Genomic DNA, 72,089 nt, shown 5'->3' on the forward strand with positions numbered 1-72,089 from the left:
ACATTAAACTAAAACTCTTTACTTTTGCACAGCAAGAGAAACAATAAACAAAATGAAAAGACAGCCTGTGGAATGAAAGAAAATTTTATAAATCTTTTGTCTGATTAGGGGTTAACATTCCAAAATACAAGGAACTCATACAACTCACTAGCAAAAACCCAAACAATCCAGTTAAAAAAAATAGCAGAGGACTTGAACAGACATTTTTCCAAAGAACACATACATATGGCCAACACGTACATGAAGTTACCCAACAACACTAATCATCAAGGAAACACAAGTCAAAACCACAATGAGATATTGGTCAAAACTGTTAGAATGGCTATGAAAAAGATGAGATAATAAATTCTGGCAATGATACGGGGAAAATGGAACCCTTGTGCACTGCTAGTGGGAATATAAATTGGTCCAGCCACATGGGAAATATATGGAGGTTCCTAAAAAAATTAAAAACAGAATTATCATATGACCCCAAAATCCCACTTGTGAGTATATATCTGAAGAAGATGAAATCACTATCTTGAGGGGCACTTGGGTGGCTCGGTTGAGTAGCTGACTTCAGTTCAGGTCACGATCTCATGATAACACTTTACATCTTAAACTTACACAATATTATATATTGTTTTTATCTGAATAAAGCTGGAAAAAAGTTTTTAATTTTGTTGTAGTCTAATGTATCAGTTTTTCTCTTATGGTCAGTATTTCAATGTCCTCTCTATGAAGACATTATCTGTTCCAAGGACACAAAAATATTCTTTTATACTTTTTTAGATTTCTTATGGTTTTAGTTTTTATATTTAGGACTGTGATTTGAATGAAATTACTTTTTGCATGTAGTGTGAAGCAGTTGTCAGTGTTCTTTATTTCAAGACAGTAATTCAATGATTCATTTAAAGAAAGAAAACCCATTATTAACTCAATACATTTTTGTTAAAGTTCAACACCCGTTTGTGATTTTAAAACAACCTCTTAGCAAATTGGGAATTTAAAAAGAACTTCCTTAATATAATAAGATAAAATTTTATAAACCTAAATAATTCTTATTGATTTCACATTAGAAGAGCTCCATTTAAATCAAGGATAAACAAACATCACTCACCAAAGGAGTAAATCTCTTGGAATAATTTGTGAAAATAGCTTCCTTGGGCATGTACTATTGACCATTGTAGACTGCTTTCTAGACTATCAGAATTACATGACATGCAGAGAAGCCCAACTCTGTATCTTTCCTTCCAGATACAGTGCCACAATCAGGCTTGTTAGCTGTCTTCTCATTTATTTATGGGAGTTCTTTCTTTTTCTTGTGTTGCAATGTCCTTTTGGCTCCATATGTTAACTTCTGTTTGGACTACCTTCTGATATAAAAAATTCAACGATTTGTTTAGTTAAATATGTATTTTCATCTCTTGTGGTTTCTAGGTTTCCTGTTTTGCTTTAGAATGTTTCCCATCAAAAACCACCAGATAGAAAACCAGAAAAAGGTTATAAATAGGCAACTCACTGAAGTGAAAATATATGATTAATTAGAGCTTCTATAAGATTTGTTACCAGCCGGACTGATCAGCAATTTTTCAAAAAGCAACAACTTTTTGCACTACTTAGCCTACTCATTCCCTGTTGTTGATAGGAATGTGAATTGCTTCAAAATTTGAAAGTTATTTGCCAATATCTATTAAAATATAAATAACTGGGGCGCCTGGGTGGCTCAGTCGGTTAAGCGTCCGACTTCAGCTCAGGTCACGATCTCATGGTCCGTGAGTTCGAGCCCCGCATCAGGCTCTGGGCTGATGGCCCAGAGCCTGGAGCCTGCTTCCGGTTCTGTGTCTCCCTCTCTCTCTGCCCCTCCCCCATTCATGCTCTGTCTCAAAAATAAATAAAATACACGTTAAAAAAATTAAAAAAAAAAAAAATATAAATAACTATCTCAATTGCTCAATTATACTACTTTGAGGATTCTGTCTTACAAAATCATCAGTGGGGATCTATGTATAAGGGTAATTATTGCAACATTATTTGTGGTGGAAAAGATATTTAGAATATTTAGGATATCCATCCAAAGGGGACATTGTTAAGGAAATAGAATGCATTTAATGTAATGTTATTAGGCAGAAATTAAAATGAATTCTTGTAATTTACATTAGTTGGGTTTAATTTAGTCCACCACATATTATAAAGAGAGAAAAATAAATTGCAAAATAGAGTAGGGTGCGACAACATTCTTTACAACATAACAAAACAGTGACAAAAAACTCCCAAAGGACAAAGTAAGCCACTGAGAATAAGCCACAAAACCCAGAAGCTATAAGGAAAAGATGAATATATCTTACTAAATAAAAATTAGAGCTTCTGTATACTCAAACAGCATAAAATTAAAAGGCAAGACTTCAAGAAAAAATATTTGCAATTCAAATGCAACTAATAAGTATATAGACTAAAGAATATCTATAAATGAATTAGAAAATTGGTAAAATATATCAAGAAATTCACAGAAGAAAAAAACACAAATAGCTAACAAATATGTGTAAATACATAAAATCTCATTAAGTGGAGAAACATAAATTTAAAAAATTAAATTATTTTTCACTCATCAAATTGACAAAAATGAATTAAAATTGATAACATACTCTGTAATTAAGGGTGTGAATAAATAGGAATTTTCATACACTGATGGTGAGAATATAAATTGGTGAATCATTTTTGGAACATAACTTTTGAATATTTATCAAATTATTAAATGTTCATACCCCTTGTTCCAGTATTCCTTTCCTAAGAATCAATTATTAAAGAAAACAAAGCTGTTAATGTACCAAAAGATGAATATACAGGTACATATGGTAGAGTATCATTGATAATAGTAAATAATTGAAAACAACATGCATGGTTTTCAGTAGAAAAATGGTCAAGTTGTGGCAAATGATTTCATGGAATAATGTGCAACTATTAAAAAGGAGCTGTACCCATATGTATTAACAGGCAGAGATCTCCAAGATAAATTTTATATGGCAAAGCCAGTCACAGTACAACATATAGAATAAGATTGCAGAGTGTGAAAATATGTGTAAAAATAGAAAAATTACTTTAACATATGCTCTAAACTATTGACAGTTATTCTTCTGTAAAGTTAGTGGGAGTAGATGGGAGTGATAGATTGTCAGTGGAGAGTATTATATTTAATTCCACAGAACAAAGAATTGTTTGAATTTTGTAGCAATATGATAGATCTTTCTTTTTTTTTCAATATATGAAGTTTATTGTCAAACTGGTTTCCATACAACACCCAGTGCTCATCCCAAAAGGTGCCCTCCTCAATAGCCATCACCCACCCACCCCTCCCTCCCACCCCCCATCAACCCTCAGTTTGTTCTCAGTTTTTAAGAGTCTCTTATGCTTTGGCTCTCTTCCACTCAAACCTATGATAGATGTTTCTTACGCAATTTTTTAAAAACATTTTCATGTGCTGATTTACTTCTAAAAAGGTGTGTTTTAAAACTACATATAATCATACAAAAAGATAACTGTCATTCAGAATGTCAAAATAACACAGAAATACAGAGAAATATATATTCCCAAATAACAATGTCAATAAACAAATTAATGTTAGTGTATGAAATTAGATTGTGGTAATTGTTGAATAACTGTGAATATTCTAAAATACACTGAATTGTACACTGTAAGTAGGTGCATTTTATGGTATGTGAATTATATTTTTATAAAGTAGCTTAAGAAATCAATGGCTTAATATGCTAACATTTACTGGAATGGTTTTATTTAAGACATAAGGTAATAATTTCCAGTAAATTCATAAAAATATTTACAACAGACATTTCTAGCTCACCTCCCCTCAACTCTTAGGAAATATTCCTATTTTCCTTGAGGTCAGTGAAGTGAAGTTGAGAGGAAAAGGTCACTGTTTTATAGATGAGGAGGTTACTATGTGAGGCAGAGTTGGGAGAGGCATTCCTTCTACATGGAAATCTCAGGAATAGAAAGCAAATGTAAGGTAGGGAAATCTACCTGGTGAGCTATAAAAAAATTTAGACACAATGCTTCTAGTTTACACAAAAATATAGAGTCATCTCCCTGGCTTTCTAAATTATCAACTCTTTTTTTAATTGACATAAAAGAACAACAAAACTAAAAATCAGGTCTATAGTCTAGTCATCTCATATGATAAAATTACCCACTGCTTCATCCCTTTTGAAATTATCTCCCTTCTGAAACACAACAAACTCTAAAAGTGAAAAAATCAATAAAATTATCCTTTGCTTAATAAATATTTAGTGGCTTAGATAGAGTTCAGGCAAAATACCCATGGACAAAGACAGCCACTGCCAGGAGAAGAATGGCATTGACATTCACTATAGCCCTCCATAAAGGCTTCTCAGATGTGTCTGTCAACTTCTTTTTCTGGGCTTCTTCCTCCTCTCTGCTCAACTTGGGGCTTTTCTTCTGCAAACCACAGAATAAGTCATAAGCCTTCTTGAGACATCCATGAGGTTCCTCAGGATTATCTGAAACAAAGAAAGATAAATGAATGATCACAAAACATGGGAAATAATATCCCTGCCAATGGAGTACAGATGACTGTAAAAGATGATTACAATCACTTTTTTTTAAGTTTGTTTTTTTTTATATGTTTTCACTCTTATGTGGATCCTGAGAAACTTAACAGAAACCCTTGGGGGAGGGGAAGGAAAAAAAAAGAAAAAAAAGAGGTTAGAGTGGGAGAGAGAGCCAAAGCATAAGAGACTCTTAAAAACTGAGAACAAACTGAGGGTTGATGGGGGGTGGGAGGGAGGGGAGGGTAGGTGATGGGCATTGAAGAGGGCATCTTTTAGGATGAGCACTGGGTGTTGTATGGAAACTAATTTGACAATAAGTTTAATATAATAAAAAAAATAAAAGAAACTGATACATAAAAACTTAAAAAATACTTAAAAAAAACTGAAAAAACTTACAAACACTTTTAAGTGTTGGAGGAATCTCTGAGAAAAATATAGATAACTTTGATTATATAACAATAGAAAACTTTTGCATGACTTATGTCAATACAATACAACACAATACAACAAAGTAAAAATACAATAAACAAAGTAAAAACAAGTGACAAACTGAGGAAAAATATATGCATCTTATACTACAAGGGGTTTAATATCCTTAATGTACAATGGGCTTTTGAAGTAGAGAATAAAAGACTACCAACAACTCCATGCAGACATATATACATACATCAATAAGCAGTTTTTAAATTTACTCAAAAAAGAGAAATTTGAAGAAAAATGACATTGAGATACTACTACTCATTTGTCCGTGACAAAAGTTAAAAAGTTTCACAATGGGATGCCTGGGTGGCTCAGGTGGTTAAGCATCTGACTTTGGCTCAGGTCATGATCTCACAGTTCATGGGCTCGAGCCCCATGTCAGGCTCTGTGCTGACAGCTCAGAGCCTGGAGCCTGCTTTGGATTCTTTGTCTCCGTCTCTCTCTGCCTCTTGCCTTCTCGTGCTCTCTCTCTCTCTCTCTCTCTCTCTGTGTGTGTCTCAAAAATAAATAAAACACTAAAAATAAGTTTCACAATATACTATGTTAGTCTGGGTGGAAGCAGGTACTCTCACACATTGTTGCTAGGAAAGCATGGTTCAACTCTCATGGAAAGGAATTTGGCAGTGTACAGCAAAATTGCATTGGCATTAGCTCTTTGACCCCAAACTCAAACTTCTCAAAGTCTGTCCTGAAGATAAATTGGCAAAAATACAAAAGCTCTAAGTACAACGCTATTTGTGCATTAGAAAATTTAAAACATACTTCCAAGTTCAAATTTCCATGAAAAAACCATAATGAATGTGAGACTATTCTTATAAATGAATGGTAAAGAAATTTCTACAAAATAAAAGAAGTGAGATGTAGTAAAAACATCACTCTGAGAAAAATGTGTAGCCTTACTTATTTACATTATAAAAGAAGGGAGACTGAAAATTAATGAAATAATATTCAATTTAAGTTAGAAAAAAATAACAATAAACCCAAATAAAGTAAATGGAAGGGTATACAAATGAGACAGAAAGTAATAAAATAGAAAAGAAGGGTAACAATAGAGAAAAATAACAAAGTCCAAGTTGGTCCTTTAAGAGAAGTAAAATAGGCTAGTCTTTAGTGAAATTTATCAAGAAAAAAGAGACATCATAAATAATTACATAAAGAATAAAAGGGAAGGCATAACTACAGAGGTAGTAGGGATAGAAAAGCCAATAAATAGTATAAATAACTTCATGTAATTATATTTAAAGTGTGTATTAAATAGACACAATCCTAGGAAACATAATTTTCCCAAACTGATTATCCAAGAAATGGAAACTTTAATAGCTCTATAGGCATTGATTAAACACAAATTTAATCAGTTTAAAAGTCTCTCTCTCTCTCTCTCTCTCTCTCTCTCTCTCACACACACACACACACACACACACTCACCAGCCCCCCAATGCCTAATGCTGTTATTGGCAAAATACCAAAATTTTGATGCAGATATCATTCTACTCTTATTGAAATATCTCCAATTCATTCTATGAGAACACTAAGATCTATTTTTGGGAGAGAGAGAGAGAGCAGTAGAGGAAGAAAGAGAGAATCTTAAGCAGGCTCCATGCCCAGTGTGGAGCTCAGCGTGGAGCCCAGTGCAGAGCCCAATGCAGGGCTCCATCCCATAACCCTGAGATCATGACTTGAGCCAAAATCTGGAGTCGGACACTTAACTGACTGAGCCACCTAAATGCCCCAAGAACACTATGATCTTAATACCAAAACCAGATAAAGTACAAAAAAGGAAAACTATGTAGTCCAGTCTTACTCAGGAATACTGATATAAAAATCCAAAAGCAGTAGAAGGCATTCATCCTTCTTTCAAGTTGAAGATCCCAAGCCAAATCAAATGAAACAATTAGTGTGGAGTTCCAGACAACATATCCTGAAGTGGTAAACTTTGTCAATGGTTTTAAAAATTCCAGGTAGGGGCGCCTGGGTGGCTCAGTCGGTTGAGCATCCAACTTTGGCTCAGGTCATGATCTCACGGTTCATAGGTTTGAGCCCCACATCAGGCTCTCTGCTGTCATTACAGAGCCTGCTTCAGATCCTCTGTCTCCCTCTCTGTCTCTGCCCCTCCCCACTAGTGTGTGCTCTCTCTCTCTGTCTCTCTCTCTCTTTGTGTGTTTCTCAAAAATAAAATAAAATAAGTTAAAAAAAATGCCAGGTAAACAAAGAGCTATGGGGTGGATGCTAGAGAAGTTTCAATGAAGGCAATGAAATTAGAACCTAGTGTCAAAGAATAGGCAACTTTTTCTCTCTCAGAGAGGAAGTAGAAATATTCTAAGAGCTTGGTATACATGGCAGGAAGGTGAAGAAATCTGCCTGGCTGGAATGGATGGTATATTGGAGAGAATAGTGAGAAAAAAAAGTTGAAGAAAAAGGTAGGACTAGATGCTAGATGCTTAATCACTATCAATCAAGATTGATTTGTCGAACATTTAATATGTGACTAGGAATAGGAGACACTGGATTGATTTTCATGTTAGAGCTGGTACACAGTTCCATGGATAAATGATGGTTGACTGGACAGACAGACTGATGGACAGGTGGATGAATGGGGATATTTCATTTGTAATGAATTATCTTTAGCTTTGGGGAAGATAAGATTTTAAAGTTTCAGTTTACCATAAATCTAACAGCTTTTTCAGAAACTGAATTTAGTGGCATTAAAAAAATTAAGCAAACATGAAACCAGTTCAGGTACACAGAATTTCTACATGAAAACCAAATGTAAACCAGATATTACCTTCATCAACATCATTATCAACTTCCTCATGTCTTTTCTCTTCTGCATCTAAATCAATTCGTTCCTCTGTACTATTCCGAAGAGCCCAGCACAGACGATACAGCTACACAAAGACCATAGACAAGCACATTAGTGATGGAACAAATGTTTAAATAATACGATGGTACATTCATTTATTGTATAGTGCAAGAAAATCAAATGACATTACATAGTATATGTATAGTCTTCTACCACACAAATTCACAAAAACACACTAACCATTTAGAATTATTTATGTTTTTAACTCTTCCAGTTGTTATTAAACACTCATAAGTAATATTCCTTAAATTTTTTTAACCTTTATTCATTTTTGAGAGACAGAGAGAGACAGAGTATGAGCGGGGTAGGGGCAGAGAGAGAGGAAGACACAGAATCTGAAGCAGGCTCCAGGCTCTGAGCTGTCAGCATAGAGCCTGACTCAGGGCTCGAACCCACAAACCATGAGGTGATTGAACCACCCAGGTGCCCCATCTTAAGCAATATTCTTAAAACTCTTAGTTCTGGATTTATAATTTCATAAAAGTCAAATATTTATCTAACTTACATATACCTCTGCTTCACTCATTGTCCTTATCATTCAGCTGTTATTAGTTGCATTATTATTACTTTCAGTTTGTCTAGTGGGTACCTTTGTAAATTTTAAAATATCTTCTTTAGCTCCATTTCTGGATCCATCATGTTTAGATAATATCTATGTACTACTATTAAGTTATGATAACAATTTGTGCCCTTATACATCCATTTTCCAGCCAACCTCCAAGCTTTTGTCAACTGTATCATTATTTTAAAACTGTTATAAGCTTTATAGAATTTAATTGTTTTCTGCAAATATGATTAATATTTCCATGCACCCCCTGAGATTTCTTTTTACTGCACAGCTAGGTTAGATCCACAACACTACTCCTGACCTTCTCTGACAGGACTATTGATATTTATCAGTTGATTTTGAAAATTCACACCTCACAGTATATTTATGAAACATAAACATAAATTAGATAAATGGTCTTATTGGTCCTTTAGACACATTTAAAAAATCAATAATAAATTCTATTATTTTTATTGCCATAAAAAGCTTAATATTTATATTTCCTTGAAAAATATAACATATTTTCTAGTGTTTTTTTTTTTTTTCATTCAACTCCCAATATTCAACACAAATATTTCATTGTTACTTCTGGTGACATGTCTTTAGAAAAGTAATTTGAACCATTCTGTGTTTCAGGTTTCCCCATCCACAAATAATATTTACTACTTTTTACAGGAATATGCAAATAAATATTGCTTCAAAGATCGAGTGATACATGCAAAATAAATAAAAGTTATACATGTTAGTAATACATTCAAACAGTGTTAGTATATAAGCAGTATTTAAGTTAGAAAAATGACTAATAATTTCTGAGGGAAGATGGCGGCGTAGGAGGATGCTGGGCTCACCGCGCATCCTGCTGATCACTTAGATTCCACCTACACCTGCCTAATAACCCAGAAAACCTCCAGAGGATTAGCAGAACGGAGTCTCCGGAGCCAAGCGCAGACGAGAGGCCCACGGAAGAGGGTAGGAAGGGCGGCGAGGCGGTGCGCGCTCCACGGACTGGCGGGAGGGAGCCGGGGCGGAGGGGCGGCTCGCTGGCCAAGCAGAGCCCCCGAGTCTGGCTGGCAAAAGCGGAGGGGCCAGATGGACTGTGTTCCCACAGCAAGCGCGACTTAGCGTCTGGGAGGTCATAAGTTAACAGCTCTGCTCGGAAAGCGGGAAGGCTGGAGGACAAAGGGAGGGAGAGCTGCTGAGCCCCCTGACGACAGAGCTCAGCTTGGCGGGGAACAAAGGCGCTTGCCAGCGCCATCTCCCCCGCCCATCCCCCAGCCAAAATCCCAAAGGGAACCAGTTCCTGCCAGGGAACTTGCTCGCTCTGCGCAAACACCCAACTCTGTGCTTCTGTGGGGCCAAACCTCCGGCAGCGGATCTGACTCCCTCCCGCTGCCACAGGGCCCCTCCTGAAGTGGATCACCTAAGGAGAAGCGAGCTAAGCCTGCCCCTCCTGCCCCCGTGCACCTTGCCTACCCACCCCAGCTAATACGCCAGATCCCCAGCACCACAAGCCTGGCAGTGTGCAAGTAGCCCAGATTGGACACGCCAACCCACAGTGAATCCCGCCCCTAGGAGAGGGGAAGAAAAGGCACACACCAGTCTGACTGTGGCCCCAGCGGTGGGCTGGGGGCAGACATCAGGTCGGACTGCGGCCCCGCCCACCAACTCCAGTTATACACCACAGCACAGGGGAAGTGCCCTGCAGGTCCTCACCACTCCAGGGACTATCCAAAATGACCAAACGGAAGAATTCCCCTCAGAAGAATCTCCAGGAAATAACAACAGCCAATGAGCTGATCAAAAAGGATTTAAATAATATAACAGAAAGTGAATTTAGAATAATAGTCATAAAATTAATTGCTGGGCTTGAAAACAGTATACAGGACAGCAGAGAATCTCTTGCTACAGAGATCAAGGGACTAAGGAACAGTCACGAGGAGCTGAAAAGCGCTTTAAACGAAATGCAAAACAAAATGGAAACCACGATGGCTCGGATTGAAGAGGCAGAGGAGAGAATAGGTGAACTAGAAGATAAAGTTATGGAAAAAGAGGAAGCTGAGAGAAAGAGAGATAAAAAAATCCAGGAGTATGAGGGGAAAATTAGAGAACTAAGTGATACACTAAAAAAAAAATAATATACGCATAATTGGTATCCCAGAGGAGGAAGAGAGAGGGAAAGGTGCTGAAGGGGTACTTGAAGAAATTATAGCTGAGAACTTCCCTGAACTGGGGAAGGAAAAAGGCATTGAAATGCAAGAGGCACAGAGAACTCCCTTCAGACGTAACTTGAATCGATCTTCTGCACGACATATCATAGTGAAACTGGCAAAATACAAGGATAAAGAGAAAATTCTGAAAGCAGCAAGGGATAAACATGCCCTACATATAAAGGGAGACCTATAAGACTCGTGACTGATCTCTCCTTTGAAACTTGGCAGGCCAGAAAGGCTTGGCACGATATCTTCAGTGTGCAAACAGAAAAAATATGCAGCCGAGAATCCTTTATCCAGCAAGTCTGTCATTTAGAATAGAAGGAGAGATAAAGGTCTTCCCAAACAAACAAAAACTGAAGGAATTTGTCACCACGAAACCAGCCCTACAAGAGATCCTAAGGGGGATCCTGTGAGACAAAGTACCAGAGACATCACTACAAGCATAAAACATACAGACATCACAATGACTCTAAACCCGTATCTTTCTATAACACTGAATGTAAATGGATTAAATGTGCCAACCAAAAGACATAGGGTATCAGAATGGATAAAAAAACAAGACCCATCTATTTGCTGTCTACAAGAGACTCATTTTAGATCTGAGGACACCTTTAGATTGAGAGTGAGGGGATGGAGAACTATTTATGATGCTACTGGAAGCCAAAAGAAAGCTGGAGTAGCCATACTTATATCAGACAAACTAGACTTTAAATTAAAGGCTGTAACAAGAGATGAAGAAGGGCATTATATAATAATCACAGGGTCTATCCATCAGGAAGAGCTAACAACTATAAATGTCTATGCGCCAAATACCGGAGCCCCCAAATATATAAAGCAATTACTCATAAACATAAGCAACCTTATTGATAAGAATGTGGTCATTGCAGGGGACTTTAACACCCCACTTACAGAAATGGATAGATCATCTAGACACACGGTCAATAAAGAAACAAGGGCCCTGAATGATACATTGGATCAGATGGACTTGACAGATATGTTTAGAACTCTGCATCCCAAAGCAACAGAATATACTTTCTTCTCGAGTGCACATGGAACATTCTCCAAGATAGATCATATACTGGGTCACAAAACAGCCCTTCATAAGTTTACAAGAATTGAAATTATACCATGCATACTTTCAGACCACAATGCTATGAAGCTTGAAATCAACCACAGGAAAAAGTCTGGAAAACCTCCAAAAGCATGGAGGTTAAAGAACACCCTACTAATGAATGAGTGGGTCAACCAGGCAATTAGAGAAGAAATTAAAAAATATATGGAAACAAACGAAAATGAAAATACAACAATCCAAATGCTTTGGGACGCAGCGAAGGCAGTCCTGAGAGGAAAATACATTGCAATCCAGGCCTGTCTCAAGAAACAAGAAAAATCCCAAATACAAAATCTAACAGCACACCTAAAGGAAATAGAAGCAGAACAGCAAAGGCAGCCTAAACCCAGCAGAAGAAGAGAAATAATAAAGATCAGAGCAGAAATAAACAATATAGAATCTAAAAAAATGGTAGTGCAGATCAACGAAACCAAGAGTTGGTTTTTTGAAAAAATAAACAAAATTGACAAACCTCTAGCCAGGCTTCTCAAAAAGAAAAGGGAGATGACCCAAATAGATAAAATCATGAATGAAAAATGGAATTATTACAACCAATCCCTCAGAGATACAAACAATTATCAGGGAATACTATGAAAAATTATATGCCAACAAATTGGACAACCTGGAAGAAATGGACAAATTCCTAAACACCCACACTCTTCCAAAACTCAATCAGGAGGAAATAGAAAGCTTGAACAGACCCATAACCAGCGAAGAAATTGAATCGGTTATCAAAAATCTCCCAACAAATAAGAGTCCAGGACCAGATGGCTTCCCAGGGGAGTTCTACCAGACGTTTAAAGCAGAGATAATACCTATCCTTCTCAAACTATTCCAAGAAATAGAAAGGGAAGGAAAACTTCCCGACTCATTCTATGAAGCCAGTATTACTTTGATTCCTAAACCAGACATACACCCAGTAAAAAAAGAGAACTACAGGCCAATATCCCTGATGAATATGGATGTAAAAATTCTCAATAAGATACTAGCAAATCGAATTCAACAGCATATAAAAAGAATTATTCACCATGATCAAGTGGGATTCATTCCTGGGATGAATGTTGGGTTCAACATTCGCAAATCAATCAACGTGATACATCACATTAACAAAAAAAAAGATAAGAACCATATGATCCTGTCAATCGATGCAGAAAAGGCCTTTGACAAAATCCAGCACCCTTTCTTAATAAAAACCCTTGAGAAAATCGGGATAGAAGGAACATACTTAAAGATCATAAAAGCCATTTATGAAAAGCCCACAGCTAACATCATCCTCAATGGGGAAAAACAGAGCTTTTTCTCTGAGATCAGGAACATGACAGGGATGCCAACTCTCACCGCTGTTGTTTAACATAGTGCTGGAAGTTCTAGCATCAGCAATCAGAAGGAAAATCAAAGGCATCAAAATTGGCAAAGATGAAGTCAAGCTTTCTCTTTTTGCAGATGACATGATAGTATACATGGAAAATCCGATAGACTCCATCAAAAGTCTGCTAGAACTGATACATGAATTCAGCAAAGTTGCAGGATACAAAATCAATGTACAGAAATCAGTTGCATTCTTATACACTAACAATGAAGCAACAGAAAGACAAATAAAGAAACTGATCCCATTCACAATTGCACCAAGAAGCATAAAATACCTAGGAATAAATCTAACCAAAGATGTAAAAGATCTGTATGCTGAAAACTATAGAAAGCTTATGAAGGTAATTGAAGAAGATTTAAAGAAATGGAAAGACATTCCCTGCTCATGGATTGGAAGAATAAATATTGTCAAAATGTCAATACTACCCAAAGCTATCTACACATCCAATGCAATCCCAATCAAAATTGCACCAGCATTCTTCTCGAAACTAGAACAAGCAATCCTAAAATTCATATGGAACCACAAAAGGCCCCGAATAGCCAAAGTAATTTTGAAGAAGAAGACCAAAGCAGGAGGCATCACAATCCCAGACTTTAGCCTCTACTACAAAGCTGTCATCATCAAGACAGCATGGTATTGGTACAAAAACAGACACATAGACCAATGGAATAGAATAGAAACCCCAGAACTAGACCCACAAACGTATGGCCAACTCATCTTTGACAAAGCAGGAAAGAACATCCAATGGAAAAAAGACAGTCTCTTTAACAAATGGTGCTGGGAGCACTGGACAGCAACATGCAGAAGGTTGAAACTAGACCACTTTCTCACACCATTCACAAAAATAAACTCAAAATGGATAAAGGACCTGAATGTGAGACAGGAAACCATCAAAACCTTAGAGGAGAAAGCAGGAAAAGACCTCTCTGACCTTAGCCGTAGCAATCTCTTACTCGGCACATCCCCAAAGGCAAGGGAATTAAAAGCAAAAGTGAATTACTGGGATTTATGAAGATAAAAAGCTTCTGCACAGCAAAGGAAACAACCAACAAAACTAAAAGGCAACTAATGGAATGGGAAAAGATATTTGCAAATGACATATCGGACAAAGGGCTAGTATCCAAAATCTATAAAGAGCTCACCAAACTACACACCCGAAAAACAAATAACCCAGTGAAGAAATGGGCAGAAAACATGAATAGACACTTCTCTAAAGAAGACATCCGGATGGCCAACAGGCACATGAAAAGATGTTCAGCGTTGCTCCTTATCAGGGAAATACAAATCAAAACCACACTCAGATATCACCTCACGCCAGTCAGAGTGGCCAAAATGAACAAATCAGGAGACTATAGATGCTGGCGAGGATGTGGAGAAACGGGAACCCTCTTGCACTGTTGGTGGGAATGCAAATTGGTGCAGCCGCTCTGGAAAGCAGTGTGGAGGTTCCTCAGAAAATTAAAAATAGACCTACCCTATGACCCAGCAATAGCACTGCTAGGAATTTATCCAAGGGATACAGGAGTACTGATGCATAGGGGCACTTGTACCCCAATGTTTATAGCAGCACTCTCAACAATAGCCAAATTATGGAAAGAGCCTAAATGTCCATCAACTGATGAATGGATAAAGAAATTGTGGTTTATATACACAATGGAATACTACGTGGCAATGAGAAAAAATGAAATATGGCCTTTTGTAGCAACGTGGATGGAACTGGAGAGTGTGATGCTAAGTGAAATAAGCCATACAGAGAAAGACAGATACCATACGGTTTCCTTTTATGTGGATCCTGAGAAAGGTAACAGAAACCCATGGGGGAGGGGAAGGAAAAAAAAAAAAGAGGTTAGAGTGAGAGAGAGCCAAAGCATAAGAGACTGTTAAAAACTGAGAACAAACTGAGGGTTGATGGGGGGTGGGAGGGAGGGCAGGGTGGGTGATGGGTATTGAGGAGGGCACCTTTTGGGATGAGCACTGGGTGTTGTATGGAAACCAATTTGACAGTAAATTTCATATATTAAAAAAAAAAAAAAAAAAGAGAGTTTGTGGTGTATATGCTTTAAGGTATTTTTTCCATTGTTAGACAAATATATATATATATATATATATACATTTTGTGTGTGTGTTTTATTTTCAAAAAGTGATATTATATAATACTATATTCTGCAAGCGTTTTTTCCCCACTTACCCATGTCATGTACATTTAAAAAGGATATGATTGAGCTCCTCAGGGTTTTGAACAGATGCATAATATTTAGTGTACCATTATTGTGTATCCATTCCACTAGCAATGGAAATTTGGGTTGTCTCCATCTTTTTCTACTAGAAACCTTTGCAGAGAAAATTTATATGTATACTTCCTACTTGTAGAAGTATTTCTACACAATAAGTTCCTAGAAATGGGGATGTTGGTTCATAAGGTATGAGAATTTTAATTTTAATTGATAAATACTCCCCAATTGCCTTTCTACAAATTATAAAATTCATACATTCACCAATGATTTTGGAGTGTGGACATTCCCCAACATTCTTACCAACATTAGACATATTCATATTAAACTTTTTTGCCAATTTGAAAGACATCTCATTCTATTTGTCTTTTTCCTGCCACCTGGTACCATGTACTTTTATTTTTTTAAATCTCTGTATTGGTGTATTTGTATCGTGTATGAAATTCTACTCATCCCCAAATAGTCCCAGGCCAGATTGCAACTCTGCTGTGAAGTGTTTTCCAATCTCTTAGGCAACACTAATTACTCTCTTTCTGGTATCCTATAACAAAGATAAAGATTTACCTACTAAGTGCATTGTGAAGTTTTTTGAGGGTGAAGCCCATTTCCTAATACCCCAGAAGGCAAAGAACCCTTATTTATTTATTTATTTATTTAGAGAACCCCCAAGCAAGCTCCATGCCCAGTGCAGAGCCTGACACGGAGCTTGATCTCATGACGCTGGGATCATGACCTAAGCCAAAATCAAGAGTCTGTTGCTTAACTGACTGAACCACCCAGGCACACCAAGAACTCTTATTTTAAAATGAGTACTCACATGTACATCAGGAATGGGTTTTGTTAACAGGGAAATTCCCAGGACAACTAGTATGGAAACGAAAAAGAGGATGATGGCAAAGTACAGATAGTGCACTCCACAGATGACCTTGGGACAGTCACTGGCAGCCAAGCAACTTCCTGTTCCATAGGCAAACTCTGCAATCATGCGAATAAGGCCAATCACAAGTCCAATGACTAGACCCCAGAAGGCTCCCTGCAAAAGAAACAAGAATAAAAGCAGAGTACTTAGAAAAGATGAGAAGTTCATTTGAGCAGGTAACAATTATCATCCTACCTTTCTCCATTAAGAACCAATAATGGCTAACCCTGAGCATAAAGTCACCAAAGCAAGAAAAATGTACAAATACATGTGTTTATTTAGTGATACTGAAATTTCATTGCATCAGACACTACTTCAGGGCACTACTGTACACTCTGACCCAAGCTTAAGTTTACCTTGAATTTTATTTTATATATAGATTTTATAAGTTGTGGCTTATTTTATAGAATAAATAGAACTATGGCTTATGTTACACAATTTACAGAGTTGATATTAGATAGTTATGATAGTTCTATTAAGCTTTTGGCAATTAAGAGCATCTGTATTCTCTGAGAAGCTGGTGGGCTTGGAAACATATGTCCTCTAGTCCTCTGATCAAGATGTTATGTTCAAGGGGAAATGGTATTGCATAGACATTAAAAGCATGAGCTTTAGTTGGAGGAAGACCTGAATCTGAATCCCAAAATACTACTTACTAATACTAAATAACATTTGAAAAGCACATAAGATAATAACCTCTCTGTACCTATTCTTAATTTCAAAATTATAATAAAGTTAACAGTTGGAAACAATTAAGGGATTAAATGCCCATGATCCAAAATAATCAGTTACATATATTATAACAGAAATTAACATTTAAAAATTTTTTTTAATGTTTATTTATTTTTGAGACAGAGAGAGAGCATGAATGGGGGAGGGTCAGAGAGAGAGGGAGACACAGAATCTGAAGCAGGCTCCAGGCTCTGAGCTGTCAGCACAGAGCCTGACGCAGGGCTCGAACTCACGGACCGCGAGACCATGACCTGAGCCGAAGTCGGAGGCTTAACCGACTGAGCCACCCAGACGCCCCTAGAAATTAACATTTTTAATTGTTACTAGAGTGGTAGGTTTTCTTCTAAGCACTTCACATTAAAATAAATCCCTTTTGGGGTGATAAATCCCCTGGGTGGCTCAGTTGAGTGTCCGACTTCCGCTCAGATCATGATCTCACAGTTTGTGGGTTCCAGCCCCGTGTTGGGCTCTGTGCTGACAGCTTGGAGCCCGGAGCCTGCTTTGGATTCTGTGTCTCCCTCTCTCTCTGCTCCTCCCCGACTCATGTTCTCTCTTGCTTTCACTCTCAAAAATAAATAAACATAAAAAAATTAAAATAAATCCCTTTTAATCTTCACAGCAATCCTATAAAGTAGGCACTGTGATTATCTTCATTCTACACAGAATCAAATGGTTTGCTTAAGATCAAAGGATTGATAGAGCCAGGATTGCATTCTGTCAGTCTTACTCCAAAACGTGTGTTCCTTAGTATTGTGTCATATATGTATATATTTTGTAAGAAATATACAGACTGTACTATAAGTGTGCCCTATGTATTTACACACTTTAATGAGAATCAGGAATTATAGCTGAATACAATTAAAATTGAGATGGGCTTTGAGTTATATAAACAGGGTGGAAAGAATGCATTTTCCTACCAGTGAAAGAAAATATTCTCACTCCAGCAGGGAAGAAGTTTTCCGATTTTTTACTTACCTGTTCATTGACTCTTTTACAGAAGATGGCAAGCAGGAAGACAGCCGCAATTGGAGGCCCAAGGTAGCTAGAAATTGATTCTATATAATGGAATAGTTGTCCATTTTGAGATACCTGCACTAATGGGACCCACAAAATGCTGATGGCAATTAATAGAATGATAAATAGCCTGGAGAGAAAGCAAAATGATTTAAATATTAAACAAAAGCATTATTGGCACTTCCACTGTGCTTTACAGTTCTTGATTCTTGTGGCCATTCATTGATTTTCCAAATAAAATCACACTCCTTGACCTCACATGAAGCCATGGAATGCTTAATGACCATAGGTTAGTAAAATGCCAATAAAGCAATTGCTTCTCTGTAAATAGCTTCAACTGTGAGGTTAAATATCCATTCATAAAACAGTTCAAATGTCAGCAACTGGTTAATAATTTTCTAGTGCAATTTATGTAATGTGTCAGGAAAAAACACCACACTGTTTCTATGAGTAAGTAATCATTTGTATGATAAAGAAAGCAGATCCCCATTTTGATCTTTTTTTTTCCTAGCTTGAGAGGAACTAAGTCAGTTTTCACAGGTTGGAATTAAAATATCCTTTCTCCTAGAATACTGAGTGAATTGGCCAGAAATGCTAATTTGTGCATTTTACTACCTGAGTAGTTTGGCAGGTAGAAGGAGTTAGTAAAAAAACTTTTTACAGGTCCTGTGGTCCAGGGAGAATAAGCTCAATATTCTGTACTTATTGTGCGAAGAAACACACATAATTTACTGGACTGTCTGCAAAAGGTCATTACTTCTCTGTGCTTATCTGAAACAGAGAGGTGGGGACTGGGAGAAATGGGGGACAGGCATTTGGGCAGGAGACTGAGGCACAAGTGTCTCATTGAAAGTTCACAAAACTTTTGCAACCTTGTAATAATTAAATGTGATAAACCATGGAAAGTCTGAGCATGATGGGTAGAGTATAATAAGGATTCAATAAGTAAAACCCACTGTCCTTGTCATGTACCTCCCTTGCTTGCTTATCTTCAGTTGTTTTCCATCATATGTGGAATAAAATCCAAAATCTTGTTATGGTTTAAATGGCCCTACATAATTTCACCTCTAGCTATCTTTCAGATCATGTTTCTTATCACTCTTCCACTTGCTTGTATGTGCCAACCTCACTCCTGCTGTCCTCACACCACACATATGACTGTTGTAAGAATTCAGCACTTACTGTTCCATCCCCACAGAACCATGGGGCTCATTCCCACACTTCCCTGATGGTTGTGCATAAAGGCCACCTTCTCAGGGAAGACTCCTTGAACCCCTGTCTTAAGTAACCCCCATATTTAATCTCACTTTAATTTTCTCCCTGCCACTTTTGCCATCAGATATAGAACATATTTATTAATTGTCTTGCCAACAAAGGTGTAAATCCCACAAAGCAGGAAATTATTTTTTACATATATGTCCTTTTCCATATTTGTATTCTGGGATATAGAAGGCTTTTAATAAGAGAGAGAGAGAGAGAAACTCATTAATTTAAAATAGAGACTTAAAGGGTATTCATACCCAAGATCATATGCCTATTGGTAGACTTCTGCATCCTGGGCTTACTGAATTCAGGTCCAACACTTTCTCTACTACAGAAACACAGATGCTTTACTGCTCTTCCTCTCCTATAACGTCCAGAGTGAAGATCTGGACCAAGTGAGCCCTTGGAATTTTCCTTGCAAATGTTTAATTTACTAAGTGATTGTTACTGTCTTCAGCAAAGCAGTATCTTTTACATAGGTAGTCAGGTTCTCTTGATACTCCATTTCTTTTTTTTAAAAATTTTTAGCATTTATTTAGTTTTGAGAGACAGAGAAAGACAGAGCATGAGTAGGGGAGGGGCAGGAAGAGAGGGAGACACAGAATCCAAAGCAGGCTCCAGGCTCTGAGCTATCAGTACTGAGCCTAACACGGGGCTTGAACTCAGGAACAATGAGATCATGACCTGAGCTGAAATCAGATACTTAACTGACTGAGCCACGCAGGTGCCCCCTCTTGATACTCCATATCTTAATGAGTGTAGTTGATAAACTACTGTGTAGTAGTGTGTGGATGACTTAATCTGTGACTTCCTTCATGTGATATACATGGAAACTTCTAGAGACTGCTTTAACCCCATGAAACTTTATACCCCATGAGAACCACTGGAGTTTCATGAAGATATGGTTGGAAGAGAGTGTGAGGGGAGGAAGAAATAAGAGACAATCAGAGGCATTTGAAAACCCTTAAAAGCAACTATTTCGTTTAAAAGTATGACCCTGGGGTGCCTGGGTGGCTCAGTCAGTTGAGCATCTAACTTTGGCTCAGGTCTGATCTCACTGTTCCTGAGTTCAAGCCCCGTGTTAAGCTCAGTGCTGACAGCTCAGAGCCTGGAGCCCGCTTTGGATTCTGTGTTTCCCTCTCTCTCTGACCCTCCCCCACTCGCACTCTGTGTCTCTCTTTCTCAAAAATAAATAAACCTTAAAAAAAAAGTATGGCCTCAAGTTTCCTATCTGGAAAGAAATAAAGTTGGATTAAATATCCTCTTAATATCCCTTTCCCACTCTAGAATTCTATTATTTGTTTCACTGAACCCAAGAAGGAGAAGGTTCTAGTTCACTTGCATTTCTGTGCTTTCCAGAGAAATTTTAGACAGAAACCAGGATTTTCTCACCGTCCTGTTATAAGAAGCTCTTTCTCTGATGCCTGTTTCCTAATCTTGGTGTACAGGTCCATGGTAAAGAGGGTGCTAGCACTGTTGAAGATGGAGGTCATGGAGCTCATGAGAGAGGCCAACATGACTGACAGCATCAGACCTCGCAGTCCTGGGGCCAGATGAGAGTGTAAACATTAGTTAGGAATTGGACTCCATGATTTATGAGGGCCTTGCTAAACCAGAGTCATTCAAAAGTGTCACCTGGAACATTTACCAACTGATGTGCCTGTCAACGCATATCATCATGTAGCATTTCCTGCAAATTTCCTGGTGATTTGAGAATGATCCAGTACAGAATTTTAGTTTTAAATGTAAACTTAGAGATCATTTGCTGGAACCTAAATTTGGGAGACAAGAACAGTGTTGTACCATCTTTCTTTGGGGAGAACCTCTTGGCTTCCTGAAGACTTAGAGAACTAGAGAGGGAAAAGCCTAGTAAGCAGTTCTGTTAAAGAAGTTTTTGTTGGGAAAAGCAAAGAGTTTTGGGATATTATGGTAACTTCATCCTCCACTTCCCTCTGCTTATTAATAATGCCCCTAAAACTCCTAAGACAAAGTGTGGAATGAGATGGATGGGTGATGTCACTTGTGGGTCATGTTCCCTTCTTCCTGACAATGCTCATGTGTGTCAGGGAGGAGAAAGATTGAAGAAGTATTAGCTGACCTTTGAAGGTATAAGATCACCTGGTTGTTCCTGAGCCCCATACTCTGCTCTGTTACTGACCACACAGATCACCTTCTAGCATCCTAATAATTTACTTTTGCCACATGTGTCATTTATTTTATATCTCATGAAACTAGAATGTGAGTTCCAAGGTATAGGGGATTTTGTGCTTATTTCACTGATGTTTTCTTTTCTTTTTTAATTTTTTAAATGTTTATTTATTTTTGAGAGAGAAAGACAGAACATGAGTGGGGAAGGGGTAGAGAGAGAGAGAGAGAGAGAGGGAGGCACAGAATCTAAACCGGCTCCAGGCTCTGAGCCATCAGCAGAGAGCCCAACATGGGGCTTGAACTCGGAAATGGCGAGATCATGACCTGAGCTGAAGTCAGTCACTTAACCGACTGAGCCACCCAGGTGCACCTCACTGATGTTTTCTAAGCACCAGGGCAGGCTCTGGCACATAGTAGGCACTCAATAAATAGCTGTAAATTAAATATATTGAGGCATATTATTTGGGTATAACTGGTCTAGAGAAAGCAGGCTAAATCATTAACATCTAGTTTTCTGAGTTTGTAAGTTTGTGTTTATGCAACTCTTTTATTGACAAATCCATCACTTAAATGCTCTTGATTGTCTTGGAAGACAATCTTGAATCTAAAGGAGTAAGGATTCTTCTAATAGGAATTATATCTGATTCATCTCTGTATTCCCCAGGCTCAGCACCGGACTGGTAGCCTATGGAAAGTGCTCAAGAAATGTCTGATGAAGCCAATTGAATTAATGAAAGTTAGGATTATTAAGGATTACACCATAATCTTTCCTCATGGACCATTTATTCACTAGGTCTCTGAGGCAGTCCCAGCATGAACATATTTTTTCCAGCTTTATTGAGGTATGACTGACAAATAACAATTGTATATAGTTAAGATGTATAATGTGATGTTTTTATACATGTATACATTGTGAAATGATTACCATAATCGAGCTAGTTAACATAACCATCACCTCACATAGTTACAGTTTTCTTGTTTTGTGGTGAGAATACTTGAGATCTATTCTCTTAGCAAACTTTAAACATACATTCTTATTAACTATAATCTCCCTACTGTACATTAGTTCTCCAGAACTTATTCATCTTATAACAAAGTTTGTACCCTTTGAAATCTTCCCATTTCCCCCACCCCCAGCCCCTGGAAACCACCATTGTACTCTCTGCTTGTGTGAGTTCCACTTGTTTAGATTCCACATATAAGCGACATTGTGTGCTTTTTTGTCTTTCTGTATCCGGTTTATCTCACTTAGCATAATGTCTTCCAGATTCATCTATATTGTTGTTGCACTTGGCAGATTTTCATTTTTTTTAAAGGCTGACATTAATAGATAATGATATTCCATTATCTATATCTATATCTACTTATTATATATCTATCTATCTATCTATCTAACTCTCATCACATTTTCTCCATTCATTTGAGTGTGGACCTTTTCTTACCATCAGGCATCAGTTCCAGCACCATCACTGGGTAGGCATAGTTAGTACAACCGACTTCAATGCCACAATGTTTCACACATTCAGAAGGTACAACACAGGCCACCTTCTCTGAGGGGGGAATTCAGATAAGTGGGTTCAGTGAGTGGGGCCCAAACAGGTAAGATCTACAACCATTTGACATAGAGACAAGTTGTAAGATGATAAGTAAGAGGAGAGACATTTGCTTGGAAATTGGAGATTCAACCTTGAACTCCATACCATAGATCTGGTCCCTCTTCATCCAGAATATGACTTCCTAAGTGTCTCATACGTGTACCTCCCCTTGCACTGACCTAAGGGGCAGGGCTCCTCTTTGGGATGTGGCCCAGCTATTGCATTAGAGCAATTAGGGGGAGCTGATTCCATCTTCCAGAAAAGCTGCAAGAACATAAATTCTCCCAGAGGCACAGAACTCCAGATGAAACAATCACAACAGCCACAACAACAAAATGGAAATTAGTTTTGTGTCTAGTCATTTAGTTCAGTGTTTTCTACCTACAGCTAAGAAGTGTCATTTGTGATCATTATTGGGGTGATTGCTCATGTGGGATGAGGCCTCCCTTCACTGTGGCAGTTGTACAATACCTTGTTGATTTTTTTTTACTTAAACAATATTATGACAACAGATAGCAAAAAATGATTTAAAAAATCCCATAGAATACTGACACCTTAACACATTAGCTTCTTTTAGTTTTTTTATTCCTTTCTAATCTTTTTCCAGACAGAAATGTCTTTTTGAATAACTATGGCAATTGTTGAGATAATATTTTGTAGTCTGCTTTTTACCCTTAAACATAATAACTTCAGCATTTGACCAAAATTTGAGAAAGTCTTCAATCCTTACGTGTAATTTTCCATAAAGGGGGTATTTAATAATTTCTTTGGCCATTCCTTATTAGTTGGATATATATGTGTCAAATATGCCAAATTTTCCTGCTTCTGACATTCTGCAAAATCTGTTCTCTTCACCTGGATTTGTGTTTTAACTTCCATACATAATGGGTTTTCTAGCTTATCAAGGTTTTAATACATATTAAAACCAGTATTTAGAATTCAAGCATACAAGAAAGAGGATTTATGAATCAATGGCTTGCCTGTGTATAGGATGCGGCTGATCATTCCTGGCATTACCATGAGGAACATGGGCAGCAGCTTCAGGTACCCACACATGATGCAGGCAGCTTTCACATGAGACATGTTCTTGCCTGATAGGCAGCGCTGCACAATAACCTGCCAGAAGAACATGACATAGTCATGAAGCAACTAGAGGATGATCCAAAGAAGGGGAGTGCCTCTTTTCAAGGATTAATGTTACAATAAGATATGGGATCATGAATAGTGGAAAATAATCAGCTTCAGAGTAAAATCAGAACTCTAATCCCTGCTCCTCTTACATGAGTATTTGACTTTGTGAGACTCAGCTTTCTCATCTTTAAGAGGGTTATCTCTGGTAGGATATTCTGAATATTTGGTATAATGTTTGTAAGACTCTTGGTACATAGAAGTCAATACCCATCACTACTATCAAAATGTTTGCAGCTCCTAGGCTGCATTGCAACAATGACCATGTACTTGTCCAGGTACAAAGCTGTCACTACTGATCTTTGCCACAAGTTGTGTGTTTAAGTTGTGCATTTAATGTTGTAGGCACCAAATAAGCCACATACTCATCAGTATCTCTCTACTGTTAGGGATCAACTGTCCATTTGGAAAATCAAGCCCATTCCCATAGAAACAACAGAGTCAGGCAGCCATCAGAAGAGAACCTTGAGACATTCATCTCTAGATATGAATCAGTTATGAATAAAATATTGTGGTCCTGGGAAATTCAATGCATATAATCTCATAATTTCCACTTAAATTGTGTAATCTCTTGACTAAGAATTTTCTAGAAAAACAGGATTTATACCCATAATGCCATTGCTTCTTAACATTTTTCTTCTCAAGGAATGTCAGGAAATGGCGATGACTTTTTCTGCTTACTTTTCTTTGGAGAGACAAATCTATTAGGGATAGCAACAATGTCACTCAGTGCTGGGGGAGCAGGTGCTATCCTTAGACAGAAAGCTTGAAGCAGAAAGTTGGAGGGACAATACAAATTATATGTAAAACAGGGGATTCCTGTCAGAAAATAAGCAGGGTCCGGGTATCAGATCTAAGGGTTAATATGAGGCCACCTAAATATAGGAGATAAGTCATGTGGTCAGTGGCAAAATATAAACAATAAAGATTTTTGCACAAATCAGTGAAAGAGTACATTCTTTGGGAGACATGTTGATAAAATCAGTTTATTATATAGAGAAAAAGAAAAATTATCTCACACTGATACAAGTGACCATTGATCCAAGATAGTCCATTTTGGACCATTGATCCCAAAATGTGAAATTTTAAGTTTGACTTGACAGAGACTATTTGGGGTGAAGAAAACTTCAAAACAGAAAACAAAACAAACTTACATGCTATAAAAAGGAACATACAGAAAACCAAGAATAAGATCTTGGGGGTCATAAATACAAAGGCAGAAAAACTGAAGGATAATATTGAGGTAATCTCCTAGAAAATAGAGCAAAAAAACCAAGATATGGTAGATGTGGAGGAAAGATAAGAACACTAGAAAACCAGTTGAGGAAGACCAACACCCAAAGTGGAAGTTCTCCAAAGGAAAACAAAATGCAAGAAATCAAAGAATTCCGCCAATTCATTAAAGACATCCATTACTATATTAAACTTGTTCACAGTAGCCCATCGCAGTGAACAAAAAAAGACCTACACACAATAGCACATTGTATGAAATTTCAGAACACTGAGGACAAAGGCAAGATAAACTTCCAGAGAGAAAAGACACGTTACATCCAAAGGATCAAGAATAACTTCAGGCTTTTCAACAGCTATGGTGGAAGTCAAAAGATGGTAATTTATGGCTGGAAAATTATTTAAAGCCTAGAAATGTGTACATGGCCAGAGGATCAATTTGGGAAAAGTTGGAGTGAAGACATCTTCAAACATGAAGACAAATTCACAATAGATGTATCTCCTGTGTTTCTCAGGAACTTACTGGAGAATTCAATTGCCCTGAAAGAAGTAAACCAAGAAAGAAGATGATGTGGGATACTTGAAATAAGATATATAATCCAAGGATGAGCCAAAGAGAACCCCAAATATGGTAGTAAAGGGGGTCCTGGATTAGGATGGGCACTAGGCACAGAGAACAACCCAGCAGTTTGTGAGAGGCCAAAGGTTTTAAGAGAAAATGAGATAAAGAGTTGGTAGGATATTTGATGTGTTTGCAAGTACACATCAAGGAGATTTAGGAAATCTGCAGAGAGCTTGGTGTTTAATGAGTAATAATTACCAAGAAAATTTAAAACACAAAAAAATAAGACTTATTTATTCTAGAGAAAAGAAAAAGCTAAAGAAAAATCAATCAGAGAATATCATGTGGCTTAGCTGTGGATTATATTTATGTAGTCACAAAAATGGTAGCACTGAATGCTGATCTCACCAAAATTGTGAATTAGTTTTACTGGAAGATGGAGGATTGAAGATAAAAAATTGAAAGAGCTAGGGGCGCCTGGGTGGCTCAGTTAAGCATCTGACTTCGGCTCAGATCATGACCTCACAGTTTGTGAATTTGAGCCCCGCGTTGGGCTCTGTGCTGACAGCTCATAGCCTGCAGCCTGCTTTGGATTTTGTGTCTCCCTCTCTCTCTGCCCTTTCCCTGCTCACACTCTGTCTGTGTCTCTCTCTCAAAAATAAATAATAAAAACATTAAAAAAAAAGAAAAAAAAAAGAAAAGAAAGAGCTAAACCTTCATCTTTCATTATTGGAAGCCAGTGTAAAAATCCTAAAACTGGAAAACCAAAAGGGATCAATAGAAACATTTATTTAAATCACCTGGGGAACAAATTTACAAGCAAATTCTGATTCAGTGGGTCTGGGTAGCATCTGAGAACAGTTATTTCTAATGAGCTTCAAGGTGACATTCACTCCAATGGTACACAGGCCATGCATTGAGTACAAGGATTTAGAGAAGAAACATACATACCAAAATACCTAACTGAAGGAGTCAATAATGTTTGCTTTTGAGAGTCAAGAAATGAGTAGAGAGCAGGACACCAGACAACTATTTATCATAACAAGACTTGTAGAAGTGTTTGACTCTTTAAATGATGTGTGTTTGTGCATGTGTATGTGTATATATGTGTACAAAATAGAAACTAGATGCTTTTCTATGAGGAGAAAAAGAACAACATAAACATATTTGCACACCACACACATACTTCACCTGATCTGTGCACCAGTACCACACAGCAACAATGGTCATTCCAAATATCATTCCTGGCCATGGAATATCTCCAGTGACAGCATCTCGGAAGATGTGAAAGGAGTCAGCCTGAGGAGTGTAGCACTTGGGATTGATTGTCAGGTTGTCCCCCTCAACTATGGATGGGATGGCATTCATGTACTTCTCTGTAAAACTCTCATAGCCTCCCACTTTAGCAAATGCTGCAAAGGTATTGGATAAAATGAAATGTTATACACAAATCTAAGACATCTGTTGTTCATAATTATTCCTTTGTGGTGGAAGTGTCCAATCATCTCCAATCAGCCTAGTCAAATCCTTAGTGTTCTCAGAGGACTCATGTCTTTCTAATACCACTGGCATTGGTAATGCTATCATGCTTTCACAATGTACAGGAAGCAAATCACCCTTTAACTTTTCTTCTTATTGAAAATTTTCCTCTTCTCTTGAAAATTTTTAGTGTCTATACTTATGGTAAAAATAAAAATTGTTATCCAACAGACTGATATTGATATCTCACAACCATCTAGAAAAGAGATAAAACATGAAGATGAGGTAACAGAGTGAGCCTAACAATTAGCCATCAGAAAGCCCCTACTCCTCTGAATGGACCAGAAGTAATGGTCTCTGTTCCTGATACAAAGTCTGGCTGTTTTGACTTTATGCACAGTCTGTTTTTTGGTGCAATACTGACTGTATTCTTTCTATGTTACAACAAAAAATGGGAAGATAAGGAGCAGAAATTAGAGGCAGCAGTTTATGTATGGTGAGGTGAAATGGTGAGGCTCAGCCTCCGGGGGGTGGGGGGCGGGGCTGGAAAGGCAAGACAGGTGTAGAAAAGGACGATAATGAGAATGTATGGGTGGCTCAGTCAGTTAAGTGTCTGACTCTTGATTTCGGCTAAGGTCATGATCTCATGGTTTGTGGGATCGAGCTCCACATCAGGCTCTGCATTGGCAGTGTGGAGCCTGCTTGGGATTCTCTCTCTGCACTTTCTCTTTCAAAATTAATTAATTAATTAATTAACTAAAAAAAAGAACCATAATGGATGGAAACCTTAGAAAGAAGGATGAGCCCAGGCTTCTCAGCCCACTTAGTATAGTTTCAAATAGTGCAAAATTCATCTGAGTATCATATATCTGTAGAGTTGAGGTTGACATTATTTTACTTTTTCATTACTTATTTCATTTAGCATCAAAAATGTTTGCATGTGCCAAACATTGTGACGGGATTATATGCAAAATGAATGTACAAGGCAGGATCTCAATACAAAGGAGGATACAGACAATACAAGGAAATTGTTCTGTTAAGGGGAATATTGTTTGTGACAACAATATATGAAGAATGCTAGAAGATGAGAGATTCCATCCTAAGGATGGGAGAAGGCTTAGAGAGGTTGATGCCAGAGGTCCATCACCAAAGCCAGACACCAAAGAACCATAAATAAGAATATCAAAGAAGTCCTGGTTAACTAAATAGAAAGTTTGTAAAGAATTGGTCCTAGCAATGGCCTCTGGAGCAGCACTTTCAGTAATGATAGAACTTTCGGTAATGATAGAATTCTATATATTCTATATCTGTGCTGTCAAATATGAAAATTACTAGCTATATATAGAGCACTTGAAATATGGCTAGGCAAATCAGAAACTGAATTTTACATTTTGATTAATTTATTTTTTATTGTTTTTGAATTTAAATAGTCATATGTGACCAATCGCATTCATTTTGTGTCAAAATCATCAACTCTTTTTGTGCATTTGTTGTCTTTGCAGTTCTGTCAGTTTTTGCTTCATATTATCTTCAAGCCCTGTGATTAGGGTTCATGAATATTCACAACTGTATTCAGTGCAGCTTGAGTGGATGGAATATGGTGGCTACAGGACAGAGGAGAGATGAAAAGACACTTATTTTAATCTTATATCCTTTTTACTGTATGCATGGATTTCCTGTCCAAAGTTAAATAAGTAGCATAATAAAAGAAAACAAAAATAGGCAAGCTATAAGTTAAATTCATCAGTAGTGCTTGCTGCATGACTTAAGAGAAATATACAAACTGTGTTTGTATATTCTAACAATAGAGGGATAACATACTTTAATAATTTCCATCTGAAACAGTCACAGTGAAGTTAATAGTCAGTTGTCTTAAACTGTTCTTACTATTTAATACTTATTTTTATGAAGATTCTACATAATGGTTTATGTGCATTGAATCCAGTGCACCAATAGTTGTGTAAAATTATCAACCCAGTGACACTGATTTTGTCTATTTCAAACACAAACATATTAAGATTAAAACTGAGGAATAATTTTTTAAAGAAAGTAAAGTTCTTCCCCCCTCATTTTCTCATGCTGAGATAGTACAGCAAGAAGTTAGGCAGATGCTTCAATGATGTATTATATGTATGTCGAAAAGTGTGACCAGGGAACAGGGAGGCAGTAGTAAAGAGCGACTGAACAGACACAAATCTCATGATTTCCAGCCCCAGGGAACTGCTCCCACTGTCATCACTTACCATACCCCATGAGAATAAAGGAACCGATCAGCATGATGATGGTCTGGAGGGTGTCTGTGTAAATAACTGAGGCCAAGCCCCCTGTGTAGAGAAAGAAAAGAATCAGGATATTTTTTCCCTGTACTCTCATCTCTTTGCCTTCACTTTTAGGTTTTCCTCAAACCAAACTCTAGAAACTCAGCAAAGAATATATGAAAAGTTCTTGACTGGGCTGCAAGCTCCTCTTGGCATCATTATCTCCTTAGTATTTATGTGTCACATTAACCCTCTTGTCTCCCTTATCTTGCCTTGACTCAAAGTTTCTATGAATTATACTGGAATTTCACTCTTATGTGAGTTTTTGAATACCAAATAGCAGAAAAGGCAAAACTTTTGGAACCAGAGTATATTATGCTAAGTGAAATAAGTTAGTCAAAAACAAATACCATATGATTTTGCTCATAATTAAAAAGCAAAACAGATGAACATAGTGGAGGGAAGGAAAAATGAAATAATATATAAACAGAGAGGGAGGCAAACCGTAAGAGACTCTTAAATATAGAGAACAAACTGAGGTTGCTGGAGGTGAGTTGAGTGGGGGGATGGGCTAAACTGGCGATTGGCATTAAGGAGGGCACTTGCTGGGATGAGCACTGGGTGTTATATGTTATAAGTGATGAATCACTAAATTCTATTCCTAAAACCATTATTACAATATATACTAACTAACTTGAATTGAAAAAAAAATTTAAAAGAAAGAAAAGGCAATACTTCATTATCATGAAAGTTTTCCCCTTAACTACCTCTCAATTCACTCCATTTAGCACAGTATACTAGTTCTCAAAAAATAGGGCAAAGCAATTTTTGCTCTAGTATTGGAACATATCATTGTTTCATAAGTTGAATGCCAGATATAGCTGTTGACTTGTGTTTTGCTCAAGTGTTATGCAAACAGCAACTTCTTTTTCAACTCTAGACTTGCTAGACTCTCAGCCAACAAGCTATTTCCTTCTAAGAGTATCATGGGAAAACAAGGCTGATCGTAGATAGAAGACTTATGTCTTCATCTTTCATTTATTTTGAAACATATGCTATATGTATGAAAATTGCTCTAGAACTATCTTGATTGTTCCAGCTGTTTTTTTTCTTTATTTTGTCCAACTAAACTTGTATAGTTTCATTTTCATAAGTTAGTAAGTGTTGGATGCTAGGCCCATGAGAGCCTGCTTGGACCATTGCCACATACTTTATCCCAACAACCAACTCACTGCTCCAGTTCTTCTCTCCTGATTCTGCCTTTCAGAGCCCAGGCATCCTGTACTTATTTGGGCGCTGCCTTGGATTTGTCAATCCCATGTCTGAGCTGCTATTTCATTTTGACTTTCCATGTGTATGCTATGCTGGATTCCAAATGGCAATCTGGGCCCTAAACAAAAAGCTGAGATAAATCACCATTTCCCCACTGTACCTACCACATCATTACCTTCAGTCAAGGTGCTTACACCTAATAGTGAGGATTTTTTTTTTTGAAATGGAAATGTTCTGGATATGCAGAGTCAAATGCTTCCTTCTCAGTTTAGTAATTAACTTTTAAAAATTTTAATTCCAATATAGTTAACTTATGGTGTTATATTAGTTTCAGTTGTACAATATAGGATTCAATAATTCCATACATCACCCATTGCTCATCACAATGAGTGCACTCCTTAAGCCCCACCACCTATTTCACCCATTCCCAACACACCTCCCTTCTGATAACTATCACTTTGTTCTCTATAGTTAAGAGGCTATTTCTTAGTTTGTCTCTCTCTCTCTTTTCTTTTCCTTTGCTCATTTGTTTTGTTTCTTAAATTCCACATATGAGTGAAATAATATGGTATTTGTCTTTTCTGACTAATTTATTTCACTTAGCATTATACTCCTTAGCTCCATCCGTGTTGCTGCAAATGGCAAGGTTTCATTCTTTTTTTATGGCTGAATAATATTCCATGGTGTGTGTGTGTGTGTGTGTGTGTGTGTGTATCAACATAATCTTTATCCATTTATCTATCAAAGGACACTTGGGCTGCTACCATAATTTGGCTATTGTAAATAACGCTGCTATAAACATATGGGTGCATGTATCCCTCCAAATTAGTTTTTGTTTTTTGTTTTTTGTCTTTTTTTGAGTAAATACCCAGTGTGATTACTGGATCATAGGGTAGTTCTATTTTTAATTTTTTGAGTAAACCCCATACTGCTTTCCAGTGGTTGCACCAGTTTGCATTACCACAAACAGTGCACAAGGGTTCCTTTTTCTTCACATCCTTGCCAAAACTTGCTTCTTGTGTTGTTGATTTTAGCCATTCTGACAGGTGTGAGGTGAATCTCATTGTAATTTTGATTTGAATTTTCCTGATAGTGAGTGATGGTGAACATCTTTTCATGTGTCTGTTGGCCATCTGTACGTCTTCTTTGGAGAAATGTCTGTTCATGTCTTCTGCCCATTTTTTAACTGGATTATTTTTTATTTTTTAATTTTTTTTGGTGTTGAGTTGGATAAATTCTTTATATATGTTGGATACTAACCCTTTATAGAATATATCATTTACAGATATTTTTTTCCCAGTTGGTAGGTTCCCTTTTAGTTTTATTGGTTGTCTCCTTTGCTGTGCAGAAGGTTTTTATTTTGATGAAGTCCCAATAGTTTATTTTTGTTTTTATTTCCACTGCCTCAGGAGACATCTAGAAAGCAGTTGCTATGGCCAATGTCAGAGAAATTACTGCCCGTGCTCTCTTTAAGTATTTTTATTGTTTCCAGTCTCACATTTAAGTCTTTCATCCATTTTGATTTGTGTGTGTGTGTGTGTGTGTGTGTGTGTGTGGTGTAAGTAAGTGGTCCAGTTTCATTCTTCTGTATGTTCACCATCCAGTTTTCCCAACACCATTGGCTGAAGAGACTGTCTTTTTCTCATTGGATCTTCTTTCCTGCTTTGTGAAAGATTAAATGATCATATAATTGTGGGTTTATTTCTGGGTTTTCTATTCTGTTCTATTGATCTATGTATTATTGGTGTGCCAGTACCATACTGTCTTGATGACTACAGCCTTGTGATGTAACTTGAAATCCAGAATTGTGATTTTTCCAGCTTTGATTTTTCTTTTTCAAAATTCTTTTGGCTATTTGAGGTCTTTTCAGGTTCCATACAAATTTTAGGATTGTTTGTTCCTGCTCTGTGAAAAATGCTTTTAGTATTTTGATAGAGATTATATTAAATATGTAGATTGCTTTGGGTAGTATAGACATTTTAACAATATTCATCCTTCTGATCCATGAATATGGAATGTCTTTCCATTTCTTTGTGTTGTCTTTCTTTCCTTTCATCAGTGTTTTATAGTTTGCAGAATACAGGTCTTTCACCTCTTTGGCTAGGCTTATTCCTACATATCATATTATTTTTGGTGCAATTGTAAATGGGATTCATTTCTTTTTTCTTTTTTAATTTTTAACATTTACTTATTTTTGAGAGACAGAACATGAATGGGGGAGGGGCAGAGAGAGAGAGACACACACACAGAATCCAAAGCAGGCTCCAGGCTTTGAGCTGTCAGCACAGAGACCGACGGTGGGCTCGTACCCAAGAATCGCAAGATCATGACCTGAGCCATAGTCGGATGCTTAACAGATTGAGCCACCCAGTGCCCGTGGGACTCATTTCTTAATTTCTCTTTCTACTGCTTCATTTTTGGTGTATAGAAATACAGATTTTCATACATTTATTTTGTATCCTGTGATTTTACTGAATTCATTTATAAGTTCTAGAAGATTTTTGGTGGAGTCTTTAGGGTTTTTTATGTGCAGTATCATGTCATTCTGTAAATAGTAAAAGTTTTACTTCTTCTTTATTGATTTGGATGCCTTTTATATCTTTTCAATGTCTGAAAGCTGTGGTTAGGACTTCCAGTACTATGTTGAATAAAAGTGGTGAGAGTGGACATCCTTGTCTTGTTCCTGACCTTGGGGGGAAAGCTCTCAGTTTTTCCCCATTGAGTGTGATGTTCGCTGTGGGTTTTTCACATATGGCATTTATTATGTTATAATATGTTCCCTCTAAACCTATTTTGTTGACGGTTTTTCACCAAGAATGGATGTCGTACTTTGTAAAATGCTTTTTCTGCATCCATCTACTAAAATGATCACATGGTTTTTATCCTTTCTTTTATTGATGTGATGTTGATTGATTTGCGAATATTGAACCATATTTGCAACCCAGGAATAAATCCCACTTAATCATTGTGAATGATTTTTAAAATATATTTTGTTGGATTCAGTTTACTTGTATTTTGTTGAGGATTTTTGCATTTATGGTTGTTAGAGATATTGGCCTAAAGTTCTGTTTATTTATTATTTATTTATTTATTTATTATTTTTTTTGGTAATGTCTTTATCTGGTTTTGATGTCAGGATGATACTGGTCTGATAGGATAAACTTGGAAATTTTTCTTCTTCTTTTATTTTTTTGAAATAGTTTGGGAAGAGACTATCCAATGGAAAAAAGACAGTCTCTTTAACAAATGGTGCTGGGAGAACTGGACAGCAACATGCAGAAGATTGAAACTAGACCACTTTCTCACACCATTCACAAAAATAAACTCAAAATGGATAAAGGACCTGAATGTGAGACAGGAAACCATCAAAACCCTAGAGGAGAAAGCAGGAAAAGACCTCTCTGACCTCAGCCATAGCAATTTCTTACTTGACACATCCCCAAAGGCAAGGGAATTAAAAGCAAAAATGAACGACTGGGACCTTATGAAGATAAAAAGCTTCTGCACAGCAAAGGAAACAACCAACAAAACTAAAAGGCAACCAACGGAATGGGAAAAGATATTTGCAAATGACATATCGGACAAAGGGCTAGTATCCAAAATCTATAAAGAGCTCACCAAACTCCACACCCGAAAAACAAATAACCCAGTGAAGAAATGGGCAGAAAACATGAATAGACACTTCTCTAAAGAAGACATCCAGATGGCCAACAGGCACATGAAAAGATGCTCAACGTCGCTCCTCATCAGGGAAATACAAATCAAAACCACATTCAGATATCACCTCATGCCAGTCAGAGTGGCCAAATGAACAAATTAGGAGACTATAGATGCTGGAGAGGATGTGGAGAAATGGGAACCCTCTTGCACTGTTGGTGGGAATGCAAATTGGTGCAGCCTCTCTGGAAAACAGTGTGGAGGTTCCTCAGAAAAGTAAAAATAGACCTACCCTATGACCCAGCAATAGCACTGCTAGGAATTTACCCAAGGGATAGAGGAATACTGATGTATAGGGGCACTTGTACCCCAATGTTTATAGCAGCACTCTCAACAATAGCCAAATTATGGAAAGAGCCTAAATGTCCATCAACTGATGAATGGATAAAGAAATTGTGGTTTATATACACAATGGAGTACTACGTGGCAATGACAAAGAATGAAATATGGCCCTTTGTAGCAACATGGATGGAACTGGAGAGTGTGATGCTAAGTGAAATAAGCCATACAGAGAAAGACAGATACCATATGGTTTCACTCTTATGTGGATCCTGAGAAACTCAACAGAAACCCATGGGGGAGGGGAAGAAAAAAAAAAGAGGTTAGAGTGGGAGAGAGCCAAAGCATAAGAGACTGTTAAAAACTGAGAACAAACTGAGGGTTGATGGGGGGTGGGAGGGAGGGGAGGGTGGGTGATGGGTATTGAGGAGGGCACCTTTTGGGGTGAGCACTGGGTGTTGTATGGAAACCAATTTGACAATAAACTTCATATATTGAAAAAAAAAGAAATAGTTTGGGAAGAATAGTTATTAACTGTTTTTTAAATGTTTGGTAGATTTTGCCTGTGAAGCCATCTGGTCCTGGACTTTTGTTTGTTGGGAGTTTTTTGATTACTGATTCAATTTTATAACTGGTAATTGGTCTGGTCACATTTTCTATTTCTTTCAGCTTCAGTTTTTGTTGTTTATATGTTTCTAGGAATTTATCCATTTCTTCTAAGTTGTCTAATAAGTAGGCATACAGTTTTTCATAATGTCCTCTTACAATTGTTTGTATTTCTGTGTTGTTGGTTGTTATTTTTCCTCTTTTGTTTTGTTTTTGTTTATTTGAATTCTCTCTCTCTCTCTCTGATGAGTCTGGCTAGAGGTTGATCTATTTTGTTAATCTTTTCAGAGAACCAGATCCTCGTTTCTTTGAGGTGTTCTATTTTTTTAAATCATTTATTTCTCCTGTAATCTTTATTATCTCCTTCCTTCTGCTGGTTTTGGGTTTTGTTTGTTGTTCTTTTTCTAGGTCATTTAAGTGTAAGGTTAGGTTGTTTGAGATTTTTCTTGCTTTGACGTACGCTTATATTTCTATTTACTTCCTTCTTGGGGCTGCTTTTCCTGCATCCCAAAGGTTTTGGACTGTCATTAATTTCCACTTGTTTACATGTATTTTTTTTTTTAAATTAATGCTTTATTTATATTTGAGAGACAGAGAGACAGAGAGCAAGTGGGGAAGGGGCAGAGAGAGAGGGAGACACAGAATCTGAAGCAGGCTCCAGGCTCTGAGCTGTCAACGCAGAGCCCAACCAGTGGCTTGAACCCACGAATTGTGAGATCATAACCTGAGCTGAAGTTGGATGCTTAACTGACTGAGCCACCCAGCCCCTCCTGTATCTTTTTTTCTTTCTTTCTTTCTTTCTTTCTTTCTTTCTTTCTTTCCTCTTCTTGATTTCCTAGTTGACCCATTCATTGTTTAGTAGGATGTTGTTTAACCCCCATGTATTTGTGGTCTTTCCAAATATTTTTCTTGTGGTTGACTTCTGGTTTCATAGTGTTGTGGTCAGAAAAGATGCATGGTATTATTTCAATCTTTTTGTATTTGTTGAGGCCTGATTTATGACCTAGCATGTGATCTATTCTGGAGAATTTTCCATGTACACTTGAAAAGAATGTGTATTCTGCTGTTTTAGTTGTTTTAGTTCTGAATATCTGTTAAATTCATTTGGTCCAGTGAATCATTCAAAGTCACAGTTTCCTTATGTTCTTCTGTTTAGATGATCTGTCCATCAATGTAAGTGGGGTGTTAAAGTCTCCTACAATTATTGTATTACAATGGGTTAATTTAGTTCCTTTATGTTTGTTTTTAACTGTTTTTTTTAAAGTTTTTTTTTAACGTTTATTTATTTTTGAGACAGAGAGAGACAGAGCATGAACAGGGGAGGGGCAGAGAGAGAGGGAGACACAGAATCAGAAGCAGGCTCCAGGCTCTGAGCCATCAGCCCAGAGCCCGATGCTGGGCTCGAACTCATGGACCGCGAGATCATGACCTGAGCTGAAGTTGGACGCTTAACCGACTGAGCCACCCAGGCGCCCCTGTTTTTAACTGTTTTATATGTTTGGGCACTTCTATGTTGGGTGCACAAATATTTACAGTTATTATATCTTCTTGTTGGATTGTGTCCTTTATTATTATATAGTGTCCTTTTTTGCTTCTTTTTACAGTCTTTGTTTTAAGGTCTATTTTACCCAATATAAGTATTGCTACTCTGGCTTTCTTTTGATATCCATTTTCATGATAAATATTTCTTTAGTTCCTCACTTTCAATATGCATGTGTCTTTATGTCTGAAATGAGTTTTTGCAGGCAGCATGTAGATGAGTCTTGTTTTTTAAGCTGATTCTGTCACTCTATAATACTGAGGATTCTGTTTGCTTTGCTCTAGTTGTGCTTCTGGGCCTGTGCCTGACTCTCATAGTGGGAATAAAGGGATAGCCATAACCTTGGTGGTAACACTGAGGTTGCTAATTGCAGGTTGGTGTGAGATCAGCAGACGACAGCATGACTGAGCTAAACTGGCAGCAAACTCACCAGTGATCGTGTAAATAGCAGTTATAGCCAAGAGGATGAAGATTGCCAGGTAAAGGTCCAATCCCAAGGCCAGCTTGATGAATATGGCTCCAGAAAATATGTCTGACTAAAAAGGGAATAGTTAGGATGGGAAAGAAACATGCACCACATCATTTAGCCCTTTAGTGATGATTTCCCACTAATATTTGCTGTATCTATACATGACATCTCTGCAATACAATTATGAACTCCTTGGAAGCCAGATCTAATCCTCAGGGGATTAATTATTGGACTGATCATAGATAGGAACAATGGGTGAGTGAACAGAAAGTAAGAAATGTCTATGCTATAGCTTGTATAGACTACTCTTTCATGATTGTCAGCAGAGAAACAATGATTAAAAGTAGAGTAGTATGAGACAGTAAAGCAATGGTTTCTGTTAAGGAGGAAGATACTTGAGCACACTTAGGATAGTAGAAAATAACAGGAAAATATGATAGAGGGGGTAATTATGAAGCAAATGCCAGAAACATTGAGAAGAGATGGGATCAAGAATAGGCATAGGGTCAAGTGTTAGCCTTTTACAAAAAGGAAGACTCTTCATCTTCAGACTGGTGTAAAGAAGGAAAGAATGAGGCAAATGTAGACTTTTTAAGTGGGGGATGAGTGGTTCATGCTTAAATTTTCTAGATAAAAAGGGAGATGAGATGTTTTGATAAGAGGCAGAGGACTAGTAGCTAAAAAAGTTTGTGGATCATTTAGGACAGTTATTGAGAGCACCAGAGAAAAATCATAAAGAAATACAATAAAAGGATTATTGGTTGAGGTTTAGAGGCCAGGAAGGGGTCTTACAGAGAGACCTTAAGATGTAAGATCATGTGCACCCTGCACTACCTGGATCCCTGTGTCCCAAAGTGTGCTTTCCAGCCTCCTGGATCTTCAACACAAACTTGTGCTAGCCCCACTTGGATCTGCCCCTTCAACTCTGATCCTCCCAGATTCCATATCAAAACCTCCAAACCAAACCAAAACCCTAGAAACATCACATAAGCATGTTAGAAACACAGGAGTAAAATCCCTGGGTGCATGCACAGAGTAAGTGGGAAGCTGGATTAAACCAGGTTTGGAGTTTTTCTAGGGGAGTTCAATGAAAGGAAAGACATGCAAAGAAATTGAGGCTATGTGCCAAAGAGTGATTATAAGGATGGAATTGAAGAAAAAGGAAAGCATGAGTGAGGTGAGAGAAAGGATATCAGGATTCAGAATTAGAAGAATTAGAGGTAGGTTTCTTTGTAGAACATGAATTTGGAAGTGGTGTCACAGTATATGGTTAAATTTTCCCCCTAATATTTGAAATAAAACCTAATGTTTTATCATCCCAGTAGCTATTTGTATGGGTGAAAAGCCTATTCTTGAACCTAACGCTGAGTTACAAACCCAAAGTACTTTCTGCAACTTTATCACTGGGTTTACAAGGAGTTCAACCACTATGTAAATTGAGGCAAGATTTAACTTTTTATAAATTGGATATTTGCAAAGAAATTATTTACCATTTTAGAATAGATATCACCTACTGAGATGTCACTCATTGCATTTCAATTGCCATAAAACACACCTGCATTTGTCTGCATTTATAGCTGTCATGTTCATACAGATTTACATAGTGGGGAGTTATTCAACCACAGCATTAGGGCTTGTATATTCATGCTGAATCATTTATATATGAAAACACATATTATCATATTATGAGTTTCTTGACTTTCTTCTCTCTTATATAGTACAATGAAAGCATTAAATTAATATTTACAAAATGATATATAAACATATTACCAATGATTTTTTTATGGTGGCAAGATAAATAACATAAAACTTGCCATTTTTGCATGTCCAATTCAATGGAATTAATTACATTTACAATGATCATAAAATATTTCTCATGGAAGGAAGGCATTTAATGCTACAGGATTTTCTTTTGCTGTTAAAAGATATTATTAAGACAATTGTCATATCTGAATAAAGTCTGTAGGTTATGTGTGTTTGTATCAAGATTAAGTTCCTGATCTTAAAATTTGCAGTGTGGTTTTCTAAAAGAATATCAGTGTGTGTAAGGCATTCAGACTGAAATATTTAGGGATCAAGATGCACGAGGTCTGCTATGATTCTCAGTATAGGTAGGTATTAGTGGAGGTTGAGAACCAGTGAATAAGATGATCTCTTTCAAACCTGATGCAGGGGAGACTGAAAGTTACCCTGTTTTAACTCCTCATAATGAGCTGTTTAATGAATAACTAGGACAGACTCTGCTATCAAAGTGTAATAATACACAAAAGGTCATGTCTAAGATTAATCACTATTAATATCACTTGAAACATAGCCTCGTAGGTAAGAATGGACTGCTGCCACTGTGTCTTTCCAGCTAAGTTACACACATGTTCTTTGCCTTTCCTGTTCCTCCATCCAGCTCCCCAAGAATCCATCCCTTCCCTGCCACTAGGAACCTTCCACTTCAGGAGATTGCATTCCTCAGGGCCCATTTTGCTCCAGCACCTTGTTCACATTCTTTAGGATGTGAAAGCTGTACATGTCAGAGCCAGAGGAAAAACGGGAGATCACTGAATCCCACCCACTTGTGGAATATATAGGCTTCTCTGCTTTGCTTGGCCTCTCCTAAGTTTCTTATCCTGAGGACTTGTTTGAGCACCCCCCGCCCCACCATGCCTCCATTTCCACCCAGCAGGGACCACTCCATTTCCTGGGTGTCCCTAGAATGTCTCCTATGCTTGTCCACACAGTCTGTTCCAGTTCACATCTTAATATATTTTCATATACCGTCATAAAGTGCTAATGATTTCATGTGTATAATTCTTATATTCTTTTTTTTAAAGTAGGTTTCACACCCAGTGCAGAGCCCAATATGGTCTGAACTTACAACCCTGAGATCAATACATGAGCTGAGATAAAAAGTCAGACACTTAACTGATTGAGCCATCCAGGTGTCCCTATAATTCTTATATTCTTAACCATATAGTGAACTCCTAGTGCATAAGAATCTTTATTACCTCTAGTACAGATACTCAATAATATACAGTGAGTGCTGGAAAATGCTCACGTTGTATTAAGAAGCTCATGCGATCTAATCAGAGCAACTGGTTTATTTACAAGAATGACTCAACAGAAAAACAAAAATGCACTTCAGCTTCTTCTTTCATGAACTGCCTAGACTATAAACTTGGAGAAAATTATTTCGTTAGTCACCAATACATGAGGATCAAATGTTACTCTTTGTTTTCTACATGTATTGCTGACTCTTCACATTTCTTTCTTTTCTCCTCAATGATTATCTCCAAGGAATTTAACTTTCCAACAACTTTAGAAATCTTCTGACATTTATTTGTGACATCTGTGCTATAGGGACAGTCTTAGATAAAATAGAGTAAATTTAAGAAGTCATTATAATAATACAAAGCACTTTCCTTCTGGTTCATGTGCCAGGTAATCAATGAAATGAAAATATAAATATAAATCTTTCCAACAAAGAAAATAAAGAGGTTATTGTATATAGAAAGGCAGGGGACTAGAGAATCCTCCTCCTTTCTACTACTTAATAACTGTGTTACTTGAATGAAACATTTTGTTCCTCCTGTACATTGTTTTTTCATATCCTTAATGAAAAGGTGGTTTATACTCTGGAGTCTCTCATGACTTGTAACTGAATTTAGGGTTTCTAAAACTCCTTAGTAGAAAGGCCCTAGCTAGTTTAAGATACCATATGGCTAGACCTATCAGGGCAATCGATAGTCTATACACTCATTTATCTGATTCTAGTATTCTAACCTCACCAAGGTAATTGCAAGAAGCAAGAATGCCAGGTGCACTGAACTCACTGAGATTCTCAGAGCCACACAGATGAAGAGGGAGAGGACAGAGAGGTAGATCTGGAGTCGCTTCCCACCAAACCTCTTCCTCAGATATTCTGGCATAGTCATCACCTGCAGAGACAGACATCGACAGGGATTCACCTTCAGAGCCCAGCGCATTCAGATTATTCAACACTTACTAAGTACTTATGTGCATCTACACTTCTGTAACTGTACCTGGTACCTTAGGAATACAGAGGTGAGTAAAACACAGTCCCTTGGGAGAGCAGAAAGCCTGGAATAAACACAGGCATTGGAATCAGACAATCTTAGGATCCATTCCCAGATCTGACATTTACTACAAGTGAGAACTTTGGAAATTGACAATTTCTCCAAACCTCCTTTTTCTCATCTGTAAAGTAGGGATTTAATATGAAGGTATATGTAAAATACCTACAACAACACCAAATGCATGGTAGATGTTCAACAAATAATTTTTATTATTTTCATCAATAATTTTGCAAGCCAGTAAAAACAATATTACTTAAAAATAATGAACCACAATTAATGGTTACATAATAAATTGATAATAAAACAAATTGGAAATATATATTTGGCATATATGTATATATTAAATTTAAGTTTTAGTTAGTTAACATATGGTGCAATATTGGTTTCAGGAGTAGAATTCAGTGATTCATCACTTATGTACAACACCCAATGCTCATCACAGTTACCCTCTTTACTACCCATTACCCATCTAGCCTATCTCCCATCCACCTCTATTTGGGTATATATATATATATATGTGTGTGTGTGTGTGTGTGTGTGTATATGTATATATATATATGTGTGTGTATATATATATATATATATATTTAATTTACATCCAAGTTAGCATATAGTGCAACAATGATTTCTGGAGTAGATTCCTTAATGTCCCTTACCCATTTAGCCCATCCCCCCTCCCACAATCCTTCCAGTAAACCCTCTGTTTGCTTTCCACATTTAAGAGTCTCTTATGTTTTGTCCCCCTCACTGATTTTATATTATTTTTGCTTCCCTTCCCTTGTGTTCACCTGTTCTGTGTCTTAAAGTCCTCATATGAGTGAAGCTGTATGATATTTATCTTTCTCTGACTGACTAATTTTGCTTAGCATAATACCCTCTAGTTCCATCTGCGTAGTTGCAAATGGCAAGATTTTATCCTTTTTGATTGCCAAGTAATACTTCACTATATATATACCACATCTTCTTTATCCATTCATCCATCGATGGACTTTTGGGCTCTTTCCTTACTTTGGCTATTGTTGATAGTGCTGCTATAAACATTGGGGTGCATGTGCCCCTTCAAAACAGCATACCTGTATCCCTTGGATAAATACCTAGTAGTGCAATTGCTGGGTTGTAGGGTAGTTCTATTTTTAATTTTTTGAGGAATCTCCACACTGTTTTCCAGAGTGGCTGCACAGGTTTGCACTTATTTGGGTATATATGTGATTATGTTTATTGAAAAGAAGAGAGTTAAATTAAATCTCTAATTAGAAAAAAGTCTGAGGTTATTACTGAAATATGAGATCAACTATGTGATGTGTATTATAAAAGGTGCAGCTTGCTAGTTTTTTATAGCAGATTAAGCTTATGATTTAATTTCCTCCAATATAAAAGAACATTAAATAAATATTTATATAATATCAAAAACAAAAAGGATAACTCTTGGTGGCTCAGAAACCTCAAACATGGTAAACCACTTCCAAAAACACATGCATGAGTTCTGTGGCATTGATCCTTTTACCAAGGAGAGCATCATTCTACAGAAATTGTTCAAACCTGGTACTAGAAGGGACCCAGGATGAGCAAAAGGAGAATATATGGTGACCTGCAAAGGTATGAGCCAGAAGGCTTGCCCCTGAACACCCTAATCCCAAGAATTATTCCAGGATATAGCACTCCATGGTCTGAGTACCAGCAGTAGAAGAATAAATGTGGGAGGTCTGCTTGGAAAGGCAGAACAGTGGTTGGTGATACCTGGGTTGAAGGGGAGCTCATAGAGCTATGGTATATCCCACTCCTAATTAAAAAAAGAAACTATAAATCTCAGAATGGCAAAAATTAGAATGAAGAAAAATAACATGTGTTGGTGAGGATGTGGGAAAATGGGAACCCTCACAATAGTCATAGGAAAGAGGACAGCTGACTGCAGCCACTTTCAAGAGCAATCTGGTAGCATTTAGTGGATTTATGTAAATGTAAGCCCAGAAATCCTGGGACAAGTGATATTACCCAGGTTTCATGATTGGGCAGAAAGAATGAGTGAATAAATGAATGCCTGACAGATGAGAACTGAGAACACCTGCAGGTACTCACCCCTGCCTTGATGTATATGGGGACAAAGAACCATCCTAGAACCAGCAACAGCAGCAAAGCCTACAAAATCCCAGAAAACAGTGTGAAGTTTGAGGGGCTTGGCTTGTGGGACTTATCACTTCATGACCTCTGAATCAGAAAACAAAGTAAGTTTGCATGGATCCTGTCCCACTCAACCAATTATGAGCCCAAGACAGCTACAGATTCTTTCCCTCTGTTTCTGTAATTTAGATACAGAAGATAAGAGATATGAGCCCAGCTGGACCCAGGAAGTTCATATTATTTTTGCCAAAAGGAATAATTCTTTTTAAAAATAGTTTTTATTTTATTTTTAATTTATTATTATTTATTTTGAGAGAGAGAGAGAGAGCGCATGGGTGGGGGAGAGAGGCAGAGGGAGAGAGAGATAAAGAGAGAGAGAGAGAGAGAGAGAGAGAGAGACTCCTAAGCAGGCTCCATGCTTAACTCAGAGCCCTATGTGAAGCTTGATCCCATGGCCCTAGGATCATGAACTGAGCTGAAACCAAGAGTCAGATGCTCAACTGACTGAGCCACTCAGGTGCCCCCAACAGGAATAATTCTTGAAAGGGAGAAGTTATATATAGAGTGACAAAGCAATAAGAAAGCAGTTTGATGAAAGAAGAATATTCCTACTGTCTCCCAAGTCATGCCACATATAATAATGGTAATAGTATAATCTTGCATTAATGTTAATATATACAAAGTCTTCACATATATCACTTGTGTTGTCCTCATAACAACCAGATGAGGCAGATAAGGTAAGTAGTTATTCCTGTTTTATGGAGGGGGAACCTGAGCCTCACAGAGATTAAGGAAGCCCAAGGTCACAGGCTAAAAAAGCTAGACCCTTGGCAACCTGATAATCACACCCACTGGGGCCATAGGGCATCTTGTCCAGTTTATGGCACTATGAAAACAAAACATGGGCCATAGGGCATGTCTGGAGACAGGGTCCATTCTGGAGTCCCTGATACTACTAAAGCAAAGCTAAGGGGAAAATCTTCAACAAGGGATGGGTACAGGTATTTTTGGATGACTCAAGGTCATTTCCTGAGTCTATCCAGGCATGGTCTGTTTATACTTTCACTGTGATCTGACTTGTTTCCACGTAAACATCTTCCTCTGACCGAAATGCATAATGTGTATTTGCAAACACCAGAAGGGATACAAGAACAGAAAAAGCTCAGGCACCTCAAGAAATATTAATGCATGTACCCAGACAAGGGCTAGATGATGAGGTGATATGAGAGGAATTGATCCCTGCCCTTAAAGGACTTAGTGTCTAATTAAGGGGACACAGCTTCTACTGGTGAAATGGCAGTAGAACAATTAAGAACTCAAACACAAAGTCTTTTAGATTCTATCTACTATCTTTAAATCATTTACTCCTTACTCAGCTCTCATGTCCTTAGCCAAGTCCCACTTGGTCAATTTCTATTCATCTATCTGAATGGATGAGTGCCATCTCCCTTAACATGTGCCAAGTCTCATCCTTCATCTAGGATAGATTCCCTCCTGTGTGAGCTCTCCCAACACTCAATGTGTGCTTCTCTCCTTGTACTTCCTACACCATAGTGAATGTGTATCTGTCTTTCCCACTGGGATATAAGCTTCTCAAAAGAAGGGATCATTGCTTTTACATGTTTTTATTCTGTGCATCTAATTCAGAGCCGGACACGTAGTGTAATAGCTCAGGAAGGAAAGAAACAAGTGAGAACTAAAAATGATCAAGGAGGTCAAGTGAAAGTGGGGATTCAATCATATAGAAATGATATTCCTGGTGGGAATACTACTTGAGCAAAATCTCAGAAGTAGAGAATGAGACTGGATTGTCCCAGGCAGGCAGAATGGAGCCACATTCAGAGAAGACTCAGTTTCAAACTAGGGGTTGGTTAGAAGGAAAACTAGAAATCAAAGAAAGATATACCCTATACAGACTCCCAGAAGAACATACCTGGACAGAGTTTGGATTTAAAGGAAAAAGCTTATTATGTCACTTACATTCCATTCAAATGTTGCAGTGGCGATTCCTGAAGCTGCTCCCGTCCCAGCCAGCCCCACAAAGTGGCCACTGCCGATATTACTGGCGAAGAGAGAGGCGCCCATCTGCAATCCAAGGGAACAGACTAGGATCAGAGTTAAAAGACCCAAATCAGATTTCTTTAAAGCAGGTAAATGTTGAGATTTTCCATCATACCTCTTTAAGGCAGGAATCCTGTGGGCTAAATCCAGCCAGTTACCAGTTTTTGTGTGGTTGGTAAGCTAAAAAAATTTTTTTTTACATTTTTGAATGGTTAAAAATATATAAGGAAGACTAATATTTTGTGATGTGTGAAATTATATGAAATTCAAGTTTCAGTGTTCATGAATAGTTTCATTGGAACATAGTTATGCTTGTTGGTTTTACATATTCACTATGGCTGCTTCTGTGCTACAACAGCAGAGTTGTGTGGTTGCAATGGACTGTATGGCTCATAAACTAAAATACTTACAGTCTGGCACTTTACAGAGAAGCTTGCTGACCCCTGCCTTAGGGGAATTTTAATTTATCTACCTGGGTGCTTTGGGTTGAGCCTGTCCTTAGCTAGGAACTGCCAGAGCTCCTGTTGGCCCCTTCAGTCATCCTCAAGGACTGCAAAGTTGGGTAGGAAGAAGTTCCTATGAATAATTCTGGCCTTAAGGACTCTTTTCTCACCCACCTCCTTTTATATCACATTGTCAACTGTTCTTAAGTCTCAAAGATCAAGAGAAATTTCTCGAGTAGGCAGGGATGAGCTCTAGTCCTCACAAAGCACAATTGGGGTGTAGGGTTACTGCAATGCCCACTCTTCCATTCGCATCTTTTCAGCCCTCTGTAAAGTCATCTTTTCTATTCAGACATTTGGAGCTAGGGGTTGGAATTGAACTCATTTTTGGCTATAGGATTGGTTGAGTCTTCAATGTTTCACAGAAAAAATCCTTAGAAGGCAATGCTTGATTGGACATTCCAATTAAAATCCACTTCAAGCTTGGAGGTGGTCTGCTTCAACCACTCTTGCCAGGTCATTTCCCAGTCTCTGCTTCCATTCATACTATTTAGTCAGCAGATTCATGAAGGAAGAATGTACTAAGCATCCACTGTATACCCAACTGACTGCTGACACAGTATGGATTCAGAGAAGAAGATGCACTCTTTGGTGCAATGGGACTCTTGCCAAGGAGGCCAGACATAAAAACCCAGAAAGGAAGAGATCAACTGGGCAAGAGTCAAAGAGATACCACCATACACAACATCATAGAGAACACACACGTCCACTATCATAACTGCATGGATTATAAGGACTAGACAGGCTGGAATGCAGGGTGAGACTTCTCAGATGAAGCAGGGCTTGAGTTGGGTGTTGAAGGAGGAGAGCAGAGAGGGGGATGTTCATCCAAACAAGAGGGGTGGCACTAGTTCGGGTTTGGGAGCAAAGAAGGAATGTGCTGGGGATGGTAAGGAGCTTAAGGCAGAAGATTCTTAATGAGGACCGGGGAAAAAGAATATGACACAGAGATTAACTGAGGCTTCTCAAATGCCACACTATACTTGCTCTCATAATAGGTGATGTACTATCATTTACTGGAATGGCAGAATAGAACTCTGGGGTCAGGGATTTAGGAAGAGACACCAGCAAGTAGGCAACCAATGCACTTCAGAAACTATCAGCATTCCCAGTGTCTTCTTTATTTACTCTTAAACACACACATAGGAAATTTATCTCTGGGAAACCCTGGCGCACTCACCGGCCACCAGGTCATATCTCGACCAGCCAAGAAGAAGCCTCCAACAGTGCCCCGGTTGGTCTTCAGCATTGCCTAAGCAGAAAGGAAGACATGTGAGAGTCAAACACCGCAAATTCACCCAGGATGTTACAGATGCTCTGGTCAGAATGTTCATAGTAGTCACTTTTTCAACACTCTTAAAGAGAAACATTTTCTTAGAAACTGTGATATAGCATCAATTTTAAAAGGACTTGAAAATCATAGTTTCATCGAAATGGAGGGACTTTAAGAAATCATATTCCTCAACATCTGTCCTAATTGCTCTGTTTATTTACATTTATAAAAACAATGCAAGGTATCAGTAAATCTGTGCTTGGAAGTAATTTTGCAGCCTTACACTCATTACTAAATAGAAAGAATGAGTGTAATGAATTAGGCATCCAACTGACTCATTTAGAAAGTGAGCAAAATTCTACTCCTGAAATCAATGTTACACTAGATGTTAACTAACTAGAGTTTAAATAAAAATTTGAAAAAAGAAAGTGAGCAAAAAACAAAGGAAAATAAAAGATGTGAGATAATGCAAATAACATCCTTATTCATTATGCCAGGCACTGGACACGCCAAACAGAATATGTCTGAAGTTCTCACTGCTGGCTCTGTACAAATGATGGTGTTGGTAGGAGAACAAATTAACTGAGTAAATATTATTTACGTCACACATGAGACAATGGTTCTGAGAAAAGGATAATGAAATCTGACAGCTGTTAGTGTTTTCTCAACATTGTCACATTGTTATACCACACCCTTCCCTCCCTCAGACATTTTAACCCCAAACTTGGTGCCCACCCAGAACACCCCATTGGACTCCTACATACCCACAGCCCGACAGCCATCACCACCATGAAATAGATGACAATGACAGAGATGTCAGCAGCATTTTGGATGCGCTCTGACATCTCAGGAGGACCCAGGGTCCCAGTCATGGTGCTGGGGCTTAACGTGCTGGCCATGGCCATGGTACTTTCCCATCCCAGGGATGGCCCTTTCTTTATATAAGCTCTGGGTTAATAATCAGCCTTGAGCAGGTGGGGCACGCTATCAGAACAAACTCCTGGGCATGGGAGACCTTTAAACCTCTTCTTTGAAACTCTGAGACCCTGGTCTTCCAGCAGTCAATATTGACCTAAGTCTTATGGAAAGTGGGAATAAGCAGTGAAAGATAAGAAATGGGATAAGAATTGCAGGTCAAGAGTGGGGAGTTCACTGAAAGTAAAGATGGGTTTTTAAGATTTGACCAGGTTGAGTGGGGATTAAGGAGAGACGAAAGGGACAAGAAAAGAAGAAGGACAGAGTGAAAGGTCAAGAAAAGAGCCAAGAAGGATGGGGTGAGAGTCTTTCATGGAACAGACGATTCCTGACCAAGGAATTATATCCCTTGAAAATGAAGTTAATTGTGCATTTCATGGGTTTCAAAGCCTATATTTCTTTGAACAGGTAATCTAAGTGGGTTTTATATGACACATTAGGATCATGGTGGCCCATGTAGGAAAGGGAAGTGGCTCTACAAGCAGGGCTGTTGTGGGACTGGGCCGGTTTTGACAAGTGACTTGTATTTCTAATGAATTCCTTCTCAAGGCTGAATAATATTCCATTGCATGTATATACCATATTTTGTTTATCTGGGGACCCAGGACCCTACTGACTGCTTAAAGTTAAAAGTAAATTATTTTATTTTTTTCCCTCCATATTTTTTGGTAAAATAATGTGGTAAGATATGGATAATATAAAATTTGCCGTTGTTGCCATTTTTTTTTCAACGTTTTTAATTTATTTTTGGGACAGAGAGAGACCGAGCATGAACGGGGGAGGGGCAGAGAGAGAGGGAGACACAGAATCGGAAACAGGCTCCAGGCTCCGAGCCATCAGCCCAGAGCCTGACACGGGGCTCGAACTCACGGACCGCGAGATCGTGACCTGGCTGAAGTCGGACGCTTAACCGACTGCGCCACCCAGGCGCCCCTGTTGCCATTTTTTAAAAGCAAGCTCCATGCCCAATGTGGGGCTTGAACTCACAACCCCGAGATCAAGAGTTGCATGCTCCACTGACTGAGCCATCCAGGGGTCCCCACTGTTGTCATATTTTAAGTGTATAATTCAGTGGTGTTAAGTACATTCTCAATGTTGTGCAACCATCACCACTATCATTTTCAGAACTTGTAATCATCCCTAACAGAAGTTCAGCACCTAATAAATAAAACTCATTCCTCCCTATTCCCAGCCTCTGGTAACCTCTGTTCTACCTTCTGTAGATTAGCCTGTTCTAGGTACCTCAAATAAGTGGAATCTTATAATATTTGCCTTTATGTGTTGGATTTATTTTGCTTAGCATTATGTTTTCAAGATTCATCCATGCTGTAGCATGTATCAGCACTGGATTCCTTTGCAAAGCTGAATAATATCTGTTAAGGAACATTTGTGTTATTTGTACCTTTTAGATATTGTGAATACTACTGCTATGAACTTGGTGTACAAGTATCTGTTTGAGTGCCTACATCCAATTTTTTGAGTACACACCTAGAATTAGAATCACTGGGTTTTTTTTTTTAATTTTTTTAACGTTTATTTATTTTTGAGACAGAGAGAGACAGAGTATGAACGGCGGAGGGTCAGAGAGAGGGAGACACAGAATCCGAAACAGGCGCCAGGCTCCGAGCTGTCAGCACAGAGCCCAACGCGGGGCTTGAACTCACGGAGTGCGAGATTGTGACCTGAGCCGAAGTCGGCTGCCCAACCGGCTGAGCCACCCAGGCGCCCCTAGAATCACCGGGTTTTATGATAATTCTATATTTAACATTTTAAGGAACCACCATGCTTTTTTTTTTTTTACACATCATTTAACTTTCCCAGCAGCAATGCACAAGATTTCCAATTTCTCCATAAACTCACCAACATGTGTTATTTTCAGTTTTTAAAATTATAGCCATCCTTGTAGGTGTGTAGTGGTATCTCATTGTGGTTTTGATTTCTACTATTAGTGCAACAATAATGATGTTGAACATCTTTTCATGTGCTTATTGGCTATTTGTATATATTTTTGAAGAAATGTTTATTCAAGTCTTCTGCTCATTTTAGAATTGGATTGTTTGTTTTTGTTTTTGTTGTTGAAAATGTAGGAGTTCTTTAGATATTCTGGATGTTAATCTCTCATCAGAGAGTTTGAAAGCAGTTTTTTCCCATTCCATGGATTGTATTTTATTTCCTATGATAGTGTCTTTTGCACAAAATTTTTAATTATAGTGAAGTTCAGTTTTTCTTATTTTTTTCTTTTTTTGCTTGTGCTATTAGTGTCATATTCAAGAAATCATCACCAAGCCAATGACAAAAATTTTACCCTATGTATTATAGTTCTAGTTCTTAGATCTAGAATATGATCTAATTTTTGAACATGATGTAAGGCAAGGGTCCAATTTCATGTGCATATCCAGTTTTTGAGCATTATTTATTGAAGACTTTTTTTTCCCCTGTTGAGTGACCTTTTACCCTTATAAAAAATAATTTAGTGCCACAAACAAGGGTTTTTTTTTTCTCTTTTCCCCTGGGATCTTTTTCTTTTCTATTGTTCTGTATGTTTTTTCTTAAGCCAGTACCACATTGTTTTGATTACTGTAGGTGGGTTTGTAGTAAGTTTTGAAATCACAAAGTGTGAGACCTCCAAGGTCTCCCTTTTAAAGTTTATTTATTTATTTTGAGAGAGGCAGGGAGAGAGGGAGAGACAGAATCCCAAGCAGGCTCTGCACCACCAGCGTGGAGCCCCATGTGGGGCTCAAATCCACGAACCAAACCATGAAATCATGACCTGAGCTGATATCAAGAGTCAGAGCCTTAACAGACTGAGCTACCCAAGTTCCCCACTTCTCTATCTTTAAGAATCTTTCATGGTTTGTTTCCTCTTTCTTTTAGGGGCATCTGGGTGGCTCAGTCAGTTAAGCATCTGACTTCGGCCCAGGTCATGATCTCACAGTTTGTGAGTTTGAGCCCCGCATCAGGCTCTGTGCTGACAGCTTGGAGCTTGGAGCCTGGAGCCTGCTTCTGACTCTGTGTCTCCTTCTCTCTCTCTCTGTCCCTCCCCCCGCTCATGCTCATACTCTGTCAAAAATAAGTAAACTAAAAAAAATTAAATTCTAGTAAACATACAGTGTAGTATTGGTTTCAGGAGTAGAACATAGTGATTCATCACTTACATATAACACCAAGTGCTCATCCCAAGTGCCCTACTTAATGACATCACCCATTTAGCCCCTCCTCCCACCCACCCCCTCTCCATGAACCCTCAGTTTGTTCTCTGTATTTAAGAATCTCTTATGATCTGCCTCTCTCTATTTTTATCTTAATTTTCCTTCACTTCCCCTATATTCATCTGTTTTGTTTCTTAAATTCCACATATGAATGGAATCATACTATATTTGTTTTTCTCTGACTGACTTATTTCACTCAGCCTAATACACTCTAGTTGCATCCATGTTGTTGCAAATGGTAAGATTTCATTCTTTTTGATCGCTGAGCAATATTCCATTGTATATATATACCACATCTTCTTTACCTATTCATCAGTCAATGGACATTTGGGCTCTTTCCATAATTTGGCTATTGTTGATAGTGCTGCTATAAACATTGGGGTGCATGTGCCCCTTTGAATCAACATTTTTGTATTCTTTGGAGAAATACTTAGTAGTGCAATTGCTGAGTCATAGGGTAGTTCTATTTAAAATTTTTTGAGGAACCTTCATACTGTTCTTCAGAGTGGCTACAACAGTTTGCATTCCCACTAACAGTGCAAAAATGTTCCTCTTTCTCCACATCCTTGCCAACATCTGTTGTTTCCTGAGTTGTTAATTTTAGCCATTCTAACAGGTGTGAGGTGATATCTCATTGTGCTTTTGATTAGTATTCTCTGACAATGAGTGATGTTGAGCATCTTTTCATGTGTCTGCTAGCCCTCTGGGTGTCTTCTTTGGAAAAGTGTCTATTCATGTCTTCTGCCCATTTCTTCACTGGATTTTTTGTTTTTGGGTGTTGAGTTTTCTCAGTTCTCTATAGATTGTGGATACCAACCCTTTATCTGATATGTCATTTGCAAATATCTTCTCCCATTCCACTGGCTGCCTTTTAGTTTTGTTGATTGTTTTCTTCACCCTGAAGAGGTTTTTATCTTGATGAGATCCCAATAGTTCATTTTTGCTTTTGTTTCTCTTGCCTCCAATGACATGTCTAGTAAGAAATTGCTGTGGCTGAGGTCTAAAAGGTTGCTGCCTGTTTTCTCCTGTAGGATTTTGATGATTTTTTTGTCTTACATTTAAGTCTTTAATCCATTTTGAATTTATTTTTTGTATGGTATAAGAATGTGGTCCAGTATCATTCTTCTGCATGTCACTGTCCAGTTTTCCCAGCATCATTTGCTGAAGACACTGTATTTTTTTCCATTGGATATTCTTTCTGGCTTTGCTGAATATTAGTTGGCCATACATTTGTGGGTCCATTTCTGGGTTTTATGTTCTGTTCCATTGATCTATGTGTCATTTTTGTGCCAGTATCATACTGTCTTCATGACTACAGCTTTGTAACACAGCTTGAAGTCTGGAACTGTGATGCCTCCAGCTTTGGTTTTCTTTTTTAACATTACTTTGGTTATTTGGAGTCTTTTCTGGTTTCATCAAATTTTAGAATTGTTCTAGTTCTGTGAAGAATGCTGGTATTATTTTCATATGTATTGTATTGAATACATAGATTCCTTTGGGTAATATGACATTTTATTTTATTTTATTTTTTTATTTTATTAAAAAAATTTTAATTCTTATTTATTTTTGAGAGAGACAGAGACAGAATGTGAGTGGGTTAAGGGCAGAGAGAGAGACACACACACACATAATCCGAAGCAGGTTCCAGGCTCCAAGCTGTCAGCACAGAGCCTGACACGGGGCTTGAACTCACGAGCTGTGAGATCATGACCTGAGCCGAAGTTGGACGCTCAACCGACTGAGCCACCCAGGTGCCCCTAGACATTTTAATAATATTTCTTCTTCAGATCCATGAGCATGGATTGTTTTTTCCATATTTTGTGTCTTCTTCAATTTCTTTATAAGCTTTCTATAGTTTTCAGTATACAGATCTTTTACCGCTTTTGTTAAGTTTACTCCTAAGTATCTTATGGTTTTTGGTACAATTATAAATGGGATTAATTCCTTGATATCTCTTTCTGCTGCTTCATTATTGATGTATAGAAATGCAACTGATTTCTATATGTTGATTTTATATCCTGAGACTTTGTGGAATTTATGTATCAGCTCTGGCAGTTTTTTGGTGGAGTCATTTGAGTTTTCCACATAGAGTATTGTTTGTCTGGGAAGAGTGAAAATTTGACTTCTTCCTTACCAATTTGGATGCCTTTTATTTCTTTTTGTTGTCTGATTGCCGAGGCTAGGACTTCCAGTACTATGTTGAACAACAGTGGTGAGAGTGGATATCCCTGTCATGCTCCTGAACTTAGGGGGGTCTTTCTATCCCTACTTTCTTGAGGGTTTTTATCAAGAGTGGTTGCTGTATTTTGTCAAATGCTTTTTCTGCATCTATTGAGAGGATCATATGGTTCTTATCCTTTCTTTTATTAATGTGGTGTATCACATTGATTTATTTGCAAATATTGAACCACCCCTGAAGCCCAGGAGTAAATCCCACTTGATCATGGTGAATAACTCTTTTAAAGTATTGTTGAATTCCATTTTCTAGTATTTTGTTGAGAATTTTTGCAACCATGTTCATTAGGGATATTGCCTTGTAATTCTCCTTTTTTGTGGGGTCTTTGTCTGGTTTTGGAATCAAGGTGATGCTGGCTGTGTAGAATGAGTTTGAAAGTTTCCTTCTATTTGTATTTTTTTTGGAACCGTTGAGAAGAATAGGTATTAACTCTTTAAATGTCTGGTAGAAATCCCCTGGGAAGCCACCTGGCCCAGGACTCTTAACTGTTGGGAGATTCTTGCTCAGTGTTCCAATTTCTTTGCTGATTATGGATCTGTTCAAATTTTCTATTTCTGCCTGTTTCAGTTTTGGTAGTTGTGAGTTTCTAGGAATTTGTCCAGTTCTTCCAGATTGCCCAGTTTGTTTGCATGTTATTTTCATAGTATTCTCTTACAAATGTTTTTATACTGTGGTGTTGGTTGTGATCTCTCCTCTTTCATTCATTCATTCATTCATTCATTCATGATTTTATCTATTTGGGTTATTTTCTCTTTTTGATAAGTCTGGTTTGGAGTTTATAAATTTTGTTTATTCTTTCAAAAAACCAGCTCCTAGTTTCGTTGATCTGTTCTACTGGTTTTTGTTTGTTTGTTTTTGTTGTTTCTCCATCTATTGTTTATTTCTGCTCTGATCTTTATTATTTCTCTTCTTCTGCTGGCTTTTGGGTTTATTTGCTGTTCCTTTTCTAACTCCTTTAGGTTTAAGGTTAAGTTGTGTTTTGCGGACCTTTCTTGCTTCTTGAGATGGGCCTAAATTGCAATATACTTTCCTCTTTGGACTGCCTTTGCTGTATTCCAAAGGGTTTGGACTGTCATATTTTTATTTTCATAGGCTTCTCTGTATTTTTTATTTCTTCTTTAATTTTTTGTTTAATCCATTTATTCTTTAGTATGATGTTCTTTAACTTCCATGTATTTGAGGGCTTTCCAATTTTTTTTCTTGTGGTTGACTTCAAGTTTCATGGTGTTGTATTCTGAAATTATGCATGGTATGATTTCAATATTTTTGTATCTGTTGAGGGCTGGTTTGTGAGCCAGCATATGATCTATTCTGGAGAATGTTCCATATGCACTTGAGAATAATGTGTATTCTGCTGCTTTAAGATTAATGTTCTGAATATATCTGTTAAGTCCATCTGGTCCAGTGTGTCATTCAAAGCCATTGTTTCCTTGTTGATTTTCTGCTTAGATGATCTGTCCATTGCTGTTAATGGGGTGTTAAAGTCCACTAATATTGGGGTACTTGGGTGGCTCAGTCGATTAAGCGTCCAACTTCAGCTAAGGTCATGATCTCATGGTTCATGGGTTTGAGCCCCCTGTTGGGCCCTGTGCTGACAGCTAAGAGCCTGGAGCCTGCTTTGGATTCTGGGTCTCCTTGTCTCTCTGCCCCTCCTCCATGCATGCTTTGTCTCTCAAAATAAATAAACGTTAAAAAAAGTCCCCTACTATTATTGTATTACTGTCATGGGTTTATTTATGTTTGTTATTAATTGATTTATATATTTGGGTGGCCCAAGATGGGGCATAAATATTTACAATTGAGGTTTATAAATTTTGTTTATTCTTTCAAAAAAATAGTTTTTATCTTCTTGATCCATAGACCCCTTAATTATGATATAATGCCCTTCTTTGTCTTGTTATAGTCTTGGGTTTACAATCTAGTTTGTCTGATATAAGTATGGTTCCTCTGGCTTTCTTTTGCTGTCCATTAGCATGATAGGTGGTTCTCCATCTCCTCCCTTTCAACCTGCCAATGTGCTTATGTCTAAAATGAGTCTCTTGCAGGCAGCATATATATGGTCTTGTTTTTTCAATCTATTCTGATACCCTATGCCTTTTGATTCAAGCATTTAGTCCATTTACATTCAGGGTGATTAGTGCCATAGCATTACCTATAAATTTGGTGTTTCTGGTGATGTTCTCTGTTCCTTTTGGTCTTTTTTTCCCCTCCCAGTCAAAGGGTTCCCCTTTAATATTTCTTACAGGGCTGGTTTAGTGATCATAAACTCTTTTAGTTTTTTGTTTGTCTGGGAAACTCTTTATCTCTCCTCTATTCTGAATGACAGTCTGCTGGATAAAGAATTCTGAGCTGCATATTTTTCCCATTCAGCATATTGAGTATATCCTGCCACTCCCTTCTGGCCTGACAAGTTTCTGTGGACAAATCTGCTGTGAAACTGATCTGTCTTCCCTTGTAGGTTAAAGACTTGTTTCCCTTGCTACTTTCAGGATCCTTTCCTAATCTTTGTATTTTGTGAATTTGACTATGATATGTCTTGGTGATGGCTGCTTTTTGTTGAATTTAATGGGAGTTCTCTATGCTTCTTGGATTTTGATGTCTGTGTCCTTCCATAGATTAGGGATGTTTTCAGCTATAATTTTCTCACACAAACCTTCTGCCCCCTTTTCTCTCTCTTCATCTTCTGGGACACCTATGATATGAATGTTTTTTTCATTTTAATAAGTCACTGAGTTCCCTAAGTCTATCTTTGGGATCCATTACCTTTTTTTCCTTCTTCTTTTCAGCTTCATTATTTTCCATAATTTTATCTCTTATATCACTAATTCACTCCTCTCCTTTGTCCATCCTCACTGTCATGGCATCCATTCCCATTTGCATCTTGGTTATAGAATTTTGGCTTGACTAGATTTTAGTTTTCATCTCTGCAGTAAGGGATTCTGTACTGTGTTTTATGCTTTTTCCAAGCCCAGCTAGAATTCTTATAATTGTTTTAAATTCTAGTTCAGACATCTTACCTTTAACTATCTTGATTAAAACCCTGGCCATCATTTCTTCCTTTTCTTTCTTTTGAGGTGAATTTCTTCATCTTGTTATTTTGGAAGAAGAGAGAAAAAAGTAATAAAATGAAATAAAAATTTAAAAAAACATAAAGGAAACTAGATATTAGATGTGTTTTGGTCTGTTTGTTAAGAGAAGCTTGATAGGAAAAAGAGAAAAGAGCAAAAGAAATAAAATAAATAAAAGTAACATTAAATTAAATTAAAAAATTTGCTTTTTCTGTATCGAAGAAGAAAAACCACAAAACACAACAGAAAAGAAAAACAGAAGAAAAAATAAAACAAAACAAAACAAACAAAAAACCCCAGACAAACAAACAAACAAACAGTCCCAAATAAACCTAGATCCAGTTTCCCCTAGAGCTGAAACTTTGCAGCACTCGATGATCAGTAAGCTTAGTGCATGGAAGGGGTTTGTGCTGGTTCTGGGGAAGGAGTCTGCTGCTCTGATTCTCAGGGGGACCTTCCTTAATGGAGAGGTACCTAGAGGGCTCAGCGAGGTGTGGCTTGGTGTAACATCTCCTCTTTCATTTGGTAGCACTGCTTAACTCACTGGGGTGGATCAGTGCTGTTGGGTTAGGGGTGAAAATGGCTTTGTCCCAGTCTCTAGTCTCTAGAGTGGGAAGTTCATACAGACCTGTGATCCATCACCCTTCCTGTGTCCCTGGCTTCCATCAGCTCCCCACCTTCCCTCTGTCAGTGTCTGAGCTGTCCACCTGCCAGGTGGTGCCTCCCTCCAGAGTTTTATCTCAGGTGTGGCTGTGTTTCAAAACCCCACACTTTGGCAAATCAAAAGAGACAGCTGGTGCCAGGGTTTGCTGTCCTGAGCTGCATTTTTGTTCCTATATGGATAAATGGGGCAGCTCTATGGTGCTCACTATTCTTTTGCCTGTGGGGAGGCCATATCACCCCTACCAAATGCACTCTAAGCAGAGGAAGCACTTCTCACTGGGTGACCTAGGGGGATCTTCAGACCATGCTCCCCATTCTGTCACTGTAGCACTGCCAGGTGCTGACCTCCAAAACTTCAGACTCTGCACTCCAAAACTTCAGTTTGCCAAAAAACTGGAAGTATTGAAACCTTTTCCTTTCTCTCTGCCAGTGGTTTGGGGGAAAAGTTTTCTTGTGCGTCCCTGCACTTGTTTTCACTCTTTCTAACTACTTTCAGGGGGAGTCTTTTTCTTGCATGGACCAGATGACCTGCTCAATCTCCCCCTCCCTCTTTCTCCTTTCCGTGAAAAGGGCTCCCCCAACTCCGTGGCACCAGGGCTCCTCTCTCCCATTTCACCTCTCTGCACCCCATACCTGCCACATTATCTCTCTCAAATTATGCAGATTTTTCTGTTAATCTTCAGATCAATTTCTTAGGTGTTCAAAATGTTTTGATGTTGATCTAGCTGTGTTTGAGGGACAAGAAAAACCCAGGGTCCTCTTACTATTCCCCATCTTAACTCCTCCCTAGGTCCATTTCTGACCATTTAAATGCAGGATAAGGTGTAAGACTGAGGAAATGTAAGCCTCAATAAGAGCCGAGTGGAAAATCGAATAGATCCTGATTCAGGAGAATAAGAGTAGAGCTAAATTATCTAACGCTTATTTTAACACAGAAGAAGCTCCTGCCCAATTCTGTTTCACTAGAAAAAAAATTAAGCTTGGCTTCAGAATAAGGCAAGAATATGTCACTTTTTAGAGACCCTAAGAGCCCAGGGTCTGAAACCTTCATGTGAGGTGAGAAAATCCACAAGAAATAAAAGATGTGGTAAGCTCTCATAAATTGATGCATATTCATAACTTCCATTTACCCATCAAGTTAACCCATTAAATTAACTTTGTTGAAAGAAAGCAATGGTTTCCTTTAGATCATTTTTTCTGTCTGAGTAAGAAGTTTCTGTTGGGTACACATCGCCTTCCACCTAAAGGCCTGGAGTTTTGATCATTTGGGCCCCCACTTTATCCTGGGGGAAGAGTGGAGTCTGAAGGTGTAGCTTCCCTGCCTTTTGAAGCCTTTGCTACTCCAGACTATGTGGCTTCAGCCTCCCTTGTTCCCACCATTGTGCATTCACATACTTATATACTCTCATCTCAGGCCCAAGGCCAGAGGGAAGAAGGAGGAGGAGAGAATCTGATATGAAGAGACCTCAGAGACCTTCAGGTCTATAGTTCCTGTTGATCAGACTGAAAAATTAATAAAGTAATCTTTGGGCCATCCAAAAGAAAAGCAAATTCTTCTGCTTTCCTTGGGAGATCTATATGGAAGAGTTGGTTTGAAAACTATTTTTGCATATGTGTGACTTTGGGTTAGCATTTGGGGATGGTTCCATCCACCTCCTGTGTCCTCATCTCCCTGCTACAGCTACAGTGGCCTTCTGTCTGTCACCTGTCCTATCACTGGTATATACTAGACATTTCTTAAACAATTACTTACTGAATTAATGAATGCTAAGAACCCTGGAAAGTGGGCTATTTTCACACCTTTCCCATAGGAGGAGAAAATAGAGTCCCTGCAGCCCTGATCTTTCCCTGAGTTTTACCCCCATATTTCCACTGAATGCTACCAGGTTCCATAAATCAACAAGTACAAAACCAGACTCATCACTGACTTTCTCAATTTTACTGTTTCCCAAATGTTTCCCATATCAGTCATGATCTCACAACCTCACCACTATTGATATTTTGGGCTGGATAATTTTTTGTTGTGGGAGGCTGCCCTGTGTATTGTGGGATGTTAACAGCATTCCCAGCTACTATCCACTGGATGCCATTGGCAACCCCTCCTCCTACCCCCAAGCATGACAGCCAAAAATGTCTATGATCATTGTCAAAAGTCCCCTGGGGGACAAAATCACCTCTGGTTTAGAGTCATTGACACAGTCACTCAAACCCACCACCTTAGTTAACTTCAAACTTAATTAGCTTTTTCTCACCCACCAGATCCATGTAGTCACCAGCTGGGTAGATTCTACTCCTAATCACATTCCAAACTCGTCTCTTCTTGATTTTCATGCCAGGAACACTATCACACAGCCATACTCTCTTCTTGCTGTGTTTCTCTATTTTATGCTATGTTTTTAAAAGTTTCATATATGGAAACCTGAAAATGTCACTGCAGTGTTTAAACTTTTCAGTGTCCTTTCAAGTAATTGAAGCCCTAAGTCCCAAAGATGGCATATAAAGCACTTTTCTGGCTTCCCTCACCACAAGTCTATCTTGTTTCTTTATCTGCTTAGCCCTTCTCCACCTCACCACTATCTCCAGTTGGCACCCACAGGCAGATTCCTGACACCTCCTGGATGTCCCGGATCTTGAATGCTGCAGGGGTTGTAGGCCTTCTATTTCCATTTCTTACAATGTCCTTTCTGCTAGCCCTTTGGAACTAGAACACGTTCCAACTCCTCTGGGAGACCCAAATATAAAGAGTCACACAGTAAGGGACTATGTTAGTTGTTCTAATATTAAGGCCTAGGATAGTGCCTGGCACACTGGAGTCATGTAAAAAATGTGCATTGCAAACTCTAGGAAACCAGTTAAAACAAGGAAAGCTCCAGGACGATCAGGTCTTGGAGGAGAGGGGGTTTGGCTTGGACTAGCTGGGGGTGCTGTGGGACGTCCTAAAATATGCCAGATAGCTGGTAAACCACTCAGCCGGCTCTAGAGAATTTGGGCAAACTGTGTCCTCACTGATGTGTGACTTCCCTCCACCTGTGATGCCAATCCCCCATCATCCCATGAGCTTCTGGGTCTGGCTTTCCTACTGATTCAGATTTGGGTCGTATCCTTTTCTTTTGCAAAGTCTTCACTCAAATCTGTCTAGAAAGGGCTGATAGACAATAAAGACCCAGAATATATGGGGACAGAGTAAGTCTGCTCTTGTGAGAGTCTGGCTGGGGGCTATGACAGTTTGTTGGCATTATCCCCACAGTGGAGTTTCAGAAGACAGAGCTCTGAGGCATCTCCAGCATGCCCTGGAGCTTTTTCTCCTCAGTCTTTTGTAAATGGAGAATTTGCCAGAGGTTTAGGTGAAGGGTTCTTTAAGGTCACACAGGATCTGCTTTTTTTCCTCTGGCCTCCAAGAATCAGGTGTGCTGTGATACTAGACTCACAACCCTCTGTCTCAGTGTATTGGTCACTTGGACGGAAGGTCTCCAACTTCTTCAGTGGAAGCCTTAAAAGTGTGGGTAATTTTAATGCAATCTTGCATCAATAGCTGTCAACTTGAAGCACTATGAATGTGATGATTGTTGTTCCCTGATGGTAGCCTGAGGGTCAGACCTGGAATTATAGCCTCTTCAGAGATTGTACTGTGTTCTTGGCCCTACAGAAGGGGCCGTGGCATCCTCTCAGCCTCCTTTGCCTACCCATTTACTCCCCTATCACAACCTGTGACTAACACTAGCTCACTGGGGATGTTTCTGCTGTCATTTCTGCCACCAGCACGGGAAGATCTAAGGCATTTAGGTCTTTAGCAATGTCTACTCATGTGGTTCTGTCAAGGCTTAGACCTAACCATTGATTGCACTTTTAAAAATTGCATTGTCTAATAGTTATAGAACAATGTTGAATAATAATGGAGGTAATGAGCAACCCTCTTTTTTCCTGATTTTTGTGGAGATGCCTCTATTAAGTAAGACGCTAACTTTGGGACTAAATTATATGTGTTTGTGAGAGAATGTATTTCATATTATAAATGTATCTGTCTGTTTTTATTTTCTTACCTTTTTTTTTTAAAAATTAGGAATAGTTATTAAATTTGGTGAAAGACTCAGAATCTATTGAGACAATATGATCTTATCTTTTGGCTTATTAACATGGCATATTATATTAAAAGTTTTCTTTTTGTTTTTATTTTAGTTTATGTTTTAATTTTTCTGCTTATTTATTTATTTATTTATTTAATGTTTTTTTATTTTTGAGAGAGAGAGAGCAGAGCATGAGCGGAGGATGGGCCGAGAGAGAGAGGGAGACACTGAATCTGAAGCAGGTTCCAAACTCTGAGCTGTCAACACAGAGCCTTACATAGGGCTCCAACTCACAGACTGCGAGGTCATGACCTGAGCTGAAGTCCAATGCTTAACCGACTGAGCCACCCAGGCTTCCCAAAAGATTTCTTAATATTGATCCAAATTTTGTTTGTGAAATAAATCCCACTTGGTAATAGTATATTAATCTAGTATTGAATTGTTTGTTAATATTCTATTTAGAAATTTTGTTAAATCAATATTCAATGATTTGGTCTGTAATAGTCATTTTTGTGTATTTCTTTGTCAGGTTTAACTGTCAGAGTTATAACTGCTTTCTATGAGAACAGGGAAATTTTCTCTTTCTCAAGCTTTGGAAAAAATTATGAAGCAAACAAATTGGAATCATCTTCTGTTCTTTGAAGATTTGTTAGAAGTTTCCTGTTAAACTATCTGGGCCTAATGCCTTTCTGTGGAGCATTGTCATGATAACATTCTCTATTTTTTTCCTAAGGAAATTGCTCTGTTTAAATGTTCTATCTTTAATGGGACCAACTTTGTATTTTCCAAGGAAAGTATGTATTTCTTTCAGTTTTTTTTAAGTAGAGGTTTTCTTTTAGGAATTTGTTTTTCATTTTTCAATAATTTCTACATATTTGGCAATTTGGCATTATCCATTTTCATTGAATAAGTTGGTAAGTGGTTTTCCTCTTTTGTCATTAGAAAAAGATTTTGATGTGCTAATTAGGTTGACTTTTTAAAATTCTCTGCCACATTATCTGTTGCTTTCATGGTGATAAAGAAATGGATTGTCTCTTGCTTATCTTTTTAATTTTCTTATACAAGGCAGAACTTTAAAGTTCTCCCCCTTGCTTGTTTTTTCCTTCACAGGATGGTTCCCATGGAACTCCTCAGCTTTCTTTTTAATTATCTTTTTCCCCAAAACATTATCATTCTTAGAAGTTCTTTTTTAAATGTCCCTTTACCAGAACCAGGGCTTTGGCCTCCCTGCAGTCTTTCTTGGTATCTTCATACTTGTAAGGGTTTTCTATTTCTACCAGTGGTTTTAGATTCATATCAGACCCACTGCTAGCTTTCCTTTTCTGTCATTCACAAAGCTGTCTTGACTGACCTTGTTTTCTGCTTAAACTTTGGCTGTTGATGGAAGAATGAGAGAGAGCCTGCTGGGATTTGGTAATTTGTGTGCTTGTTTATTTATTTTCACTCACATGTTATTTGAAGTTTGGACATTTTTTGTCTTATTGTTTTACTGGGAGTGTAGGTTTTGTGTGGTTTCATTTGCCTTTCTTTCTTTCTTTCTTTCTTCTTTTAAGCTGGGTATGGATTTTTGAAAAGATGTGGTAGTTACTTTAAATTTTCTTGGTGGACATTATCTCAGTATTCCAGAATTTTCTATTCTACATTTTGGAAAAAAAAGAGAGTGACATCAGCAACATGGGAGAATGGTTGGTCTCTATCCCATGTCACCCCACAGGAACAAATGTTTGGCAGCCATTCAGAGACAAAACGGCCTTTGGGGAGCTGTGGGATCCAGGTGGGAGGTTGCAAAACCTGGTGGACCCTGACCAAGGAAGGCCAATTTGAGATGGAAGATCCACATAACAGTGGCAGGACTGCTGATTATGGTCCAGGTAAAAACCAGAAGCAGGCCCATCCCCGTGGGGACTTAGCTCCAGCTCCACTTGTCTGTAGTCTTGTCACCAGCCCCTTCCAACAAGGAAGAACCTTGACTATAGGTGCTCCTAGGAACAGGCCTACTGAGGTTGGACCTGACTGCAGTCCCTGAAACAGTCCCAGCACCTGGATCAGCCCTACTCTTGTGGTCTGAGGCAGTTTTGTCCACCCATGGACTGACCCAAGGGACTTGGCAGAAGCCACACACATAGGCACTCCTGGTAACAGGCTTATCAAGCTGGACTTTCTGAAGTAGTCTCATGACCCCACTCTAGTCTTGCTCTACTGTGGTCCAGAGGTAGTCCTGCCCAGCTAGGGACCAGTCCAGTGACCTTATGGGAGCACATGTGACTGTGCCCCTGGCAACAGGCCTGCCAATCATGGATCCACCTGTGGACTTGGCAACAGTCATGAGTTTGGGCTTCAGTCTCACTAGACCACAATCCTAGAGGTAGCCCCATCAGTTCAGAAATCCAGCAGAAAAAGTCTTTATTTGCCAAAATCAGACTATAAATATTAGAAAAGTCATGTGATCTTTCAAATGCACAGACACCAATGCAAGGCTAGAGGGATCATGAAGAATCAGGAAATATGACACCACCAAAGGAGATAAAAAAAAAGTTCCAGTGATTGTCCATAGGAAATGAAATTTAGTGAACTGCTTGACTAATATTTCAAAATAATCATTTTAACAAAACTCAATGAACTATAAGAGAACAAAGGTAAAGAACTAAACAAAATCAGGAAAACAATACATGAACAAAACAAGAAATTTAATAAGCAAATGGAAACATTAAAAAAAGAAATCCTGAAACTGAAGAATACAATGATTGAAAAATACAGAAGGGAGTGTCAACATCAGACTCAATCATACAGAAGAAAGAATTAATGAACTTGAAGATAGGTCATTTGAAATAATTGGTAATTCTACTAAGTATTAAAGAACAATTTAAAGTCTAGTTTGTCTGATATAAGGATGGCTACTCCAGCTTTATTTTGACTTCCAGTAGCATGATAGATAGTTCTCCATCCCCTCACTTTCAATCTGAAGGTGTCCTCAGGTCTAAAATGAGTCTCTTATAGACAGCAAATAGATGGGTCTTGTTTTTTTATCCATTCTGATACCCTATGTCTTTTGGTTGGAGCATTTAGTCCATTTACATTCCATGTTATTATAGAAAGATATGGGTTTAGAGTCATTGTGATGTCTGTAGGTTTCATGCTTGGAGTGATGTCTCTGGTCCTTTGTGGTCCTTGCAACATTTCACTCACAGAGTCCGCCTTAGGATCTCTTGTAGGGCTGATTTAGTGGTGATGAATTCCTTCAGCTTTTGTTTGTTTGGGAAAACTTTATCTCTCCTTCTATCCTGAATGACAGACTTTCTGGATAAAGGATTCTTGGCTGCATATTTTTTCTGTTCATCACATTGAAGATTTCCTACCATTCCTTTCTGGCCTGCCAAGTTTCAGTAGATAGGTCTGCTACTACTCTTATGTGTCTACCTTTGTAGGAGAAAGCAGGAAAAAACCTCTTTGACCTCAGCCGCAGCAATTTCTTACTCGACACATCTCCAAAGACAAGGGAATTAAAAGCAAAAATGAACTACTGGGACCTCATGAAGATAAAAACCTTCTACACTGCAGAGGAAACAATCAACAAAACTAAAAGGCAACCGATGGAATGGGAAAAGATATTTGCAAATGACATCAGGCAAAGTGCTAGTATCCAAAATCTATAAAGAACTCACCAAACTCCACACCTGAAAAACAAATAATCCAGTGAAGAATTGGGCAGAAAACATGAATAGACACTTCTCTAAAGAAGACATCCAGATGGTCAACAGGCACATGAAAAGATGCTCAATGTCACTCCTTATCAGGGAAATACAAATCAAAACCACGCTGAGATATCACCTCATGCCAGTCAGAGTGGCTAAAATGAACAAATCATTATATAGATGCTGGTGAGGATGTGGAGAAATGGGAATCCTCTTGCACTGTTGGTGGGAATGCAAACTGGTGCAGCCACTCTGGAAAAGAGTGTGGAGGTTCCTCAAAAAATTAAAAATAGATCTACCCTATGACCCAGCAATAGCACTGCTAGGAATTTACCCAAGGGATACAGGCATGCTGATGCATAGGGACACTTGTACCCCAATGTTTATAGCAGGACTTTCAACAATGGCCAAATTATGGAAAGAGCCTAAATGTCCATCAACTGATGAATGGATAAAGAAGTTGTGGTTATATATACAATGGAATACTACTTGGCAATGAGAAAGAATGAAATATGGCCCTTTGTAGCAACGTGGATGGAACTGGAGAGTGTTATGCTAAGTGAAATAAGTCATACAGAGAAAGACAGATACCATATGATTTCACTCTTATGTGGATCCTGAGAAACTTAACAGAAGACCATAGGTGAGGAGAAGGGGAAAAAAAAGTTAGAGAGGGAGGGAGGCAAACCATAAGAGACTCTTAAAAACTGAGAATAAACTGAGGGTTGATGGGGGGTGGGAAGGAGAGGAAAGTGGGTGATGATCATTCAGGAGGGCACCTGTTGGGATAAGCACTGGGTGTTGTATGGAAACCAATTTGACAATAAATTTCATATTAAAAAAATAAAAATAAATAAAAACAAAGACCAGTATCTAAAAAAAATAAAGAAGAATTAATTCCAATACTTCTTAAAATCTTCCCAAAAAATTGAAGAGGAAAGGATACTCCCAAACTCATTTTACAAGACCAGCATTACTTTCTTACCAAAAACATACAAGGACACTATAAGAAAAGCAAATTACAGACCAATATCCCTGAAGAACATAGATGCATAAGTCTTCAACAAAATATTAGAAAACTGATTTCAACAGCAAATTAAAAGAACCATTCACCCCAATCAAGTAGAATTTATCCCTTGGATACAAGGATGGTCCATCATACACGAATCAATGAATGGCACACACCACATTAACAGAATGAAAGATGAAAATTATATGATCATTTTAATAGATGTAGAAAAAACATCCAACAAAACTCAACGTCCTTTCATGATAAAAAAAAAAAACTCTGGAAAAAATGGTATAGAAGTAACTTACTTCAATATGATAAACAGCATATATGACAAGTTTATGGCAGACATCATATTGAATATTCGAAGAAAAAGCTTTTGCTCTAAGATCAAAAACAAGGCAAGGATGCCCATTCTCACATCTTCTATTCAAAAGATACTGGAACCCCTAACCAGAGCAATTAGGCAATAAAAAGAAACAAAAGGCATACATATGGGAAAAGAAGAAGAAAAATTATCTGTATTGCAGATGACATGATCTTAGATGTAGAAACCCTAAAGACTCCACTAAAGAAGTGTTAGAACTAATAAACAAATTTAGTGAAGTTTTCGGATACAAAATCAACATACAAAAATCAGTGTGTGTTTCTATATACTAACAATAAACTATTTGACAAAAAAATATGAAAAAAAATTCCACTTACAATAGCATCAAAAAGAGTAAAATACTCAGGAATAAATTTAACCAAGGAGGGGAAAGGTCTGTATGTTGAAAATTACAAAACATTGATGAAAGAAATTAAAAAAGATACAAATTAAAAGAAGGTATTCTGTGTTCATGAGTTGGAAGAATTACTATTGTTAAGATTTCAATACTATTTCTGTACCCTTTGGGTAAATATCTAGTAGTTCAATTGCTGGATCATAAATAAGGTAGTTCTATTTTTAAATTTTTGAGGAACCTCCATAAGTTCTCCAGAGTGGCTCACCATTTTCATTCCCACCAACAGCACAAGAGGTTTCTCCTTTCTCTGCATCCTTGCCAGCATCTGTTGTCTCTTCTGTTGTTAATTTTAACCATTCTGACAGGTATGAAGTGGTATCTCATTGTGGTATTGATTTGTATTTCAATGACAATGAGTGCTGTTGAGCATCTTTTCATGTGTCTGCTAGCCCTCTGAAAAAGTGTCTATTCATGTCTTCTGCCCATTTCTTCACTAGATTTGTTTTTTGGGTGTTGAGTTTGCTCAGTTCTTTATCAATTTTGAGCATTAACCCTTTATCTGATAGGTCATTTGTAAATATCTTCTCCCGTTCCATCGCCTGCCTTTTAGTTTTGTTGATTGTTTCCTTTATTGTGCTTTTTATTTTGATGAAGTCCCAATAGTTCATTTATGCTTTTGTTTTCCTTGCCTTCAGAGATGTGTCTAGTAAGAAGTTGCTAGGGCCAAGGTCAAAGAGGTTGCTGCCTATGTTCTCCTGTAGGATTCTGATGGTTTCCTGTCTCACATTTAGGTCTTTCACCCAAAGGATACAAAAATACAGCTTTGAAGGGATACATGCACCCAAATGTTTATAGTAGCATTATCAACCATAGCCAGACTATGGGCACCTGGGTAGCTCAGTTGGTTAAAAATCTGACTCTAAATTTTGGCTCAGGTCACAGTTTGTGAGATCAAGCCCCTTGTCAGGCTCTGCACTGTCAGCTTAGGATTCTCTCTCTGCCCCCCCCCCCCCCGCCCCATCCCCCCCTCAAAATAAATAAATAAATAAACATTAAAAAAAGCCAAACTATGGAGAGAGTTCAAATGTTCATCAACTGATGAATGGATAAAGAATATGTGGTATAAACAACAAAACCAAAAATATAGACAAATGGAATTGCATCAAACAAAAAAAAATAATTTGCACAGAAAAGGAAACAATAAACAGAGTGAAGAGAAACCTTTAAAATGAGATCAAATATTTGCAAAGCAAACATCTGATAAGAGGTTAATATCCAAAATATATAAAGAACTCAAACAAATCAATGGCAAAAAATCATATAACCTGATTTTAAAGTGGGCAAAGGTCTTTAGTAGATGTTTTTATAAAAATATCTGAACAGGCATATGAAAAGGTGTTAAACATCACTCATTATCAGGAAAGTGCAAACAATAACCACAATAAGGTATCACTTCACATCTGTTAGAATCACTATTATCAAAAAGACAAAAGATAACAAGTGTTGAGAATGTGGAGAAAAGGCAACCTCTGTACATGTTGGTGACAATTTATATTGGTACAGCCTTTATGGAAAACAGTAATCCAAACCATGAGACACTGGCATAAATACAGACATATGGACCAATATGATAGAATAAACCAGATATAAATGCTCAAATATGTGGTCAAATAATCTTCAACAAGTATGCCAAAAACACACTCAATGGGGAAAGAACATTCTCTTCAACAGGTGGTGTTGAGAAAATTGGTTATCTACATGTTACTGAACATCATAAAAAATTAGCTCAAACTGAGTTGAAGATCTAAATATAAGACCCAAAACGATAAAAATTCTAGAAGAAAACATAGGTGGAAACCTTTATGACATTGTATTTGACAATAATTTCTTGGATATGACACTTAAAATTTTTTTTTAATGTTTATTTATTTTTGAGAAAGAGAGACAGAGTGAAAACAGGGGAAGGGTCAGAGAGAGAGAGAGAGAGAGAGAGAGAGAGAGAAACACAGAATCTGAAGCAGGCTCCAGGCTCTGAGTGGTCAGCACAGAGCCTGACGTGGGGCTTGAACCACAAACTGAAAGATCATGACCTGGGCCAAAGTTGGTAGCTCAACGGACTGAGATAACCAGGTGCCCCTCTTGGATATGACACTTAAAGCATAGTAAACTAAACCAAAAATAGACAAATGGGACTATGTCAAACTTGGAAACTTTTGTCCCTGAAAGGACAAAATCAACAGAGTGAAAAGCAACCTACAGAATGCAAGAAAATCCTTGCAAAATGTATATCTGATAAGGAATTAATATATAGAATGTATAAGGAACTCCTAAAAGTCAACAACACAAATAACCTGATTAAAAAATGAGCAAAGGAGTTGAATACATGTTTCTCTAAAGATGATATACGAATGACTACCAAGGATATGAAAAAATGCTCCACATCATAATCATTAGATAAATGCAAATCTAAACTATAATGAGATATCATTATAGGATGGATACTATTTAAAAAACCAAACAGAAAAAAAAACAAGTGTTAGCAAGGATGTGTGGAAATTGGAACCCTGTGCACTGTTGATAGGAATGTCAACTGGTGCATCTTCTATGGAAAACAGTATAGAGGTTCCTCTAAAATTAAAAATAGAATTATTGTTTGATCCAGCAATCTCACTTTTGTGTATATACTCAAAGGAATTCAAAGCAGGATCTTGAGGATATATTTGCACACCCATATTCATAGGAGCAATATTCTTAATAGCCATGGGGTGGAAACAACCCAAATGTTGATTGACAGATGGCTAGATAAACAAAGTGTGGTATATACATACAATGGAATATTATTCAGCCTTAAAGGGAAGCAAATCTTGTCACATTCCACAACATGGATGAGTTTTGAGGACATTATGTTAAGTGACATAGGCCAGTTACAAAAAGACAAATACTGTATGATTCCATTTATATGAGGCATTTAAAGTAGCTAAATGCATGGAAACAGAAAGTAGAATGATAGTTTTCAGGCCCTTAGGGGAGAGGGAAATGGAGAATTGATATTTAATGAATATATAATTTCAATTTTTTAAGATGAAAAAGTTCTGGAGATCCACAGCACAGCAATGCCAATACAATTAACACTACTGAACCGTATACCTAAAAATGGCTAAAATAGTAAGTTTTATAATATGAGTTTCTTAGCAAAATAATAATTTAAAAAATAAGTCAGACCAGAGATCAGGGGAGCTGCTGAAGCATAGGCATGGATTATATAGATGGAAGCCAGAGTGTGTGAACGCTGATAAGAAGAAATACCATCTACATTTTCACTCACTTTGTGCTACAGAACACCATGTTCATCCTCCTGGGCTTCTAGTGACAAACCACAGCTCTGGCAGCACTGGCTGTGACCATGCCACCAATGAAAGTCACAAAAGTTTTCATAAAATATCCATGGGGATCATAGAATCTCCATATACTGTTTAAACTCATCCTCCTTGAATCACTAACTCTAACCATATAATTGCCTTAATAAAGAGAATCAAATTGGGCTTAAAATTTTCAACACAAAAATACAAGTAGGTAATACCTATTTGGGTTCCACAAAATGAGAAACCTCAAATTTATATGAACTCTTCTCCCTATCTTATCCAGACATCCAATTGATCACTTATCGTGTAGATTCTCTCTCGAAACCTCTTTCAAATTCACCCAGTACTATTGACTTTTCATTCTAAATGTCTTGTTTCTAACTTTCATAGAACTTATTATGACTGAATTGACCCCTGATTCACATCTGGCACCTCCCCTCCCTGACCTCAAAGTCTTTTCCCTCTCCAGGTGTCTTTTGATGCTGAAATCTGGTCCCAATCCCAATTCCTCTCTCTTCCTGCCTGAATGCGTGGGCTCCTTTCAGTGAATTGCGCAGAAACCCACCCCATTTTCCCTCTTGGGAAAGCAGAGTCCTTGCCTCCTCATTTTTTCTATCTTTTTCCACGATATTTATCACCTCCAATAACATAAAATGCTCTGTCTGGAACAGAGTAGTGGCCCTTAGTCCATCCAGATAGGTGTGAAGATTTAAAGGTAGTGTGGTCACAGGATGCTGTGCAGAAACGCTTCAGACTTGTGACTGGAATTGTGAAGGGTGTAGATTGGGGAGGTCAGGGGTCCTGAGAACCAGCATGAACCCAGGGTCGACATGTGCTCTGCATCCACCAGAGGGTGCAGTGGCCTCTGCACCTGCTTGATGCTCCCAGTTTTCCAGCCATTTCCTCCTCCTTTGGAGGTGTTCCTGTGACCTCACAACGGTGAATAACATACACCTCTTACAGTCTCTTTTCCTCAGGTGGAGAGAAGCCTACAGTTGAAGGAGGTGTTTGCACAGCCTCCATAAAGGGGTAGATTTGCAAGATCCCTGAGGATCAGGAGGACACATAAGAGGGATCAGTGGGCTCCAGCCTGGTTGCAGGGCTTAGGAGGCAGAGTCTGGGGACGTCTTCATCATGTCCTGGGTTCTACTCCTCACCTTCCTCACTTATTGCGCAGGTGGCTGGCTGCTCACTTGGAATTGTGAGAGGGTAACTGTCATCTGGGATTATGACCTCCCTCTTCCCCCTGGGAACAGAGTCTGCCCTATACTCACTGATCTCTGTTTCTCTCCCTCCTTGCAGGGTCTTGGGCTGAGGTTGTGCTGACTCAGCCCCACTCTGTGTCAGGGTCGCTGGGGCAGAAAGCCACGATCTCCTGCCACAGTAGTGGCAGCTTTAA

The 72,089-nt window shown here is 38.0% G+C and overlaps 1 protein-coding gene across 1 annotated transcript; it reads right to left on the reverse strand.

Annotated features, from left to right (window-relative positions):
* Positions 1–3,975: 3,975 nt before the first annotated feature.
* Positions 3,976–48,586, reverse strand: LOC125913993 (solute carrier family 5 member 4). Its single transcript, XM_049619084.1, has 15 exons — positions 48,452–48,586; positions 47,595–47,666; positions 45,831–45,935; positions 43,809–43,868; positions 41,469–41,573; positions 37,606–37,711; positions 29,747–29,827; positions 27,216–27,436; positions 24,025–24,160; positions 22,892–22,999; positions 20,694–20,844; positions 18,000–18,168; positions 16,191–16,406; positions 7,825–7,927; positions 3,976–4,511 (listed from the first exon to the last, which is right to left on the reverse strand). The coding sequence occupies exons 1-15, from the start codon at positions 48,584–48,586 to the stop codon at positions 4,297–4,299; spliced, it is 1,983 nt and encodes a 660-aa protein (XP_049475041.1). The 3' UTR covers positions 3,976–4,296.
* Positions 48,587–72,089: the final 23,503 nt, after the last annotated feature.

The sequence above is a fragment of the Panthera uncia genome (assembly GCF_023721935.1).
Source record: "Panthera uncia isolate 11264 chromosome D3 unlocalized genomic scaffold, Puncia_PCG_1.0 HiC_scaffold_8, whole genome shotgun sequence".
Lineage (NCBI taxonomy): Eukaryota > Metazoa > Chordata > Mammalia > Carnivora > Felidae > Panthera > Panthera uncia.

Coding starts and splice junctions, on each gene's coding strand:
- LOC125913993 (XM_049619084.1), bottom strand. CDS start 48,586: ATGGCCAGCACGTTAAGCCCCAGCACCATGACTGGGACCCTGGGTCCT. Junction 41,574..43,808: donor CCATATACATCAAGGCAGGG/GTGAGTACCTGC, acceptor CTGTCTCTGCAG/GTGATGACTATGCCAGAATA. Junction 18,169..20,693: donor GAGCTTCTTATAACAGGACG/GTGAGAAAATCC, acceptor CTTTCTCTCCAG/GCTATTTATCATTCTATTAA.